A 72,089-nucleotide genomic window follows, 5' to 3' on the forward strand; every position below is an offset into this window, starting at 1 on the left:
ATGAAACTTGCTGATTATAAATAAACACTAGAGGGAGCTACTTGCTCTCACTGTGACTTTTGATTGAAATTTATAAATAGTTCTGATGCTCAAGCAAAAGTGGTAGGTGTTCAGAGATAACGCTTTGAAAATATATGAATCCACAACTGGTGGGGTGCATAAAAAAATTAATTAATTAAATGAAGACAGATTTAAGATTAATAGTTTAGGATGGGCAAACTAAGGTTGGGCACGAGTACTGAAGTATTTTGAACTAATAGCAATGATTGATCATGAAATGCTTGAAGTGACTTATACGTAATTTACAGCATCTAGTAAGAGTGTTATTTGTAATTTTGTGTGATATATAATTTTCAGTGGTACCTTAGTGGTAAGGTCAAGCTAAACGGGTCAAGAATAGTGAGTTTTGTCCTGAGTTTGCAAATGTCCCTCTTTCTTCTATTGTTGCCCTGTGGTTAAACAGTTAAAGAAAGTTAATTTAATAACTCTCCAAATTTTCAATAACAGCGTTGATTCTTTCAGTTGTGCTGCAGGGGTGCGTGAGTCATCACAGCCTGTTTTGCTAACAAGTCTGAGTGATGTTGCGTCTCTGGGCTTAAACTCATGGTAATGCTTCTCAGGCCTCAACCAGCCACAGCCATAGTGTGTCTGCATCAAATTCTTCATGGTACAGTCAGTGGAAACCACACAATTACTTATTCAAAATGTCATCAGCCACCCTTTAACAATTTTGTGGCGCTATTAGAACAGAATAAAGCCTATTCAATAGGGGTGCTCCGATCACGATCGGCCGTTAGCCGTTCTATAGCGGTTAATTCCATCAGGTTCATGATTTCACATAGAGCAGCTGTTACTACACAGAGCCGTTGTTAATAGAGAAGATGCGCAAATCCACTTCATTTTCAGCGTTTTTTGCCGCATCTTCTCAGTTAACAACGGCTCTGTGTAGTAACTGCTGCTCTATGTGAAATCATGAACCTGATGGAATTAACCGCTGATTAGAGAACCGGCTTTACTGACGAGATACGCATTAACGATCGGCCGATGATGATCGGAGCACCCCTACTATTCAATTACATATAATTAATTATAATTCATATCTCTATGTGCTTTTTGGTAAAAAAAAAATCTGTTATGGTTAACAAGGCAATATTATTTATATAGCTTGCTTTTTTAAGTCTGATTGTCAAATAAATTGTGACTTTTAGTAAGAACAACTGTGCAAAAACTGTAATTCTGAAAAGATAAGGGGTGGGCAAAAATTTATTGATTTATCGATTTTGTAAATGACGTCAAGGGGAAGTCGTGGCCTAATGGTTAGAGAGTTTGACTCCTAACCCTAGGGTTGTAGGTTCAAATCTTGGGCTGGCAATACCACGACTGAGGTGCCCTTGAGCAAGGTACCGAACCCCCAACTGCACCCCGGGGGCCGCAGCATAAATGGCTCCCCACTGCTCCGGGTTTGTGTTAATGGTTTGTGTGTGTTCACTGCTGTGTGTGTTCACTTTGGATGGGTTAAAAGCAGACCACAAATTCTGAGTATGGGTCAACATACTTGGCTGAATATCACGTCACTTTTTTTTTTCACTTTTTTTTTTTTCAATACCGATTCTCAAAAGCCGAGAATCTATCTTTTCTGGTATTTATTTCAGCAAACATTTAAAACAAAACCCGATTAATGTGTATCTTAACATTAGTCTTCTCCGCTAGATGTCACCCTCTTATTTAACTTGCACAATGTTTCAACAATCCACCTGTCATTCATTCGGGGCTTATCATAGTGGAGATATTGTTGACAAGACCCAAGAACAAACCAATGTGTGCGATTCGCAAAGCTCAGGTAAAATTCTATAGGAATACTACAAATTTGCAAAATAATTTGTCATCATGCCTAAGGCATCACGATTTCTGCAATGAATGAATGGCGGACGGCACACTGTTTTGTTTACTGATTACCAGAAAAGCAGGCTATCACTTAAGTAGCCTAATAAGCTAAACCACCAAACGCGATGAGTTAACTTTGCTCAATCAAACAGAAGTTTGACTGAGCATGTAATATACATGAAATATACAAAAATCACATGAAATCTACTCTGAGTCAAACTGTAGATGACCTGTTTACTGCATGAAACCTGGGTTCTCACCTGCTGAGCCAAATCAGGATTTCCAAAGTATTTTTACCCAGCTTCAACAGAGCTGATCTTTTCACACAATTGCAAGAAAGGTATGAACTAAAGGTATGATTACATGAATACTAAATATATGTACTGTATTTTAATGTCTTAAATGTATCCTCTTGCATCCTAATGTGCATTCTTACCAGATACTACGGTTTGAGAAGGAAGGACAAACACTGTACAAGCCATTATAAACCAAGACATGAAGAATTGCGTGATGTGCTCAGCAATCTGTTACAGTGTTGTATGAAGTGATATGTCTTCAACTATAACATACTTGAATGTTACAATGAATCACATTAGTCACTACAGTAAAAGATGCTTTTTGTGCCTTACAGATATCATGGAATCCAGTGAAGAACAGTAGGAATGATCAAGTGCCTAGGTCAAAAGAGCAGATTTTATATTATCTCACCTGCAACAAAGATATTTAATGCACCATCTCAAGCCATATTATTAACTGACAAATGCTCTAATTATTCTATGAAGGCAGAGCAATGGAGATTTAGCGGGAGGGTAGGGGAAGGACTAAGCCGGGCAATTAGGAAAAGCAATCTTTGCTCCCTGAGGTGGATAGAGAGAGAGAGAGCGCGCTAAGTATTAACACAGTGCATGTCTCTTTAAATGAAGGGAGAGCAAGGGAGAGAGAGAGCATGTGAAAGGGGGAGGGGGAGTTGGCTGCGTTGGAACAGTCCGCCTCTAATGAGCAGATTTGAGAGACACCAGTGTAAGAGAGAGAGAGAGACATCCAAGCATATGGGGGAATAAGATGACGATGGAGAAAAAGACAATCAGCGTTACACGAAAATCATTCCAACTATGTGATTGAGTCAAAGAAGAACAGAAGAAGGTAAATCAGGAACAATGAATTTGGTTTTCCCACCTGCAAGCGAACCGAGGCACAGGATTTTTATACTGACCTGAAAAGAGAGCTGAGAGGAAAGCAGAGACAGTGACAAAACAGTGCCCAGATAAGGAATTAATCACATCAGTTTGTTTGTGATCAAGCTGCACGCTCATCCTGTGCTGGCAAGAGCGTGCGTATATATGCATGTGATTGTGTGTGGATAGAGACTGCATTGCTGCTAGCTGACGGAGACTGAAGCTTGCAGAATCCATCACTCTTTTTTCTGGTTTCCTTTGCACTCTGTCTCTCTGTGTGGCATCAGTATGTCGGGTGGATTGGTACAACAGTAAGTGAACTCCTGGCAGAAAGGATGCAACTGTAAATGCTACCTGCCTGCTTCATCCATCGGCCGTCACTCTGAAGACTCACAGGTTTCTAGGTGGAGCCTGGTGGTCTCAGCAACTGGGAGGGGAAGTGAAACAGCTCAAAGCCCCAGATTGGGTGAGCGGGAGTGAGGGTAGGTGTGTGCTGGCACAGGGGCCCTCTGTGGAGGCAGGAACGAGGAAGGGGCCAGAGCACCAGAACCAAGAGAATTGTTACCGCGTTGGTAATGACAGAACAAGGCGCATGGCTGGCGTGGTCCCACTTTCATCACTGAGAAGCAACTGCAGGAAAGCAAGCAATTTGTGAATAAAAAGCTTCACTCCTGGAGGAGGATGGTCTGAGAGGGCTCAAGCTGCTCCTGCCTAGTTTGACAGGAGGGGACTACTGCCCGGGAGGGCTCCTCTTTTTTCTTTTAACTTTTTGCATTATTTTTTTAGGCAACAAAAAAGGGAGCGTATACAGTTATTTTCCTTTCCCAGTATTCTACCAAACACCCCAGCCCCATTTCCAAACCTGATTTTGTTTGGGTCTTACTTACTTTTTCTTTTTCTTTTTTGAGATTTGGGGTATTTGCCAAAACCTATTTCATGCATGTCCACTGGGGGCAGGTTCAACTTTGATGATGGGGGATCATACTGTGGAGGGTGGGAAGAGGGAAAGGCCCATGGCCATGGCATCTGCACAGGACCCAAGGGCCAAGGCGAGTACGCAGGCTCTTGGAGCCATGGCTTTGAGGTGGTGGGCATCTATACCTGGCCCAGTGGGAACACCTATCAGGGGACATGGGCGCAAGGTAAGCGCCATGGAATTGGAGTTGAAAACAAGGGCAAGTGGGTTTATAAAGGCGAGTGGACACATGGATTTAAGGGACGCTATGGTGTGCGGGAAAGCACAGGAACCAGTGGCAAATACGAGGGTACATGGAACAATGGCCTACAAGATGGATATGGAACAGAGACATACTCTGATGGAGGTAAGAGTCTTAAGTTAATTTTGTAAAGAATTACAGTTTGTAAAAAGATACAACAAATTGCTGACACCTCTGCAATAAGACACTTATTGCACTCCAAACTGAAAATGTTGTCATAAATTTACTCACTCTCTTGTTGTTACAAACATGTATTACTGTCTTTCTTCTGTGGAACACCCTAACATTGGACCCCAGTGTTCTTCATACTATTTACTTGTGTGTTCCACAGAAGAAAGAAAGTCATACCGGTTTGGAATGACATGGAGGTAAGTAAATGTAAAACCTCCCTTTAATGGCAAACACAAACACACTCTTACAGCAAAAAGATATTTCTAGAATACCTTGTGATTTCCATTTTTGGACCTTTCACCATTTAGTTTAATTTTAATTTTTCCTCTACTCCTCATCATTCCAACAAGCTATTTCATCTGTCCTCCACAAGCTGCTGAGGAGATCAATTTGGAGGCTCAAATTAAGGCCAACTGGACATCTAGAAAGGCAGTGAAAGACAGAGAGAGAGAAAGAATGACAGATACCAGTTAACCTACAGGTCTTGCAAAATCCCTTGACAAAATCCTGGAACAGCCTATTTGAGCTGTAACAAAGTCTCCGGTCCAGTGTTCTGGAGATATTACAAACTAAGATTACCAAAACAAAAGTCAAGAACTCTTGGCAGATAACTTGACTCTGGCAAGATGATACAAAGGCTAGATAACTGACAAAGACCAATGGCCATGAAAGTAACATTTAAACAAGTAACTTACTTACTTGTAACAACTAAAACCACCACAGTAGCATAACTTGACTTAACATCTGTTAATATTAACATCTCTAACTGGCCAAGAAAAAAGATTTTTCTGTCAGTGAATATTCATTTAAAAATTGCAGTCCTGAAAAGTAAATGCATACTTGTCCAAAGTGGCCTGAACTGAACCCTCACATCTGTACCTTTTTGTAAGTAAAATCTCATTTCATCACCCTTACTGGTAAAGATTCCATTTTAATGCATGATACAACATTGAACCACAACTATTAAAGGGATAGGGATAGTTTTTTCACCTTCATTTAATCTGAAACCTGCAGAAGAAAGTCACTGGGGTCCAAAACTATACTGGAACACACTGACATTCATTGTATGGCCAAAATACACTGAAATATATTTCATAACATTCTTTTGTATAAGTCAACCAGGTTTGAAATGACATAAGAATGAGTAAAAGAAGTGTTTAGTTTTGGAGGAACTGTCCCTTTAATTAAACAGGTAGAGTAGGAGTGCGTATAGGGATTCATGTAGCTATGATATACTCATATATAGATTTTTTTGTCTCATAGTTCTAAAGGTATGCAACTTCAAACACCCTAAAGATATTTTGTCAATAAAGTAAAATCAGCACCCTTTTTTTTCAGCACTGTTTTTAAGTTGAAGATAGTGTGGATTCTGGTGTACCTATTTTTGGAGCAGCATAACCTGTGTCTCTCTTTGTTTTATTCTCCAAATCTCCCTGCATTATGGAAGTGTTGCCTGTGTGTCTTTTACAGCAAGTTGCTGTGGAAACGCACACAGACTCTGGCAGCGGGTCAGCGTGTCACTGGAGACTCAGTGCTCGCCACTCTGATTGGCTGGTTGACTCGCTAATGGTGTTTACCTAATCTGGGCCACTTAATCAGGACCACAGTAAGCAGGAAGAGAAGACAGAGATTGAGAAGAAAAAAAAAATAAAGAAAATGAGCCAGATAAGGGAGAGACAATACAGGAAGAGGTTAATAGGGCCACAAAGAGGTTACAGTGGCATTATCAGCTCTCAGTGCTGTCTGAGTACTCTACAGCTGCAACACACTAAAGCATCTGTTCACGTTACGACCTGAATTCCCCCATCACACTAAAGAGGACAGGTTTGAAGAGGGCAAGTTAGTTTCCACTGGCTTCTAGGAGAGACTCTCAAAGTATGCAATATCATAAACACACCTTTGTTCTAAATATAAACTGACATTTCTAAGCTTGCTGCGAGTACATCCTTTTATGTGATATTTCAAAATCTATAACCATTACATCACATGCATTAATCTTTGATTCAATAACATGTCTTGTCATGTTTTACCCCTCAGTCAGCACCTTAGGGATTACTTACAGTAAATGGCATTGTACAGGATACGGACAACTTTTGCTTTTACGGCTGATCTGGTTTCAGTTTCTGACGTAACCCTAATGATTAGTCAGACAGGCCAACAGTAGTGTCATCATGTCCACTCTGTAGCTCATATACAGCAATTCCCAGCACTGTTGCATCATGACCAAAACTCAAATGCTGATCAGTTTGGCTTGCAAAAAGTGGCGTTCTGCCTTTCTCGAAAGCAAATAGAAATACCAATCTAGCTTGACAACAAAAATAAACAAGCTCATCAGTTATGTGGTTCAGATGGTCATATTGTTTATAATTCTAAAATGGGACTATTTACTTCTCACAGACATCACCTACATAGCGTTGAAAAAAAGAAGTCAAACCGAAATCCCCTTAAACGGATAACAGCCTGCTAGTCTATCTAGGCTTACAGGGAGATTTGGTTTTAAGTGTGGCTTTATTTTGTATTATGGGGCGTTGTCGCAAATACCATTGCCCCATATACATAACACACTGCCTTAATAAACAACACTTTTATGGCATTGTTTATATAAGACTGACAATGCAATAAAAGTATGCAGTTTGCATCAGGGAAGAGTCGCCTCTGGCATGCCACGTGAAGTGCTTGTTATTTCCAAAGCTATGATGAATGCCCAAATGATGGTTTATCTTACAGTAGGTTACGGATAAGAAATCTCTTTAGTCCATCTATGGATACAAACACCTGTTTCATTCTAAGAAGTGCACTGTCCTGGATTTAAGCATGGCCAGCAGATGTGTACTCTGCGAGAGTCTGACCTGCAGTCACACGCACGCAACAATTACTCTGAGGTGCAATTGCTGACTTTGTGAAAAAGACAAGAGATTAATAATTCATGGAAGAGCCGATCCAAACAGACTTTCTGCCTGCTTTGCGGGAGTCTGACTTTTCCTTGCATGAATTCTAATTAGCATTGTATGTGAGATATTTAGGCCAAGTGAGCCACAACGCCATAATTTCTTTAGACAGACGCGTCCCTGATCTCGACACGTGAAAAGGCAAAAACAAGAAGTATTCAACCACGAAACAGAACTGTGTGCATTGTTAAAGAAACGAATATAAATTCAACCCGGGGGAAAGCACGTGATTAAATCTGTCCTGTGATGTTTCCACGTCTTTGATCTTTCCGCATTAACCGTTTCCGTTCTGTGTGCCTCACGCCGTTGCACAATACATCTCATAGGCCTCCGGCAGAAACGCAAGCGAATTAGTTTTGACATGTGGGATGCAGGACTCATAGAAAGCCAATACAGGACCACTAATCATATAACCATGTAAGCCCATGTGAGATGTCCCATGCTCATACAAGGCTACTGCTGTCTGCATATACGCCATATACACTTAAGTCAGCAAGATAATGACAGATCCAAGACAACATTTTCCTTTTTGCTATTGCATTCTCACTTGTATTGCTGTTTTCACAGCTGTGCAGTGATTCAATTAGATGTCCCTCTGATTAATACTAACATCTGTGTCCTCAGAGATAGACTGTATTGCATATTCACATCTTGGTTGGTTCAAAGAGTTGTTAGATTCATAAAGCAAGTGAACTGGCATCTACTTTGTGGCAAAAAAAATACACGTTATATTGGATATTTAAACCTCTTAACCTCCTGAGACCCAGCAATCAAATAAAAACAAGGTTTGCCATATGTGCAAAAATACCAGATGTACGGATGAAATACCATACAGTTGCATCAGTTATGTTGCCTTTAACATCAACACTAAATTATATGGGAGTAATTTTCACCTCTCTTTTAACATTTGATAACCCAGTTTCTTTTCTTGTTAGTTGCACTGTATAAATTGCATTTCAGATTGTATTTTGCCTGCTGTTTGCTATATCATATCATTATAATATTACATTTGAAAGAAAAAAAAACAAGATTTAATATAAAACACTTTAAACTGTGATACATACGGTTTTAGCGATATTAACAAACAACTTATGTCCACTACAGTGAACGAAAATGAATTGCTGAGTCTCAGGAGGATATAAAACCCAACCGAAACAGGCAAGCTATACACCCACTCTTATCTTCAGAACCACGGAGAGCGCCAGCAGCGCGCCGGTGTCGTGACTGTTCTCCCTCTATCTCTTTCTCCCTGAGAGGAGCTTTCCCACGATATCATAGTAATACAAGAGAACACTTTCCAACGATTATCTAACAAATTTTCTTCATTAGGCATGCCTATCATGCTGTTTACTTATAACACCTCTTTAACTGCCTCTTTTAATGAGAAGTTCCTATGGCTACCTGCAGAATTATCAAAGGACTAGCTGATTGCGTGTGTTTTTACCACGAGAGATCTCACTTTCTTTCACTGGGAAATCATACATGGGGGACATTTTAGCAATTCGTTTTGACCTTTAATAACCTATTTTTCTAATGTCAAAGGGGGCTGTTTGTTTAGTCTGAAATTAACAAATTTACACTTTTTTTGCAATCCAGATTGTTGATTTTTATCCTGACTGTCCGTTTCATAAAATATTATGTCAGTTATGGATCAGTTAATGACCAAAATGTTAGAAAACAGCATTTTGTTGACCTCTTCTGATGAAGTACAATAAAAATGTTAATTTGACAAGACAAAACAAGAACTGTATTTACACAAATTATCCTATCCAAAAGTTAACATACCACTGGTTCTCTATACTGTATGTTCCATCTTTGTATTACTGAAGCGGCACCACTTTTCTTAACCAAAATCCTCCAGGTACTACAGGTTTCCCAGCATGCTCTGAATGTTTGCAATGGCCAAAAAAAATAATAATAATAATAAAAGTTATTGATGAATGAGGAATTAACACATGCTATTAAAAACAAATTATATGTAAATTCTTTAGCATGACAATTACAATAAATGTGTACATTTGTATTCTGTCTATATAAATATCTCTAATGCAGCTACTTAATAAAATAAAAATGCTATCTGAAATGCTAACATCTTTCAACATAAACAAATAAAAGGAATATGTAAATTATGAGCTTAAATGTAAGAACTGAATACTAACAAACAAGCCTACTTAATGTTTCATTTGTAAACACAGTGAAATATAATTTTGTAATTAATAAAATGTGCATCACAGAATCCATCAATATAATATAATGTTAAGTGTCACCAATACTGGGCTTTTCCTGCACATCTTGTTACAAAACAGCTTCTTAATTTCAGTCGCTGTGACTTGGGGACTCTGGCTTACGTCTTCAGGGAACACAGAACAGTTCAAAGGCTAATCAAGGACAAGTTCCCCCACCAGATACTTCAAACGGGAGCTTGTTATGTACAAAACCATTTCAGCCGGTGGGCGGATCTTGTCCTCAGACCGCCAGACTCCGAGTTGGATGCTTAGTTTTGTGTCTGTGCTGCTAACGTTGTGCTCATCAATCAGAGCACAACTGACGTCAGCAGTTTTACATCACTGTCAGACAGTCTTTATTCTGGAAGGCCTGCCAATGCATCATAATCAAAAATTATATCGTCTAAAATCCATTGAACTATCTATTAGATTTGCTTTTGTTTAAAGGACATTAATGTTACTGATTATCCAAACAAAAAATGCTTGCTATACAGTAATTCTGTGGAGATTTATAATTGTGAAAAATGAGAGCAGGAAAAAGATTCTTTTATTTGTGGCCTGTCAAATTTACAATCATGTTGTAATATTTAGCTACCGTTATCTCATAATCTTGAGTTATTTTATTCTTCTGAAATGTTCCCGTTAAATCTGAAGTGAGCAAAAGTGTGCATTAGATAATGAATGGAAAATAGTGAGTGTGAAAGAAATACACGGTGAATGTTTGGGAGGTGTGAACTGATGCCTCCTCTCTTTCTATGTGTCAGTGTGTGCGGGAATTTTCCAAGCTAATCCCATCAGTTTAGGCCTGCGTTTGATCTACATATCACACAGCACGCAGCTGCTGCACGACAATATGAAGCAAGCATCAGCCAGATGTTGGCCAACTGTCGGCCACTCCGCCGGAACGCGGCATCAGAATCGCAGCAGTACAGGCCTGTGACAGTGTGTCAGTTTCCTGTTCTCACTTCAACTGCAGTACTTGCATTCTCTCTTTCATACACGCACTCAGCCTGCAAGTAGCCCCCTTCTGATAAAATTATTAAATCCTTGAAGGATAGAAAGAAAGAAAGAAACGGACAGACAAACGTAAATAGACAGAACAATCGACAGATGAATGAATGAAACGATAGATAGATAGATAGATAGATAGATAGACGCTGTTAAAGAGGAAGATCTGTGTTAGGGCTGTTTCTAAGCCAGGAAAGTACGTATATTAAAGTGGGGGGCTGGGAAAATCCACCAAGCACAGCTCCAGCCCCATCGAGCCATCCAGCAGCCCTCGCTGACATGCCAACCCACAGAGATCAATACAGGCAGAGGGAATGGGGGCGTTCATATGGCTGTATGTGTATGCATGTAGCTAACAGGGTGAGAAAGCTGATAATGTATAGACAAAAAGGATGGGAGAAAAGAAAAGAGGGTGAGAACAAATATGAGATGGTGAGATAACGGAAGTAGCACAGTAAGCTGTGTGTATGGCTGCCACAGTAATAGTGCCAGCATGTTCTAGAATGTTGGCCAGGATGAATCATCAGCATGTAGGGATAGTGGTTACATCAGAGGTGATCTCACAGAGCACTAAAAACTACAGGACAGATCAGGTGGATGGTGAATATACACCTTCCGGCAGATCCATGCTAGGTGAGCACAAACTCTTAAAGGGATAGTTCACTCAGTTTACTCACCCTCATGTTATACTAAATTTCTTGATTCTGTGGAACAAAAAAAAAAAAAAAAAATTTTTTTTTTATTTAAATAACCTGAACACTCCTCTTACATTACATGGTCATTATATCATCAAAAAACCTTTTGTGTTTATTGAAGAAACAATATCATACAGTTTTAAGAGTGAGTAAATAATTTTTGGGTGAACTGTTCTTTTAAACATGTCTGTATGAGATAATATTATCCTAGATTTCAGCACCATGGAGAGAGACATTCTGTAACTGGATTTGGTTCTAAGTGCTTCACCCACTTATAACTTTACATGGCATCTTAAAGACAAAGTGTTTAACTGATATGAAACAAAAACTAAAAATACAATGACAGCTAACACATTTTTGTCTTAAATGATAATATCTTAAATTATCTCAGTTTGAGGGCTTTCTTAGCAGATATTGATATATGCCAATAGTTGCGATTAATTAAGCACCAGTCCTATAATGAAACAACAACTGTAAGCATTAAAATGCTCTTTTTCTTCTTCAGTGACAACATTTTCGGATTAAGGCCCATCAGTCCTGTTTTTCTCACCTGCAAGTGTCATTGGTTACCCATGTCACTTAATGAAAGTTCTAAGATGGGGATTCATCATGACTCCCGACATAAAGATCAGGCTGCCAGCACCATAAAGGAAATTTTACAGAACGCAACATTCCATTATTTTGTTGGCACACTCACCAATAAATAACACTACTGGCGGCTAAATTGATGGGCACTGTGATACCTCATGGACATTAAGATCGATAAGATGAAAACTTGGTCCCTTGAGGCTCCATCACAATAAGCGAAATAATGGAGCCAGGTCTGGAGATCATGGCTGCCAAAAACACTCTTCCACTGTTGCCATTATGGCACTTCCTGTGCTTGCTGTTGATGAGGTTGGTCATGCTGATGACGCTACTAGTGATCACAGCTGTAGCAATGGTGCGTCTCAGGGGCATTATGCACATAATTTGATAGTTCGGCAAAATGAGACAAAATGTTTTTATTTTACATAAGTATTTAACAATTATTTTAAGCTGATATACAACATTTGCACTGTATGTTTCAACATAGATTTCTATAGCAAAGTACAAGGCACATTATCTACATTATTTTTATGCACTGCCCTACAACATTTCATTCTTTTTTTCATTAAGTTGTTACTCACTCTCGTCGCGTGGCACAGAAGTAATGAGAGAAGCATTTTATTGAGCTCACAAGGATTATTACTGTTTGTGCCTGGAGTAACACACACTACAAACCTCTCCCAACTGTATTGAGTTACTGAAAAGGCACAAACATATTACAGAGATGTGAATTGCAGTATGATCTCCCTGGTGGTTAAGTTTATAGTATCAAGACAGGTAAAAGGGCAATTAACCTTTCAAAATACTAAGTGCCTGCAGCTAAATTGTTGTTTTGAATGTCCTTTGGTTTTCGATCATAATCACAAGGTAAAATGACCAAAACTCAAAGCACCTGTTTGTTAGCACACAAGTTCACAGAAAGGTTTCACTGATATTTTCTGCAAATGAACCTGGCTCCACAAAATCTTCTATTGCCATCAGTTATTTAAGCTACATTTTAACTGTCCATGAATAGGAAGAAATAACTTGGGACTTGTCAGTAGATGTGAAACCCAGGGTCCAACAGGGTTGACACTATTGTTGCACCTGGCTGTTTTTCTAGTCCCCAAAACCATTAGAAAAGACTGATTTCTTTGACCATAATTCATGCTTCTTACCACTGCAGGTAAAAGGCAGCCTTTTCAGACAGTTTTCTTTATATAATGCTTTCTCCAGCATAGTCACAGGCCAACAGACTATCAGAGCTTAAAACATGAGGCAACTCTCCAAACTGAAGAAACCTGAGGGCAGCAAACTCAGCAGGGTTACCCTGGGATTCACATCTGCTGTAGTTCTGCAAAATCTTGCAACAGACAATTTGATTGCTGATTCGTAGTGTACATGTCTAAAGTAGTCTCTTATTTCCTGTCTTTTCACTCAGGGACATACCAGGGCCAATGGGTGGGTGGCATGCGGCATGGATACGGCGTACGGCAAAGCGTTCCGTATGGCATGGCGGCCGTCATCCGTTCACCCCTGCGTACCTCCATAAACTCTCTGCGCTCCGAGCACAGCAATGGCACAGCTCTGCTGACTGGCGATCGGGCGCCTGTGGCTGGCATGGGGGGTGGCGGTGTTCTAGCAGCGGGCAGCCCGGCTGTATCCCGCGGAGGCTTCGTTCTGATGGCCCACAGTGAAGCAGAGCTATTGAAGAACAAAAAGAAGGGCCTGTTCCGCCGCTCACTCCTGAGTGGTCTCAAGCTGCGAAAATCCGAGTCCAAGAGCTCATTAGCCAGCCAGCGGAGCAAGCAGAGTTCCTTCCGCAGCGAGGCCGGAATGAGTACGGTGAGCTCCGCCGCATCTGACATCAACTCAACCATCAGCCTAGGCGAAGGGGAGGGTGAGCTGCCAGTAGGCGAGGATGATGTAGACGCCACTACCACCGAGAGTTATGCTGGCGAATGGAAGAACGACAAGAGGACAGGATGCGGGCTGAGCAGGCGTTCGGATGGACTGCAGTACCAGGGCGAGTGGTTGGGCAACAAGAGGCATGGCTACGGATGCACCACCTTTCCTGATGGCACCAAAGAGGAGGGCAAATACAAACAGAACATGCTTGTCAGCGGCAAACGCAAGAACCTCATCCCACTACGTGCCAGCAAGATCCGCGAGAAAGTGGACAGGGCGGTCGAAGCAGCGGACAAGGCCGCAGACATTGCAAAGCAGAAGGCAGAGATTGCGCTCTCAAGGTAAGATACAGGGTCTTACTTCGAAAATATATCTTTGCTAGCTACTTGTTGACCTCAAAAAGCACTCCACCCCAATCCTAACATACTTTCTCAAAGCAAACCAAGGTGGTTTCCTAATCTAAGGGTGAATATAATGCTTTAAATGATTTTACTAGAGTGACTCCTGATTTTTATATGGTTCAAAGACCAACTTGACAAGCTCAATGTTTGTGCCATCAAATGCTAATGTACTCTTAAAAGTTGAGTACACAAATATGTAAGTACACATACATGTTTCAAATAGACCAAAAATGTTGATGATTAAGTAGACATCATTTTGTCCAATAAGATCCTCTAGAATAAGTACAGTATGTCTCTCCCATCTGCAACAGACTATCAAGTACTTGGGCTCATGGCCATAATGTAACTAACAGATACACTGACACATTTCTTTTTAAATAAAGTTTGGGCGCTTTTCCAAATAAGCTTTAGTAACATGAACCTATGTACAAGCTAGTTGGTTGCAGGTGGTATAAAGCCCAAGTATACTTCAGTTTTGAGGCTAACACTTAGTGTATTGTTTTTCAAAATATACTACATTTGATACTATGGTTGAGCACAAGGCACTCAGTAGAAAGATTAATTTTTTTCCACCTGTCTGTGCTATTTTTCTCCACGAGTTATGACTGATACAAATATGCTACAAAACATTTGATTGGACAACATCTGTATAGTGCATGATGAGTCATCAATGTTTTCAGCCCATTTTCCTGGTAGAGCAACATTATAAATTTGCAATGTAAAAATGCACATATGTGCTAAAAGCTCATTTTATTAACTCTTAGGAGTATGCAAGCGTATAGATGGCTTCAAAACTAACTAACATGGCCTTTAACTGAAACTATTCTTAAATTAATGGAGTCTTAAAATACACACCGTGTTACCTTGGCATTAGCACGCACACTCAAACATCTGCTTGGACTACACAAGTGCTCGTTGACATAGTGTATCGTTCTACAACATTCATCCTCTCAATTCTTTACACTGCATCCAAACACAGGGCCATATTTCTAGCGGTTTCTTGGGACTTGTTAAATAGGCCTTGCTGGTGCCGTTCAGTGGTGTGGTTGCTAAGGAAACGTGAATGATTTGTGTCGGTGTCAGCGTGGAGAGAGAATACATAAGTCGGGATCCACTTAATGAGAGTCATGTAGATTCTGGGTGTAGCAGCAAGCTGACTGATGTCTGTATTGATGCAGAGCAACAGTGGTACAATCAATAACATGGACATGTGGAATGCCATAGTCATAAATTGTCTAACGCTGTTAGTGTGTGTCCATGTATGTGTGTGTGTGTGTGTTTATTAACCCAATACAGATTGGTTGAATATTAAATGCTAATTCAAAAATGGAAGCATTTTTAACGTTGTTGTCTCCATGTCTGGTTTTGTTGATGTTGTAGACCAGAGAATTGTTTCCCAACCTTTGTGGTCTTTAGCAATACGGTGGCATAAATAAAGTTCAAATGCTCCTTCATTGACACCAAAACAGAAATGTGTTCTATGACCTGAAATTGTACTGTAAAAGGGGAGAAGAAAAAAATAAAATAAAAATAATTTAATGTAGTTAAATTTTCATTATTTTAATCTTTTGGTAGCCTTAATATTTAATATTAAAAATAGTTCATCCAAAATAGTGTTGTTATTGTTAACTAAAACTAAAATTGATTAAAATATATTTTTGTTAATGCAAATAAAATAAAATAAAAGTAACATTCAATGTTTAAAACTTGTTTCTTATTGAACTAGAATTACTAAAAGTTAAAATGTAACAAAATAAATGAAAATCTACAAATAAAACTACAAAATTTTAAACTAAAATATATACAATACAGTTTATGAATATATAAAGTATATAAAAACCCTTAAAATATAAAATATATAATAGGAAGAAAAAAAAAAATATATATATATATATATATATATATGTGTGTGTGTGTGTGTGTGTGTGTGTGTATATATATATATATATATATAAAATAAAAAAATACTATATAAACAATACTTTTTAAAAAATGTACATGTAGTCATCATTTACTCAACCTAATTTTGTTCCAAACATTTATAACCTTTTTTTTTTTAACTAACGATTCTAGTTAGTGAAAGAAATATTTTTTGAGTCAGATCTCTTAAGTGGATCAGTTGATCTGTTCACAGATCAGACTAATTCAACTCACTGAATAGAAGCCAATTCAAATGCAAAACAACAGTTTGCATTCGAATTTTTATTTAATAATGAATTAAATTTCTGTTTGTTTCTCATTTGAAGCTATAGAATGACTCCAGGAGAGCTGAAATATTGCAAACCGGTCTTATGAACCACATTTTCAATATGTTTATGGTGCTTTTGTATTTCCACCATTCATTGTAACTGCATGGAAAACAGCAACTAGGGCACTCTTCAAAATATCTCCTTTTGTGTTCCACAGAAGAAACATCAAGGTTTAAAACAACATAAGAACGAGTCAGTAATGACAGAACGGTTCATTCTTAGCTAAACTATTCCTTTAAGACTCAGTTTTATATATATATAAAGAACTAAAGCTAAATCTAAATCTTTCGAAGAACCCCATGGAGTTTGGTATATTCTCCAGACTGGGAATCATGGGTCTAGTATGGGTTGTTTGGGTGACTCATGGGTCAGCAGAAGAAAAAGGCGATCGGGATAGGGTTCAGGAAGAGAAATCAGAAGCGAGAGAGACACAGAGAATCAGAGATTTCCGCATTATGCCAAGAGTGCTAGAGACTTGCTGGAGATAAACCAGCAAGGCTCAATTGGATCTAAGCCAGTTCGCCTATTTTTTTCACTCTCTCCATTTCAAACCCAATCCCAACCGCTCACGCACTCACAGTAGCTTATAGCCTCACACATGTTGCGGACACACGCTGTGTGCATCCATGTGATCTGTCCATACAGTACGTTAGGGAAATGTGTGTGTAAGCACATATGTTGAGTTCATGTGCTCGTGCCTGCCCATTGATGGCGGCTGCATATGTTTGCGTACGTGTGCGCTCATTCAAACGTGCATAGGTATGCATGTGCTATATTAAGAGCTTCACTCACCCCACAAATCCCACTGACCTCATTATATTCTCAGCAATGCTATCACTACAGCTTAGCACTGGCCCTGCCGACACACGGAGCAGACACATACACACAGTGCTTGAGAGCAACTAATGAGATAAAGCTGAAACAGAAAAAAAGTCAAATAAAGCATTATACTGTGGTTTTATGGATTTTTCAGGTTCGTATTATCAAAGACTTCAGAAGGGACTTTGTTGTTATTACCTCATTTGTGAACTCTTAAGGAAATAAAATAAATGGAATGTTAAAAAATGTTTCATTTTCTTTGTTGAACTTGTTTTTCTTTTCAAAATTGTAAGTTTTATTTCAGTTAACAATGATTATTTTTAACTGTTTTAGACTACAACTGACATGAACTCAGAATTTACCCAAATGTTCTTGTAAATTAATTATTGGTTCATAATATTCAGAAAAAAAAAAAAAGAATTTTACAAATTTATGTGCACTCACACATCCAGAATTTGCACAACATTTAATATTTACAAACAACTAAATTAAAAAATGCTCATTCAATAATTATTTGTCTCAAAACCTCTCACAAACCATAATTTGTACAGTGTAAAGAGTCATTTCATGTAATTTTTCATTTTTCCTCACAAGGTCCATTTAAATCAAGGTTTTATGAACCAAAAACAGTCATAATTTAGCTTTCTTGGCCCTACAAATAGGCTTTTTTTCCTGCTGTGCCTTTAAGACTTCTATGTAAATTCCCTCTTTGCATGTGAAATGAGAAACAGTGCTTTGCTGAGCTTACTGTGGGTTTCTTGGCCAGGACTCAAGATTCTCAACACTCAATTGGCATCAGTGACGTGCATGGCTGGTTATTTGCTTTTAGTTTAGAACAGTTTTTACAATATCTTTTAGTTTTGATAACTATGTTTTGGATATATACATGGAGCTCTTTTAGTTAAAAGATCAAGGAAAACTTGGTTTCTAATTATTTAAGATTTCATACAATTCCAAAACACACAAATGCTGAAGCCGAACACTTCCGGTATTAGACAAACATGCGCGCACGCAACACAAACAGGATGCAGGATAGACAAAATGACTGAGAAGATCACATAACAGTTAATCTGATTAGCTTCTTAGCGTCAGCGTGGTCAAAGTAGCTACTACAGTAGACCTGCGCTGAGGCACTAGCACTGGAAGCAACCGTGAGTCATCTGCAAATGAAAGCTTTGTTCTGGTGGGCACGGGGCGGCTTATTTGGGTCATCCATAGAGATTAGGGCTTTGTTGTCATAAGACGGCCATCTCTGGACTCCATTATGAATTTATAATAGTATTATTTAGCGCAAAGGTGACCACCCACTTTTTTTTTTCAGAGGCCCTGCTTTTGTATTCATCCCATTAAATTGAATAACATTAAAATACAAAAATACATATAAACCTTGAATTCTTCCGATCAGCTGTTAATACCAACATTTAATTTTGAACAAAAATGAATCAAATAACAACATGTGATTCTAAAATTCTTAACTACTCATCCTACAGTATGAATCTTTTCAAATGATGTAAGAGAATCAATAAAATATACAGTTTGTGTGTGTGTGTGTGTGTGTGTGTGTGTGTATGTGTGTATAGAGAGAGAGAGAGAGATTTGAAGGGGGGAAAGAAAAATTTGTACAAATAAATAAATAAACAAACAAACAAAAAACGATATACTTCCCTGGTTCATTAATTACATTTGAAACTTTTAAAAAGTTTTATATATATATATATATATATATATATATATATATATATATATATATATATATATATATATATATATATATATATATATATATATATAAATGTAATCATGTTGGAAATGTAATCAAAGTATTATATGAAGTATATTAAAGTATATATATATATAATACTATGATTACATTTCCAAAAGAGTATTGTCTAATTAAATATGCAATAATTTGCACATTTCAAAAACAGAAATCTGAATATTAGAGATATAGAGATTTTTCATTTCCCAATGCATCACTCGATAAATCAGAAAACACTGTCAACAGCCAGAAGAAAAAAAATGTTTATAATCAGCAAATTATACACTGTAAAATCCTTCAGCATATAGATGGAAAAAAAACAACTACAAACTAGTTTGTTCTATGTAAGTCCTAACGAAGTAGAGATTTTAGGTGCATGAGAAAAATAATTTATAGTTTTTAAAAGGTACATTAAATCTACACATGCAAATACATGAAGTGTATTAAAAATGAAACATTTTAAAGTGTATATTGGATGTTTTCTCTCCACTAGTCTGAAACAACACATTATGGAAAGCCAAATAGCCCAAAATCTATATTTGTATAGATCTATATGTACATTTACCCGTGGTGTATTGCCTTAATTTCAGAGTTAATAATCTGCATTGAAACTTTTGTAAGTTGTATTGCTAAAAATGTAATTCTCGAAAGAGAAATTTTTAGCAGATTGTTGTGCTGTATTGACATTGATGTTTAAACGTGAATGGTCATACGTCGTGTTAATGCTCACGTTATTTTAACGTCATAATCATTGACTGTTTCTAAATGTCCCTGGACTGGGGCAAGAGATTTGAATTGCGAATATTGGCATACATTAGCTCTTTTTATGTCAAAAGTGCAAGAAAAATCTTGTTTTCCATTATAAATGCTGTTTCAGGAGACTGGAAGATCCATCTTTTTAAATTGATAGATCAGTTGTACTGTAGGTTGTGGATGTGTGAATTTGAGCTTAAAAAAGAACAGAGGGTGTTCAGATCATTTAGCAAAGACACGAGAGTAGGAGAATGTGAATGAGAGGCAGGGCTCTGCGTGCATGAAAGAGAGTGAAAGAACCGATGGGAGGTGCCTGCACGTGTCTGAGTGTCGAGAGGCAGGACGGAAGAAAAAAAGAGTGAGAATCTGTGTTAGATGAGAGCGTTTACACGTGGATGTGTGTCAAATGAATGTGTTAAAGGGGAAGTTCACACACATGACAATTCATTTGATCCAAAATGCTGAAACAAAACCCTTACGATTTACTTTCTTCAGCGGAATACAAAGTACATTTTTGAAAATATCCTGGCTACTATTGTTTATATATATATATATATATATATATATATATATATATATATATATATTCACACACACACACACAGTGTAATGAAAGTGAATGGAGATTGCCGAAGACACCTTAAAAACGCAATACAATGTAGAGGAAAATGAGTGATATTATTACAATTACTGTTTCCTACTTCAGTATATTTTAATGTAATTTATTCCTGTGATCAAAGCTGAATTTTCTGCATTCATGCTCCAGTCTTCATTGTCAAATGATCCTTCAGAAATCATTCTAATATGGTTATTTACTGCGAAAGAAACATTTCTAATTAATAACAAAAACAGTTGTGCTGCTTAATATTTTTGTGCAAACCATAATCTTTTTTTTTTTTTTTCAAGATTCTCTAAAAGTAAAAAGCAAAAAAAATTCATTTATTTGAAATAGAAATCTTTTGGAATAATGTAAATGTTTTACTATTATTTTCGTACAATTTAATGCATCCTTGCCAAATAAAAGGTTTTGTTTGTTTAAAAAAAACTTAAATAAAAAATAATGATTAATAAAAATAAAAAATTCTTCCCAAAACTTTCAACAGTAATTATCTGAAAACAAAACTTCTTGACAACGTTGCTTCTCAAATAAATGCAATATCTTAACTGAAAAACAATATACAGTATTGTTCAAAATAATAGCAGTACAATGTGACTAACCAGAATAATCAAGGTTTTTCGTATATTTTTTTATTGCTAAGTGGCAAACAAGTTACCAGTAGGTTCAGTAGATTCTCAGAAAACAAATGAGACCCAGCATTCATGATATGCACGCTCTTAAGGCTGTGCAATTGGGCAATTAGTTGAATTAGTTGAAAGGGGTGTGTTAAAAAAAATAGCAGTGTGGCATTCAATCACTGAGGTCATCAATTTTGTGAAGAAACAGGTGTGAATCAGGTGGCCCCTATTTAAGGATGAAGCCAACACTTGTTGAACATGCATTTGAAAGCTGAGGAAAATGGGTCGTTCAAGACGTTGTTCAGAAGAACAGCGTACTTTGATTAAAAAGTTGATTAGAGAGGGGAAAACCTATAAAGAGGTGCAAAAAATGATAGGCTGTTCAGCTAAAATGATCTCCAATGCCTTAAAATGGAGAGCAAAACCAGAGAGACGTGGAAGAAAATGGAAGACAACCATCAAAATGGATAGAAGAATAACCAGAATGGCAAAGGCTCAGCCAATGATCACCTCCAGGATGATCAAAGACAGTCTGGAGTTACCTGTAAGTACTGTGACAGTTAGAAGACGTCTGTGTGAAGCTAATCTATTTTCAAGAATCCCCCGCAAAGTCCCTCTGTTAAAAAAAAGGCATGTGCAGAAGAGGTTACAATTTGCCAAAGAACACATCAACTGGCCTAAAGAGAAATGGAGGAACATTTTGTGGACTGATGAGAGTAAAATTGTTCTTTTTGGGTCCAAGGGCCACAGGCAGTTTGTGAGACGACCCCCAAACTCTGAATTCAAGCCACAGTACACAGTGAAGACAGTGAAGCATGGAGGTGCAAGCATCATGATATGGGCATGTTTCTCCTACTATGGTGTTGGGCCTATTTATCGCATACCAGGGATCATGGATCAGTTTGCATATGTTAAAATACTTGAAGAGGTCATGTTGCCCTATGCTGAAGAGGACATGCCCTTGAAATGGTTGTTTCAACAAGACAATGACCCAAAACACACTAGTAAACGGGCAAAGTCTTGGTTCCAAACCAACAAAATTAATGTTATGGAGTGGCCAGCCCAATCTCCAGACCTTAATCCAATTGAGAACTTGTGGGGTGATATCAAAAATGCTGTTTCTGAAGCAAAACCAAGAAATGTGAATGAATTGTGGAATGTTGTTAAAGAATCATGGAGTGGAATAACAGCTGAGAGGTGCCACAAGTTGGTTGACTCCATGCCACACAGATGTCAAGCAGTTTTAAAAAACTGTGGTCATACAACTAAATATTAGTTTAGTGATTCACATGATTGCTAAATCCCAGAAAAAAAAAAAATGTTTGTACAAAATAGTTTTGAGTTTGTACAGTCAAAGGTAGACACTGCTATTTTTTTGAACACACCCCTTTCAACTAATTGCCCAATTGCACAGCCCTAAGAGCGTGCATATCATGAATGCTGGGTCTTGTTTGTTTTCTGACAATCTACTGAACCTACTGGTAACTTGTTTGCCACGTAGCAATAAAAAATATACTAAAAACCTTGATTATTCTGGTTAGTCACATTGTACTGCTATTATTTTGAACAATACTGTATATATATATATATTATATATAAAAAATATTTTCATTATGTGGAAAAGAGCAGCCTGGATATTCTTCAGAAAGTTCACCATTTGTGTTCTGCATGAAAAATTAAATTCGGGTCAGGAAAAACACAACTGTGAAAAAATGACATGAATAAATGAATATTTAATTTGTGGCTGAACTTTCCCTTTAACTATATTGAGTTAGACAGACTTGCTGTAAAACAATGTTTAGTCTCTGTTTCAATCACAAAGTGTATAGAAACATTGCTATCGTTCAGCAGTATATAAATAGAGCAGCAACCAGCACAGCTCGACCCGATCTCACAGCACCTGGATCAGTGTGTGTGTGTGTGTGTGTGTGTGTGTGTTTGAGACGATACACACACCGTTTAGAGGCCCTATATTAGTGAATGGATGGTTTCTCACATCCAGCCCTCACTCTGACTGTACTCTTAACACCTCCAGAAACATCCCACAATCCTCCTCCTCTCATTCTCCTCTGTTATCTAATTGTTTGTCCTTTTTATACCCCACGCCATCTTATTCTCTCTCTCACTTTCTCTCCTCTGCCGTTGCCAGGACAACCGGCAAGGCACGAGGGGGGGGGGGGTGAATGCAATCCTAAGATCTCTTCATCCGACCTACCTCGCCGTATCTCAGCATCTCTGTCTCTCACACACACTCGAATGCTCTCGCACCCACACGTTCTGACCACACTACACGCTACAACCCCATTTAAACCTTCTCATGCTAAAACACTCACACACACATGCACTTGGATTGGCTGGCTGGGTGAAGACAGCCTGGAGCAGAAAAGAAGAGAGTGCAATCGATGAGCATCGACATGCAATACTGCACCAAGACAGCCACTGCACAAACAAGGAGAGAGAATGAGACCTGGGGAAAAAGTTCAGTGAGAAAGGCAGAGCATCATCTTACCTGGGGTTCATACGGTTCATTTGCATGAATATTCAGCCTAGAAGTCTGTTGAAACATAACATAACATGTTCATAAAAATGCTGAAAATAAGTCATTTTGTTACATTTTCCGGCAAAAATAATATTGTAATATTTTAAATTACAATTAAATAACATTTAATAATATATGAACAATTTTATGAATTGTTTAATAATAAAAAATTATTCAAATCATACAATTTGAAATAAATGCCTAAATTAACTATGTATTAATTTACTTCTAATAACTACTTATAAACTTTAACTACCAACAAAAACTATTACAAATTAAATTAATATTACTACATACTTTAATTTATAAAAATTTAAAAATGTTATTGATCGTTAAATAATAGTCATATTAATAAAATTAATCCATTTCAAAATTATTGACTTAAACAACTACTAATAAACTTAATTTAAAACTAAATAAAATCAAACTTATAATACATTTAGAATATTATTTGGCAAATAATTTGGATCAATAAATATTTTCCTATCATTTTATCTTGTTTTCTACTTACTGGTAATTTCTTACAGCACACAATCCAGCTACTATGCCAGCATGATGCTGTGCATCATCATCATCATCATGCAAAGTCGAAGTCTCGATCGCACAAAGGTAAAACAGATGGGTGTGATGAATGGGAATCACACATTAAAAGGCGAGGTTGTGAACACTAGCTCTCTTTTATTGTCTCAGACACAGACCACATTGATTTCCTCAGTGAATTATTTAGCAGCCGAAGCAAGCCCTGTTCCTGTTCTTACAGGTCCAGATGGGAAACACTGAACAATACTTGTGTATTGTAGAGGATAATTGTAACAATTTGGGGGCTTTTGGTTATTTATTCAGAAAATGTTAAGCCTTTAAAAAATAATTCCCTCAAACACAACAGGCATTAGAGTAGGTTTCAATAAACCATTTTGCAACTACTTGACAGCATGTGATATTTACATTCGAACGTGGTTCTTTAAACTGCAGTAAAGTTGGTTTTCGGATTACAAAGTAGAGTCTTGGCAAGTTTACAGAGTTAAAACAAGTGAGAATTACAGTGTCAGAAAGGCATGACTCTGTGGAGTCCCGAGAGCATCTCTCAGAGCGAGGGTGTGTGACTGCTGTGTAATTGTTTGCCTTCAGCCTGTATTTATTGTCAACCCTTGGATAATCGGAGTGTCAAGATCTTGGTAGGCGCTGAAGCATGTGCCTTATCAATTTAATGACCGGATTGTTCATTGGCTAAACCATATGCTCGTGTGCGTTTTGCTATGGTCTGCTTCATAGAGCAAGGTTTTCCCAGTTAAAACTGAACAACCAATCACCATCCATTTAATGTGCTAGTACTATAATGGTGTAGACCTACATTGTAGTATACTTTTTGCTATAGGATTCCATACATTTCAATCTAAAAGTTCATGTAATGTGATATATTTTTGAGTAAAAATAGATTGGCCTATTCCAATAACAATAACAATAATTTGTGGAACTTGATCAAATATTGATTAAATTATGTCAGTTTGTGTTATGAACCAGAATGGAGCCAGAACTTGAATGAGAAAGAAACCATGCTTAAGTATCTGGAAAATAAAAATAAAAACCTTTCAGAGAGAAAAAAAAAGAAAGTTATTACATTTTGATTTAAAAGCTCAGCTCAACCGAAAATTAAAAATTCTGTCGTAAATTCATTACCCACATGTCGTTCCAAACCTGTAAGTCCTTTTTTCATCTTTGGAACACAAATTAAGATATTTTGGATGAAATCCGAGAGTTTTAGTTATTTTTGTTTTCTTTGCACACAAAAGGTATTCTTGAAGCTTAATAAAACTAAGGTTGAAACACTGATGTCACATGGACTATTTTAACAATGTCCTTACTACCTTTCTGGGCTTTGAACGTGTTAGTTGTATTGCTGTCTATACAGGGTCAGGAAGCTCTCGGATTTCATCAAAAATATCTTCATTTGTGGTCCAAAGATGAACAAGGGTCTTAAAGGTTTGGAACAACATCAGGGTAATTAATGACAAAATTGTATTTTTTGGATGAACTATCCCTTTAAGATTAAACATGTGCATCGATTATTCATTTACAATAAGACCAGTAACTTTAAATATCCTTGGTCTTATTGTGATAAATAAACATCAGAACAGATTCAACTAAAATATTTACAATTTTGTCTATAAGTACATATACTGTGTATATAAATTGCACACTTCATCTTAAATGCAAGACCACAAGCCATGTGCTTTTCTAACTGCCCTGTCTTTCTCTCCACATTTCAACATCTTTGTCCTGGACCGCTACGTCCACAGGACAGCTCACGCCAGAGGGAAAGCCGATGCCGCGATGACAGCAGCGCAGAAAGCCCAGGAAGAGTGCAGGCTGGCCCGGATCACCGCCAAAGAGTTCTCCCCCTCTTTCCAGCACAGAGGAAACAGTGAGTGCAACCAGCCGAGTCTGGAGACTAAAAATAACAGGGGCTTCAAACTGTTCGACAGTGTGACTAAGCTTTCCAGTTAGCTGTTAATGCTCAATATTCCAATAAGTTAACTTTGAAAACACAGTCCTGCATCATTTGAAAAGGTGCTAATATTTTCCATCGATTCTCAAAAGACAAGGACGATTTAGCGCTGATCATTTTATGCCAGCACTAGCAATCAGTCAGAGGTAGATTTATATAAGTGTGTGTGTGTAATAGCTCAGGAGAAGAATGGCAGAGTGTCGGTGAAAGCGTCTGTGTGTGTGAGTGGAGGTGCCAGATGGGTTCAGGACTGTAGGGGTTGATGCCCCTACTGGGACATGCGGGGGGAATGAGTGATAGAAGAGGCAATAAGAAGATGAGGGGAGGTCAGCGCTGACCTTTCCGACAAACCCACGCGGAGCTAGCCAACATACACAATGAAATGTATGCATGCACACACAAAACCCACACACACATATTCACACCACCCACATACATAAACTCACATACTGTATAGGCAGTCACACTATCGGTCACTGTCACACCCCCACACATCTGCAAGAATTTATACACTCTCAGATCGCATCCCATCACAAAACACCCCTTTACAAGAGAGCTATAAGCACTCACGCTGTGCTGGATCAGTGTAAGCGACCTCCTGGAAGGGTTGATATTTCTAAATGATAAAGTTATGGCATGTGATGACCTTAGAAATGTTAGAACAAACTTGGTTGTGATGTGACGACTTGCAACAGATTTCTAAATGATGTTTACAGTTGGAGTACAAGCCTTTACGAGGTTAAGTTGAAAGTTATGTACTTACGGGTGCATAGGGATGTGCGCCTGTAGCGCAAACAGACTTGAAAATCTTCGGGTCTCATTAGCGGAGCTGATTAGAGCAGCCATGGTGCTGACTCTGGAAAGCTTTGATAAGTTACACTGTATCAAGCTTACCAGGAACGGCCCATGTGCTTCAAGCATTCAAGGGTTGTACGGGGGAAAACTCACCCAAAAATTTTAATTCTGTTATGATTAACTCACTCATATGTGGTTTTAAACCTGCTAGCCAAATATTTTTTCTGTGGAACACAGGAAGTGAATTCCTAAAGAATCTTCTTGCAGCTCTTTCCTATATTTCTACAATTTAAATAGTGACCAAAACTCAAATAAAGACCGTACCAGTATTAAAATTCCTAAATATGTTAAGCTACCAAACATACCTGTAATTTGCATGTTTGAACTGGCGCATCACTTTTGGTTTAGTGTCAATGACGTCAAACCTAGCATGGCACACCAACATAAGCCCAAAGTAATACAGAATGAAAATGTTCTATTCATAATGGCAATTATGATTATCCCAGAACATAGCACACGATTCATATGGGGAAAAAAGTTGCACTAAAAAGAGCAGTTCTGTAACTATGCATGTACTATACAAATAATAGGGCTGCTCTGATCACGATCGGCCGATCGTTAATGCGCATCTCGTCAGTAAAGCCGGTTCTCTAATCAGCGGTAAATTCCATCAGGTGTGTGATTTCACATAGAGCAGCTGTTACTACACAGAGCCGATGTTAACTGAGAAGATGCGCAAATAAACGCTGAAAATGAACGTGGATTTGCACATCTTCTCAGTTAACAATGGCTCCGTGTAGTAATGGCCATTTTATGTGAAATCACGCACCTGATGGAATTTACCGCTTATTAGATAACCGGCTTTACTGACGAGATGGGCATAACTATCGGCCAATCGTGATCGGAGAAGCCCTAACAAATAAGAATTTTATTTAGGTCTGCTTAAAATAATACTCTAAATTATGTAAATTTTTGTATTTATTTATTTTGTCCTGAAGACAGATGGAGGCTTATGCAAGGACATGTTCCCATCCCATACACCCCCTTTGCAGAAGGAAGTACAACAATTAAAGTGTGTGGCATGCCTACATGTTTTAAAATTAAAACTTGTCTCTCTGTCTCCGAGTAGGAGTGGAGTGCCAGCGACCCAAACAGCAGAACTCGAGCGAGAACGATGTGGAAGTTATCTCTAGTGGGACCGCGGATAGCACTGAGCTCTACATGAAGGGCTCCACACCCCCAGACCTTACCCCAGATCTGAGCCCCACTCCCAGTCGGCCCTCCACGCCTCCCCGAAGCCCGACCACCAAATCTACCCACCGCACCAAAAGCGCCCGTTTTCTGCGACAAACTGCAGTGGACGAAGAGCGTGGAGGAACTCAAGAGATCCAGGTGCTGATCGAGGGGAGAGGTGGTGGTGGTTCAGGTGGAGGTGGAGAGTACCTGAGGGCTAACAGTTGGAGCGAGGACAAGCATCCCTCCCGTGGGGGCAGTAGTAGAGGTGGTAGTCGGGGGAGCAGCCGTTCCACAACTCCTTCAGTGCAAGACGAGGTACGGGTTGGAGCGACACGGGCCAATGGCCACAAGCACTCCTCCAATCATAAGCCTCGAGACCACAGCTCCTCGAATCACAAAACCCAACGGGAAAGGAGGTCAGACAGACCCTCATCTTCCTGGACATCTCAACGGGTACATGGAGACAGTTTGGCTCATTCCCGTCTCTTAGAGCAGGATGAGGAAAAACTGAGCAATTATGAAATGGAGATGAGGCCGTTGCAGCCAATGGACTCCCATAACTCCCAAAAGCCCTGTGGGCATGGGGAAGAGTGGCACAGTCACTCAGAGTCCCGTGGACATACACAGCGACGGGGTAAAAATCGTGACCGGGAACAGGATGTCCGGGAAGCCTCAGGGCCCAGGGACGCCCAGGGGGGGCCGGCTCTGGACTCAGTGCAAAAGTTGGACAGTCTACGAGTGGGGGAAAAGCTAGAGGCTCGGCCCCTCCGTAGGGACCTCACACTCTCACCCCCACAGAAATCCCCACCTATTGCACTACAGCACGACGATGAGAATCACTCTCAGCTCAAAGTGAACTCGGTAAGTCAACATGCACTACACAGAAGACAGGAATAGTTTCCCCAAAATTGAAAGTTTTGTTATCATTTACTTAACCTCATGTCAGTCCAAACTCGCACGACTTATTTCTCTTTTTGTGCTGCAGTTAAGAAAGTAAGAAAGACTTAAATACATTTACAATAAAATACATTTACAGTAAAACTTAAAACATCTTTAAAAAGGATGCCAAACACCAAAAAACTCTGCAAGAGAGTGACCCTCCAGGTTCAAGATTGGACATCCCTACAGGTTTTGGAAAAACGTGAGATGACTAAATGGCGACCAAATCTTAATTTCCAGCTGAACTTTTGTTTAACTTAAGAAATAAATTCAAACAGGGGAATCATAACAGGTGGAAATTTGGGACTATTCTAAGGGCCCGAGGAGGGAGAGGGGGCCCAAACGTTATTACTACCAAGGGGGATGAGAAAATATGCTGTTCAAGGGGCCCAGAAACCAAAGCGGTGCCCTTAATTTTAAACATATTTCACGACTTTAACATTTCAGTAAACATTTTGTCCAATAAAACATTTGAATGTTGAATCATAAAATCCAATTACAGAATTTCAGATAGATCAAATACATTTCTAATCGACTGCAAATGCACCAGGTGTTTTAGTATGCATCGGTGCCTGAGAGCCCATGAGTAGAAAGAATAACCTCCACAAACACAGTGTAGGTGTTTGGAGTCCCGAGGGAATACAGGACCTGACAACAGCCCGTGACACACAACCCGGACACATATCCACTCTTTAAACTGGCCCCTTCCACTGCCTAGCGGCCCTACGATCTCTTGCTGCACTGAGAACACCTTGGTAACAGCAAATTGGCAATGTGGCTCCTTCCACAAAGCAGCTTTGCATTGGCTGTCCCACATTCTGTTGCTAGGGAACAGCTTATGCCTTCCTCGGGTTGTGGCCAATCAAGTGACAAGAGTGAGTTCTAGGAAGGAGGGGGTTTATGTTTGTAGCCGCAGAGAGGCAAGCAATGCAGCAGACTTGTGTAAGACAGGACAGGTTAACATGAAACATAAACACATCCACACAATAGCCAGCCCCGATTACGCTTTCAATGTTTTTAACAACATTTATACACCCTGGAGATATCTAAACAACTGATTAGCTTAGCACATGAGGAGGAAGAACAGGCCCTACACAACTGTCTGACTCTACAATAAAACAACTGTGGAGAGCAAAATGTGTTTGCTCAACAGGAAAATGCACTAAATATGACTCTATGAGATACGCTTGTCCTAATTCATTGTGCAAAATCAGCGCTCACGGCGTCTTCTTATCACTACAGTGTCCGGTTCGCTTGTCACAGCCTAATTTCATGCCTCACATGTGTCTTGCATGTGCAGCCCGCGTGTCCCTCTGCTCAATGGTTGTAAACATTGTCCAAGACACACTTACATGAGCCCATCAATTAAAAAGTGCGCTAGATAAACCCGGCTCTTTGGAAATACGTTGGTCCTTACGAGGGCTGGCACAATGCAGTGCAGACTCTCATTTCCATTGAGATAATACCGTATCTCTGGTGAGCCGAGGGGAATGGAATAATCATGCAGCTTTCTTTAAACATGCACTGTAGAGTGCAAATGTGTTTTGCAGTGAATCAAGGACTTTAGTATACTGACTGCTTAATACACTGTGGAGCAAATTCAGATAACAGTTGCGCAATTTTAGCATGTCATACTTCAGCGCAAAGTCACTCAGCAGGTGCAAAACATGCTAGAATATTGGCATGGCTATTTTATCCATTGTCATCCTGTATAAGCGCAAGCATGCCTCCTTTCAGTGCAAATTAGGTTAATAGAGAGCATTGTATTCACATAAAGTGAGTACTATTTGCTTGCCGCACTCAATGTTAACTATTTGCAGCGTACCCACAACCAACTAAAATAGAGAAGAGCTCTTTAACAAACTTATATCCAGATGCACAGGGTAGTAGAGTACACTTTTGGCATTTTAAAGTTTGTGTGCCTAGACTGAAGCAATGCTGTACTATCCCAGGAAAGCCGCGTAACTCTAAAACATAGCATCATTGTCACAAGAAACAATTTAGTCCATACTGACTGCCCAAGGCTGGATGATTGTGATAGCTCATACATGTAAAGCCTGTAACTTTTGCTGTAATTATGTGTGCCTTAAATCCTCCATGGCTGTTATAAATTCACTGTAAACCATGGCTTCACAGGGGATGTTGCTTTGTAACCCACTATACACTATTTACTTATTTACCATGTACTCAACTACCTGTATGTAGTGTATGAATGATATAAGGTTATTTTGTCATTCACAAACAGAGTGTGATAGCCCCTCCCCCTTCATTTTGTTAAGTAAAACTGCGACAGTTGAGTGCATGAAGTGTTCAACATCCCATACTTCATTTTTGGAGGTATTTAAAGTGCATTAAAGTGTAATTTTGGGGGGTAAAATGTAAAGTTTTTCATTTTGGAATCAGTGTGAACACACTACTCACACTATTTATACTATAAAAAGTTATAGAATAGTTCATAAATATGAGATTTTGGGACACACCTTAAGTGATTAGCTTGCCAAATTATGCCAAGTGATTAGTTTGAAAAAAAAAATACAAAAATATAAAAAATATATAAATTAATAATAATGTAATAATCTAGTTTAGTCGACATACATCATACAGCATTTTTTGTTAATATTTCTAATCAGGCAATAAAATGAATACCCGTTAAAGCAACACTATGTAAATTTGTACACCAGGCAGATTGTGTTTAAAACAGATTTTTTGGCTTGTTTGCACTCTTACCTGATTTGCATAATTTATTTTAGTGAATCAAGTTCTAAAACAATAAAACATGCAAATAAGCGCTATTTATTGTTTTGTGAAATGCACACTGTATAAACAAATACTGACCTTGCTCTTTTTTTCTTTCTCGCTCAACAGGGCTCCAACTCTATTCTGGTAGTCATGGTGATTTTGCTCAACATTGGAGTCGCCATTTTGTTTGTCCATTTTTTTATTTAAACTCTGCATTGCCTATCAACTCCTCTTGTCCAGCTACACTTTTATCAAATCAATACTAGTGTCCTCACAACTGATCTGGTTCCGGCCCGTTTTTTTTTTTTTTTTACAAACTACCAGTGTACTTCTATTGAAGTTACAGGACGTCAATACGAGGACTGAGGAAGGCAACGACACAAAACTGGGCTCAGCAGTTCTGTCTGCTTTTCTGTCTCCAAAGAGCTCGTTTTGATTTATTTTCTTTTGTTAAATCTGAAATAGTTACACGCACCCTTTTGAACTTCTAGTTTTTATCCTATGTATTCATTCACTCATTAATCCTGTTATAAATTGATATACTTGTTTCTCTTTTTCATATTCCTTACTTGCCTTTTTCTTGACAATGCTGGTGGCTTTTTTCGGTTTTCGTTTGGTTTGTATTTGGGTGTTGGACTCATTTGAGCGGTGGCTTTGGTGAGGGAGGGTGTGCAAGGTGGCGTAAGGGTGAAGGGCGACCACCATCAACATATTTTCGGGTGACGGCAGCGTTACACAGCTATGATGTCAACAGGTTCAAAGTGATGGGAAACGGCCCCTGTCTAACCCCACTCGCCTCCCTCGCGCACCTCTCCTAAGCATTGCTTATGTTTCTCCATGTCATCGTTTTTGTTACTCATTGGAATAACACGCCTCTCATTTCCAATACACCTCCATTTTCCTTCTTTGTGGTACGTCAACTACCAGACTCCAGAATGTCATGGTGGGCCTGAAATGAGAATTAAAGACACTTCTTAATTACAATGGACCTAAAACAAATCTTTTTGATTTCGAATTTGCCTAAAAATGTTGCATATTTTTAAAAGAAGTCGGCTAAACAAGCACAACCAAAGTGGGTTAGTAAAAGTTCAAGTCTGGTAATCACAAAGACACAGCGCCACCAGCGTTATAGCATCTGCAACATTTGCACTCGGGCGAATCTGACCCACATGCATTTGGAAAAATTCCCAGATCCAAAAGTTCTACGATCTGAAAGGGCTTCATCATTAATCTTGGTCCAAATGAAACTTGGGGGGGGGGGGGAAAAATCAGCAGAATAAATCATAACACAGTTCGACTCATTTATCTTTTCATAAACAGGTCCTGGCTGCATGTAAGATTATACACTTTACATTCAACACGACATAGCATGGGTTTGATCTTTGGATGCACTTTCCTAATTTGAGCTTTTTTGACGCATTATATGTTATTTAAACTTTGTTTGAATGTTGTATGAGGGCTAGCACATGACATTCTGTGAGGTCATCATCATTACAGCGCCCCCTTACTCTCTTTGATGAAATCACAAGAACGTGCGAGCACCTGCCGACCTCACCATGCACACCTGAAAGCCACATGCTGCGCGAGATGCTGGCGTTCCCGACCAGACATTCAAGAGACTGTTAATGTTTTTTTTCCCGATTGCTGCTTTCGAAAACAAATATTTATTGATAAAAGAAAAAAAAAACTTTTTTAGCTATTTGCAAGACGTCTGAAAAATGCCGACTGCCTTGTTTTTGTAAAAGTAAAAGAAAAAAAAAACAAAGTTGCATGCTAACGTATGTTTTAGTTTTGTATAGATGACCTTATTGGGGAAAAAAACGTACAGAAAAGTGTGCTAGTAAGTTTTGGATCCAGCATAAAAACTGCTAAATTTAATTTGGACTTGTTCAACACATTCTGGTGCGAATTTATAAGATATTGTACGAATTGGTGATTTTGTATGGATCTTACTTGTATGGAAAACATACCATTTGTAAGTAAAATTTAACCATGAGAACGCACCTCAAAGGAGTGTAACAGTCCTACAAATGAGATTCTACAAATTCGCCACCAATTTGGCCAAATACTTACAAACTGTTGTGTGTTGCGAACTATTGTTTTATTGGCCAACGCCATGATACATAGTGAAACAGATCTGATCAGGTTTGCCAACGATGAACCCGTGGTCCGAGTGCTGGTCTTGGCATCCAGCGGCCTTTCCGCTCCAAAATCAAAGACGAAACTAAAACGAGTAAAACAAACAATCAAAGAGAGGGGTTTTGTTTATTTTTTTATAGCCAGCTAACAGAACGCAGAGACTGAGATGTTTTTATAGCATGTGTGTATGGGCTTGTACTTTCCCCCTTGAGTCTGTCCTCCTGGCAATGATTCATTCACAGTTTGTATACTCTCTCTATCCCTCTTTCTCGCCCACTTCCCTTCCTTCCACATATTTCTCCCGTTTCTCTATCCAGCCAATAAAAGGACAACAACAAAACAACAAAATGAAATGTACAAATAACATCTATGCTGATGTAAAGGAACACAAGCTGGGGGCCCAAATGTATGGAGTCATACATTTGCTCAACTCTAGTCCCTTGGTTGGGGCCGAGAAATTTGCAAACTTGCTGTGATAACACAACGGCTGTGTGTGACGGGGATGGTGGGATTCCAAAGGGTCTTTGAAGCAGGAAGTTGCTGCAGTTGACCCACTCCGCCGGCTCTTGTACCGTTTGACCTGGATGTATCAGTCACCCTATGCGCCTATAGCATGCCCAAGCATGCCCAGTTCTTTTATCTCTCTCTTCCTCTATCATTCAGTTCTTTACTTTTCCTGGGGGTCTGTTTCTTTTTGAGTTATATGGAGAAAATAATGAAAGTGTTTGAAAGTAAGCTCTTGTGTTGTGGTTATTGAGTCTGTTTTTGTTTTTTTTGACCTTTCTTTCTCCGTATGTTCCAAAAGTAACATGTTGTCACATTTCGATGCATTTCCAGAAGATAAAAATCATATTGCGGACCCCAACCCCCACTTACCAAATATAACAAATTAAATTAAATCATAAAATAAGGGGAAGTCATGTTTTACCCCCAAATAATGAATTGATAAATAAACTTCAAATTAAAAAAAACAAACATTTCTGTATATTTGTAAAAAGACTAAAAATATATATATTTATTAGAAAAAATATATATATTTGTTGGTGGTGGTGATGAGGGAGGGGATGTGCTTAGAAACAATGCAAATAATAATGATAATAGTTCTAAAATAGTCACAAAAAATATTTGTATTTTATTTTGATTGTAACCTATTTCTAAAATTGTATTCGGTTTGTACCTTTATTTTGATTTTAATAGAAAAAAAATTATTACAGTATTTTTTTACAGTAATAAAGTAAAATAAATATTGTAATACAGTACAGTTTTTATAATATATATTAATAATATAATAGAAGCATAGTAATGACAATTTTACATAAAAGTAATAGTTCTTTATTTTCTTTCAAAGTATAGGCTAATTCTTATTTTTTCCTTTTGATTTCGGGGTAAAATACAGCCGTTTTTTCACTCTTTGTATTAAATTAAGTTTGAGTGAAAGTGATAGAAGATTCTCTGTGCATAAGATTGCAAATGAAAACGGACAAACAGGTGATGCATGAGATTTCCCCAGTGAGAGTGTGCCCTCACTATAGCAACCTTCATACAGAATTGTTCTCAATCAGGTGTGACCAAAAAATATGGTTGTGGCCTCTCTCTCTCTGCACACATTACACATATGAGAATGATCTTATTCTGAAGAGGGATAAAAACAGCACTGTCAAGACATCCTCCACAAACATGTCAAAAATGTAAATGAATCTTCTTGATGGATTCAGAGTAAAAGAAAAAAAACAAAAACAATTTGCAATAGTCTGCAAGGGCACAAGGCCAATTAATTTCATCTTCAATTCTCTCTCTTGTCCTTGTTTGGTCTCTTTCCCTTACTTTCATCCTTGTCCTCTCCTGTAGAAACTAACCCCATGTCATCCCTTCTGTTCTCACATCACTGAAGCATGAGACTGCTTACAAATAACCGTAAAGATCCCCATAACTGACACGAAAAGATTCGCACCGGATTCAGAGACATCTGTGCAAAACCTCTTAATCTAAAAAGAATAGTTTGCCTGATTCTGTTATTATTTACTCACCTTCATGGCACACACTCACAAAAACAAACTATATTACTTTAAGTAAATTGAACATTTAAAAAAAAAAAACGTCTCGAGGCCTTGTGTTTTTTCCCACTGCCCACAAGTCTTGCATTTTTCAGAGCGTGCTCTTGTATTGTTGTCATGTCCACTTATTAAAAGCAATTATTAAGCGTCTTAGTACAGTAGTTTGGGTTACGCTCATCATAAGCGATCCATAAGCGACAATAATGTGCATACATGCGCAGCTGCAGGTTGAGATCTTTTGATATGCTTCTTATTTACAATATACGTACAGGATAGTTCTTATTTAAGGTTGATTTTTTTCTATTTTTCTAGCGAGATCTGGCAACACGGAGTCGAGACGTGCCTTTGAATTTTAATGACATTACACCAGTGTACTTCCTTTGACCCTACTGGACATCGGTGGCGTTTTTACATGACCGCATCTGTCTCCCCTCCACCAAAACTGCGGCTGACCGACTGCCTGTCTGTTTGGTGGACGTCTGCTAGGAAGTTAAGCCAATTTTGTCTGAGATTACTGTAACTGAATCACTGAGTTGAGTTCAGCCTTGTCCCAGCACTAGAAGAGGATTATGGGTGATTTCTTTAAATCTATTGGTAAGACGGGAAGTCAAGACGGAAAAAAAGAGCTCTCAAAACGACCCGTAACATAGGGCCTAGGCAAAGCTCACAAAAACATTTCCAGGACACCTCAAATCAAAACAGGATTTTGCATAAAGAAAATTAGACTCAATTATTAAAGGGATAATTCATCCCCAAATAAAAATGAAGTCATTATTTACTCATAATTGTGTTGTTTTAATGCTGTATGCGACACGTGCCTTATATTCAAAGCGTTCTAAATGTATATTTGGTTTGATGTGCAATAAACTAAAATATAACATTATTTATGATTTTGAAATGTTCAAGCAAATTTGAATTAAATGGAAATATTTTGCATTTACAGTAATGAGTAAAAAATGTGCCAGTAAAATCATTGCTGTATTAAACTCATTTTATATCTCAAATATGACAATGTAAGGATTGTAAAACTGTAAAAATGAGATTTGCATTTGGTAATCAATGTTTTATTTATCATAAAGTACATGCAATATAGAAAAAAGATTATATGCACACTATTGGTTAGCAAGATTTTTATGTTATTTTTTAATTAGTCTCTTAGGCTCACCAAATGAAGCCGAAAACAATTGTGCCAATTTTTTTTTTAAACGTCTTTAACACTTTTGATTAATTTACTGTGCCCTTGCTAGATTTTAGCGAGTCTATTATATCAATTCTTTCTGGAACTTCACTGTAACACCTTTAGACAGTAAAAGATCATTAAATGGCTCCATTTACAAGCCTTTTTAAACCGTGTCCAAACAAATTAGACAATGTGAGGAAGCATGTCCCCGAGCTATAGAATTAGTCAAGCTTCAATTATGAATCATTATCTTCTATCAAACTCGCTTTCTTATTGGTTCACAACACTAATGAGGTCATAAAGACAGCCACTAGGTAAATAAATGGAATCAATCAAGTAACGTGACCTACAAACATCTTCGAGAACTAGCAAATCTGTCCCTGTTTCTCCCTCTCTCTCTCTACCTCACACACTCTTCTGATGTGTCTCTGACGACAGCAGATCCATGTGCTTCAGGACGTCAGAGCAGGGCTGCAAAAACGGCGACTTCAGTTATTTATAAACTGTCTTTTTAAAAAGAAAGTCAGATTTGAGAAAAAGATGGCGAGATGGAGAGAATAAAAGAGGGGAGATGAGAGACAGTTGGCTGCATAATCGTAACCTCATCCATTTCTCTATCCGCGATTCATTATTCATTAGCCTCTCTTTCTACATCGCTTATTCTTCACAGCCAACAAAAAATAGGTCAATGTGAGAAGCGCCTTGCATTTGGAAACTGTGATTGCCACTTGGCCATCTGATTTAGCTTTCTTCAGCTCGAAGACACAACTTCTTATAGATGTCTTTCACAGAACACATCTGTTCTGATATTTGGTGCTTTTTCGCTTTTTCGCAAATACAGCATTTTAAAAAGGGGTGAATGACAAAATGAGTGCAGTCTGAGACACTGTAACTATCACTATAGTAGAGCACATCAACAGATATGTAGCAGGGTTGGACATTAACGTTTTTAAATATGCTAAATAATTTGATCAAATATTATGAAAAATAAATATTACTTCGCATAGTATGATTTAGAGCAGTAGTTACAACCTAAAAATGGCTTCTGAATCCGAGTAGACAGGGTCACGGAAAGCAAATAATTGAATTCAAATAATCAAACCACTTTGAGATTCAGCTTCTGTTATTAATAATAAAAACACATGGACAAAATAGTGAGAAAAGAGTAAGGCCGTGTTTTTAAACATTAAAGTCAGAAGAAAATGCTTCCGCTTTTTTAAAACTCAAACACACATCCATTCGCTCTCTTTTGTTCACTTTCAGAAACACACACAGCTTGCTAATATATAATGACACCATATCCATTAGCTTTCTCACAAACAAACCCTTTAATTGTCTTCTCTCTCTCTCACACACACGCAGACACACACACACACACGTAAAATCTCATTCCTGATCCTCAAAGAACACCTTGGCCATGGCTTGGCCGACCTTTTGTACTTTCTTCTCTTTGGCTTCAGGACCCATGTTGGCTCGGGCCAGACCCAGCCAGTATTTCTCAGTCCGTGTTTGATAATCTGCAAGGGCTTCTCCGGGCTTCACTGGAGGATGCTCTGCATCTGATGGGAGAGATACAGAGAAAATGTCAACACCTGTCCAGGTTACCGCTTCTGTTCTCTTTCAAAATCTAGAAACTTTTCGGTTCTCCTAAAAAACTTCACTTTATTCCGAGAGCTGAAGTGCTGAAATGGAGATACTCTGAACATGAAACGCCCCCTGAGTGGATGATGAGGTAAAGTCTCTTTGTTTAGCATACTACCTAACCATAAAGCAGCCACAAGCTAACAACGAGTGATGTTATTACAACTGACAAGCGAAACAGGCATCTAACAATAATGAATTTAAGCGAGAAGGACCCCAAAGCAAAACACACAGCTCTGGTTGTCAAAGAGAATCAGTGGATGTTGACCGGGGTCTTGGCAGCTAAACCCTTTGTCATCTGCTCATGTCTACCTCATGGACCTGACCCAAATCATGGCCTTGATCATTAAAGGAAAATGTACGTGTCCGCCCTCAGGGATGGCCTTTCAATCTCTTAAACAGGCATCATTTTGAACTGTCTGAAAGTAAACGTTAAACTTACTATCTCAATACTTTTCTCCTTCACACGTGTCCGAAATGCTAAATTGGCAATTCCGAGATACACACCTTCTTCACTCTCCTCTTCGGACGACTCCTCTTCTTCGTCATCTTCTTCAGCATCACCGCCCTTTGCTTCTGCTTCTTCATCATCATCCTCTTCTGATTCGGATTCTTCCAGCCACTCCTGCGTCTCTGTAATAAGAATTCAGTGCTTGAGTGTGGCTTGTACATTTTGGTACTGAACTATTTGCAATACAACATATAGATAGAACAATAGAATGATAGATAGAGAAGCAGACAGACAAACAAACGATGGATAGAACAAACAACAGATAATGAAACCAACAGAATGTTATCAACTCCAAAGATTTATAGTGGAATTGGGCTACTTTTACAATGCGGGTTGTTTTTAAGTCTGCGGTTTAAAGTGGTCTCTCCCCACCCCCCCATAACATGTTTTTGACAGAACCCCCCCACCCCCCCCCACCCCCAAAAGAGAGAAAACTGCATACAAAATTTGATTGTAGTCCTAATAGAAATAGGGCTTTGTTTCGCAGACCTGGCAACACTGCCAACAGACAGACAAATTATACATAGAACAAATGACAAAAAAAAGAGACAGACAGACAGATAGATAGATAAAGATACAGACAGAGACAGACGGACAGAGACAGACAGACAGACACAGATAGAGACAGACAGACAGACAGACACAGATAGAGACAGACAGACAGACAGACACAGATAGAGACAGACAGACAGACACAGATAGAGACAGACAGACAGACACAGATAGAGACAGACAGACAGACAGACACAGATAGAGACAGACAGACAGACAGACACAGATAGAGACAGACAGACAGACACAGATAGAGACAGACAGACACAGATAGAGACAGACAGACAGACAGACACAGATAGAGACAGACAGACAGACAGACAGACACAGATAGAGACAGACAGACAGACAGACAGACACAGATAGAGACAGACAGACACAGATAGAGACAGACAGACACAGACAGAGACAGACAGAGACAGATAGAGACAGACAGACAGACACAGACAGAGACAGACAGAGACAGATAGAGACAGACAGACAGACACAGATAGAGACAGACAGACAGACACAGATAGAGACAGACAGACAGACAGACAGACACAGACAGAGACAGACACAGATAGAGACAGACAGACAGAGACAGACAGACAGACAGACAGATAGAGACAGATAGAGACAGACAGACACAGATAGAGACAGACAGACAGAGACAGACAGATAAATAGATAGACAGACAGAGACAGATAGATAGAGACAAACAGACAGACAGACACAGATAAATAGATACAGACAGACAGACAGACAGACAGATAAATAGAGACAGACAGAGACAGATAGAGACAGACAGACAGACAGATATTCTGAAAGCAGCTGTGAATTCTGGACTCTCTTTACACTTACTGGGGTCCATTTCCACTAGAACGTCCCACTGGTCCATCTTATGGAGGTCCAGGCTGTAGAGATCGCTGAGGGTGAACTGTCGATCTCCCACCTCAAACATTCCTCCATACAAGTACAACTTGCTGTGCTTCACCGTTGCCATGGCGCTGGAGCGAGGACAGGGCTCCACCAGGGGAGCCTTTGCAGCCGCCTCGTCCTCTTCTCCATCCTCCTCCTCCTCCTCCTCCTCCTCACTGTCCTCCTCTGCCTGTGCAGCTGGAATCACTTCCTTGATGGTCATAACCGTTCCATCCTCGGCCACAATCTCTTTAATAATCTCAGTGGGACCTTGTGCCTCCTCTTTCTCCCCTTCAGTTTCATTCGTCTGTTCTCCCTTCTTCCCACGGCGCCTCTTCTTCTTTTCTGACTTGTTGCCCTGCCAAGAACAAGACAATGTATATATAAAATGTTTTTTGGGCTTTTTTTAGAGGCTTTACTAAATCAAAACATTACACTAACCTTTAGCTGAGCAGGAAACCAGCGGTTTTTGTTGATATCATAAAAGTAGAGGTCATTAAAAAAGTCTCCTTCCAGAGACTCGTCATCTTCCTCATCACAGACGCCACCGAAGAGCAGCGCCCGGCCCCCGGGGCCCACCGCCAGAGAGAAGCCTGACCGAGGAGGGGGCTTGACTCCTGAAGGGTTCACTCGTGTCCATGTCCACTTTTCTGCAGGACAAGAGCATAAAATTAAACAATCTTTTTCAGACATGGACAAGAAAGTGGATTTTCCAAACAATAAGGGGAAATGGAGAGAGACGCAGCCCACGTTAAACTAGCGATGACCGTGGAGGTCCTAATGATGGTACCTTGCTCCTCTTTGCCTTCTCTCCTCAGCAGGAACATGTCAGAATGGATGGTTCCTTTATCCACATCCTTCTTCGCTCTCTGGAAGAGAAAGGCAGCCATGACCACCTACATCTGTTTACTCTCATGGGTTTACTCAAGGACAAGCTCCTGGAAATGACACAATACCTGGTTCTCTGTATAGAGCAGTTGCAGTTGCCATCAACATGCCCTTGCCAAAATGAAGCCAAGTGTAACACAGCTTAACTAATGATGGACATATAAGGTGTGAACAGTTTTAAATCCCTTACACTTTAACCTGAAATGCCACGTCTATATATAGAGGGAGGATGTTGATGTTTTATGTATTTTGTTACACGAATAGTTATATAGCCATATGAATTAAGCTACTGTAAACTATTCATGTGACCGAACAACAGTAGAATTCTATATAAACGTGGCAAGTTGCTTAGCAACTGTACTCTAAAAAATACAAGTACCTTGACACTATCATGATTTATTGGACATAGTACTACCATGGAGTTTTTCCATGCACCATGACAATGTTTTTTATACGTGATTTAGTAGCACCACTGTATTCTTAGTATCTCTAGAACAAAAGTACTATCATGAACTACATTAACTAAAAAAATACAGTACAGACAGTCATATTGTGAAATATTATTACATAATAAAATAACTGTCAACATATTTGAAAAGGTAGTGTAATCCTGTGATGCAAAGCTGAATTTTCAGCAGCATTATTCTAGTCTTCAGTGTCACACCATCCTTCAGAAAACATTCTAATATGCAAATGTGCTGCTCAAGAAACATTTCTTATCATTAATAATGTTGAAAACTACTTAATATTTCTTGTGAAAATGATAGATTTCCACAAATTAAACATTTATACTCAATATAATATTCAAATAAATTCACATTCACTCATAGATTAATGTAAATGTAAAACCTGATTAATCAATTTCAGTGTATATCAATAAATAAAAAGAAAAAGAAAAAAGAAAGTCACAGAAATAACCAAACCGTACAGTTTTGGAGTACCCGCCGTAGATGATGACGCTGTTGCCGTCAGGAGTGGGGGTCATTTGACAGGCTGAACGGGGACAGGGGCCAGTTCCTGTGGGCTGGAGACGGCTCCATGTGAATGTGTCCAGGTTAAAAGCGTGAATATCATTATAATAAATATAATCCCTGTAAAGCAGAGAACATATCACAAAAACTAAATATTTTAAGAGTATTTAATGTTTTAAATTGTATATATACATACAGATTATATGTTCACACACACACACATACACATATACATATATATATATATATATATATGTATATGTGTATGTGTGTGTGTGTGTTGCAGTATTTATAATATTTGCATAAAAATTATTCAAATTAACATTTAAAAAACAAATATTTAATACGTTTACAAAATTCTACTGGTCATGGTTGTCTTTGAGAGGCACAAATCTCACTCCAAAAAGTAGTAGAGCAAAAACAATAATTTTTCTTCTAATACAAGACTGAATGTTGACAGGCTGAAGTCGGGGAGCCCTGTCTGTACCTGGCGCTCTCATGAAATCCCCCAAACACAAGCAGCTGTCTTTTGCTCAGGACCATTCGATGTCCACTCCTGCCAGACGGAGCACCGGGAGCTCTGAGAGGACAAAGTGGACATATTTCAACAAGCGGCTAGGACACCAGTCAAGAGTCAATCCTGTTAGTTTAGACATCTGTAACCTCTAATCACAGCATGACGACAAAACACAGGTGGACACGGGTCTTAAAGTCCCAGCTAAGCTCTCATAAAGACCAAACACAATTATACTTCGGGTTCAACTTAAAGAATTCAATCTTAATGAATGGTTTTGTCTTTTTCAGTGTTCATTTAGTTTAACTGAGATCCTATTATAATAATTAATATTTAGAATTATTTCTGTAATTGCCGTTTTTCTTTAAATTTTAAAGTTTTAGTAATTTTGTTGTTTATTTCTGACATTTTTTATTGTAATGTGTACACACTCACACACACATATATATATATATATATATATATATATATATATGTATGTATATATATATGTATATGTATATATATATATATATTATATATATATATATATATGTATATATATATATATATATATATATATATATATATATATATATGTATATATATATATATGTATATATATATATGTGTATATGTGATGTCAAATGATTAATCCAAAATAAAAGTTTGTGTACATAATGAGTGTGTATGGTGTTTATTTATTATGAATATAAATACGAACACATGCATGTATATATTTAAGATATAGTATAAATAACAAAACAATATTAAATATATACATCTATATACATGTAAACATTTACAAAATATACTGAATGTGTGTGTGTGTGTGTGTATTTATATATACACACAATACATAAACAGTACACACACATTATGTAAACAAACTTTGATTTTGTATGCGATTCATATTTTGTTAGCACTAATATATAAAATGTATCAGTTTTAGCAATTTTTTTATATTTTTATTGTTTTAGTTATCTATGGTCCTTTTCAGGAAAATATTAGCAATTTTCACAATACATTTGACTTTTGTGATGAATTTCTCTTGACTTAAAAAAAGAAGAAGAAAAAGTTATATATTAGCTATAATTATAGGTACATGTATGCTATTATATATTGTATTATGATAAAATATTATAAATATAAACACTTTTCCTTTAGAATACCATGCACTGAAAATTTCCGAAATTATCCATGATATTTTGATATAACTTATGCAATCTTTGATACTATAGTAGATAAACATGGTAATCATTCACACTTTTTTCAAACTATTTTGATTATATTTAGCCATCATGTTGTCTTCAAGTGCATTTTAAAAGCTTTTGGCTTAAAAATAAATGTGTTGGTGTCAAGACTTTAAATAAGAATGCTGTTCTATGACTTGCAATATATCACTTGAGTATTGCACAGTCCTCAGTGAATTGTCAAAAACAACACAATACTCACTTGATTTGCTCCCATGTGCGTGTCCCCAGGTGAAGCACCCACAGATCTTTGTAATGATAGAACTGCTCGCCGTCAGGGGACGCAAACTCCCCTCCAAATATCCACACCTGCCCTCCACCCTGGGGAACCACCACAGCCTGCAGAGAGATGGAGAGAGAGCCACAGAAACATGCTTGAGAAATGACTTCTGTTAAGACAGTCTGACCCCTGGTGGTGAAGTCTGAAATAACAGATCCAGCTTTAATACAAAATCTGTTCCATCTTATAACATATAAGTTATAATGTTGTTATATTTTGTATATTTCAAATATGAGGTTTAACCAACAAATTAAATAAGTTAAAAGAGTACCTGTTGAGCGCAGCGTCTTGGGGGAGGGTTCGGGATCTCTGCCTTCACCCAGATGTTTTTCTTAATGTTGTAGAAGTATAATTCATTGTATAGAAACGTCTGAAAGAAAGGAAACATTTAACTGACTTGAGGCTTTTTGGGAAGCACACAGTTTTTGTTTCGGTTGAAACAGTGACAATCTGATTAATATGTATTTACATACAGTATTTCATAGAAATATATCATAGTATATTGATATAATACATAAATATCTATGTCAACAATACATGATATCAATAGATCATGTCCTGGTGGAAAATCCAGTTTAATTAAACTGGTAGCTGGTTTCTAGCTGGTCCAAGCTAGCCATTACCAAGTAGACCATCTCTTACTAGCAAAAAACCTTTTATCCAAAACAACTTACAAATGAGAAATACAATAATAAAACAAGCTTAAGGTGTTCAGGATGGTACTTGGAACATAATAAAGGATTGGCCAGCTCCAAAACATAGCAACAGATTTACCAACACGACTACTTACTTTCTTCCCATTGAAAAACTCCCCTCCGAATAAAATCAGCTCGTCTTTTTCGGGATGCGCACACAGAGAGGCGTTCAACCTGCGGAGAGCGCGAGCTGTCAGTCAGGTGTGACAGAAACAAACATGTGACTCACCTGGACATGTGGACACGCACCTGGGGGACGGAGGGGAACACGGCGTCTCCAAAACCTGCGTCTTTTTCGCGTCTAGTGACTGAAATTCTGCTATTAAAGCCTCCAAATCCCTCCTAATTGCATAAAATATAAAATCAAATTATTACATTCGTGTTGATTTATTGTTTATTTGAGTGCTAATGGTGGCGTCTTAAGCAATAAATTCACTAACCTCCTCTCTTTTCGATCTTTTCGACACCTTCTTCTCCATTTTAGCGGCTGTTTTCTCCGCTCCTTTCAGTTTCTTTTCTTTTTTACCCTTTTTACCCATTTTGATTGTTTTAAAAGGCACAGAATGACTTAAGCGCGACAATTACAACCACATGGAGCTTTAAATGAACTACAAGACCGACGCACAGAAATACTTCCGCAGGCAACACGTTCCTCGATGGTTTGTTTTTTAACAGTTCTGCGCTGTAGCGCCACTCGCTGGAGCGGGTGAATATTGTCTTACTGATGAAACTTCACAAACTCAACGATTTAAACATTCCTAGATTAAATTAAATTAGCATTTTTTTTTAATCATTGCATCAGACAGCAGGGGGCTTATGTCATACTTCTCTTGAATAATAATAATAAAGCATAACATATATCATTATTATAAATTATTGCATAAATATACCCTGGACCACAAAACCAGCCATAAGTTCAGGTATATTTGGTATAATATGTGTTGCTAAGAACTTCATTCGGACAACTGTAAAGGTGAATTTCTCCATTTTTATTTCTTTTTGCACCCTTAGATTATAGATTTTCAAATAGTTGTATCTCAGCCAAATATGATCCTATCCTAAAAAACTATACATAAATGGAAACCTTAGTTATCTTATTTATCAACTTTCAGATGATGTATACAGTACATCTCAATTGTAAAAAAAAAAAAAAAATGAACCTTATGACTGGTTTTGTGGTCCAGAGTTACACACACACACAAACACATTGCTGTTTAGTTTGCTGACCCAGAAAAGGTTGTATAAACCTCAAGTCATATATAGATATGAAGCCTCTACATTCCTCTGAACAGTGTGGTATGTGTTAACACAGTGAACTGGTATGGGTTATATTCGTTTACCATCCTGACATGAAGCTCTGACACCCATCCTCCTCAGAAATGACACTAATTAACATGCATGTCTCGAGCAAACTGATGCAAAAACCTGTGGTTTGCATACCTCTTCCCATTATGGCTCAGTTACAACACTTATAATATACAATATTAATACAATACAATATAAATACATATTGAGAAACAAGCCATTTATCCAGTTTCATTAATATCACTACCCTATATTAATAACAGAAAACAGGTAAATAACCGTGTAAAGACGTGTGCTTTGTAATTGCAGGAAATAAATTTAAAACAAATTACACCTTCCTATGTTGTCCACTGTGTAGTAAAATACATCTTGGTGCATCTCCCTTATGCAACCGATGTAAGACACATAGGGGCACGATTATGCCCATTTTTTAGACCTGCGAAAAACTAAACGAGTTTTGGAATACTGTACATGAGTTCTCTGTGATGGTTCTAGGGAAGAAATATCACAAAAATCTTTTAATATGTCATTTTTTGGAGTGGACTTTAATGAAATCAGACCCTTTATTTATCAAAAGGGTAGGTTTGATTTCTTACGTATCTAAGAAATGTATTCTAATAAACTGGAAAAGGGAACACTATTCAACATTTGAATTATTAAAACATTTCATAAAGGACACACTGCACATGAAACATTCAACATAAAGTTCAAAATACAAAACACATCTTCTTAATATCCATTGCTATCACACTGACCATTCATGTGCTGTCATTTGATTTTTTAATGTCCCTACCAGAACAAAACAAACATTTGGCCTTGGTTGGTAAATATGCCATGTTGTCCCTTTCAACATTTTCTAACATAAAGGTAAAAAAGGGGGAAAAAACAGCATAAAGGACAGAAAAGTCTGTGTTGCCAAGCACATGACCACCCAAATCTTGCTTCCAGTCACCTGACTGCCACTGTGAAGGTGGAATCGTGACCTTGAGTGAGAGATTTGTCTAATTCTGTGTGTGCTATTGTGTGTGTATGCACATGAGTGTGTGAGCCTGTCTGCCTCCAGACTTCAGTCACACGTCTCACTCCGACACCTTTTGACCTCTGTCTCTCTGCCCCTTACAATCCCGGCCTCCTGTTGTTTTCTATTCAGATTGTGCGCTTTCCATAAAACATAACAGAAGCACACCAGGCCTGCCAGGAGTGATATCTCTGGTTTGTTTTTTGCATTTGAAAAGGAAAAGATAAGATTATTACATCCCTAGATGTAAACAGTGGTACTTTTAAGACTTATTCATGTAAAAGCATTGATATGATTGGCTAACGTCCCAATGCCAGCATATATCACACTGTTGTTTATCAGGAACTTGCAAAAACATAAATATGCTAACTTAATTATCAATTATATTTCACTTTCAACCTTCATATCTACTATAATGTTAAAAACTAATATTACTAGCTAATATTGCCCCTTCATTGGCCCCATCTGCACTGCACAAAACATCTGGTCTTGGTGTCAGGGAACACTTGTGATTTGACACATGAGTGTTCACTGTGACGTAAATCTTGGAGAACATGGGGTTCTGTGTGCGAATTAACCTGCATTACCGGAGAAAACAGATCGGCCTCTCCATCCTGATATCAGCTGCACAAAAGGCTTCTGTATTAGAGTCGTGATCACAGCGATGCCTGGGATATAAAGAAATGAGATGAGATTGGAAACTCACCGTAATGAAAAATTGAACACGATGGCAACAAATGATTTTTATCTTTGAACCGGTGATTTGCCTGTTGCAAGAGACTAAAGCAACAGAGCTGATTCCCTTAGATAAACACACCACGTCAATAACAGAGACAGCAGCAACAATATCTTTTTTATCAGAAGACTATTCATTTAGTATGAAGGGAAGAATTTGACATATGATGCTTTGGTCTTCTACTCAGCTTTGCCATCACAGGAATAAACTACTTTAAAAAATAAAAAATAACTGGTATCTATTTTAATATATATTTAATATATAATTTATATATATATATATATATATATATATATATATATATATATATATATATATATATATATATATATATTAAAATAGATACCAGTTATTTTAAACTGTAATAATATTTCAAAACATTACTGGTTTAACTGTATTTTAGATCAAATAAATGAAGGCTTGGTGAGTGAGATGATTAATTTGATTGTGATTGGCTCGTAACCTTCTGGTAAGCAGACAGTCCTTGATTTTATTTTAGGAGATCAACCCTCTTTGCCTCAGGCAGACTGACGTAGATCTGATCATGTGCAAAACACTAAACCCCTGTGACCAATAGATAAAGAGCACAGAAAAGCTCTACCTTTGTCTTTCTCCTGGAATTTGAGGTAGAAATTTCCATCAGCTTGCCAGGTTAGAAAACATCCTCTGTTGCATTTAATTAACGGCTGTTAATTTTACTTCTAATTAGGACAACTTCATTGTTTCTCTAATCTATTTTTTTCTCTCCACCATTACATAGAAATGATGAAAACTGAATAGGGCTGCAGTACAGACTCATCTGTTAAGCATCACAGTTGTCAGTCGACTCTTCTGTTTTGCCAACACACTGAGGCCTGCAGTCAGCAGGAGGTCAGTCAGTGTCTACATGTTACATTTAACAGTAAAGTATGAGGATCCTCTGCTGAGGTTTGTGTGTCAGGTCAACCGGTCAGGTACTCGAAGAGTTATTACTCATACACAGTGACGCAAGCTGAGTTTAAAGACAAGTCTCATGCCTTGAAACTTAACAAGTCTGCTGATCTTCACTAGCACTGACACTTTTAGGGTGCTTGTTAAAACAATTCGCATTTAAGTTCGGAATTAACTTCATTAGCAAATTTTCTGCATATGAAGTCTAGATTATGCATTGTTTATTCATTGCTTAGATTGACTACAGTCATACTCATTTGTATACAATTTTATTATTATTAGGATATTACACCACTGGACTTTTTTTGTACGTGTGATTTTAGTTTATCATTTTTCAATGTTCTTTCAATGCCACCTGGTGAGGGTAACGATGGAGAATTTTTTTCTTACTTTACTTTTAAATAGCTGAATTAGTGCTTTTCACGCTTTATCACTGAAGCGTTTCATCTGCTTTTTAACCAAATAACACTAATGTTGGTAATATAACAAATAAAAGCGTAGTCAAATGACACTGGCTAATCTTTTCCTCACAGCTCACATGACACGAGAGCTTTCCTTAGGCCCCAGCAGCTGATGCGAGACCGAGCTTTTAAGGATATCCTTAGGAGAGAAATGGCTTTTAGGTCAGTTTTTCCAAAGTCTAACTAGCATGAGCCCATTTAAGTCACGAGCCACAGGAATTCATGACTGAGGAACTTTGCTTCAGGGAATACTGCGGCCCATCTGTGGGAATATCCTTGCATTTAATAATATAAAATAATGTAAAAAAAAATAAAAATAATTATGTATCTTAATAATTATAACTATTTATAATTTGACTATATAATGCATTATAAATGATAATTTAAATATAGTTTTTATTCACCCCTTTATATAAGTTGTTTTGATGAGTGTATTTACTATTAACTTATTAACTAATTTAAGTATCTTCATATTTCTGCTATATGAGTGCAAACAAAATAAGCTGATCTTCTTATAAAAACACACAAGTACTCGTGTTTTGAATGAATTGATGTTTTATTTCTCTGAATACTCAACAATGTCCTTCCACAAAGTAAAAATCACAGAACAATGAATTATTTAATTTCTAACCATTAACCATTACTAGAAACTGCTAAATTTGTAGTTGTATTTGATTGGACATCACAGAGAAGACAGGACAGATGTTCAGAGTACTATAAACAGTGCAGATGACTGATTCGAGATCAGCTGAATACGGCATCACACAAGAAAACAGTTTTCTCTAAAATGATCTTCAAAATGAACTGATGAAAGACTGAGAAATTTTCATGCCTGTAAAGATGTTGTTGGGTCTAAAATTTAATCATACGTGCTAGTTTATAAATGCAAAATATGGTGTTTATAGAAACAAAAGTTTAAAGTTTAAAGAAACTGTTTAGTGGACAATTTTATTAGAAGAATATAAGCATACACATAAGAGTTACGTTTTTTTTTTCTTTAAAGTATTTAATTAAGACATTTAAACCAAAAGATCTGCGATGAGCAAAAATAATTCATCATATGTCAAAAAATTGTGAACCGTAGTGTCACTGCGATGTCTTCTGTTTTCATGGGGCAGATGTCAGTGCAGGCAGACTCAGCTCATCTGCAGTTATTTTTATATTAAAGGAACAGTTCACCCAAAAATGAACAGTTGATGTTTATCTGCTTACCCCCAGGGCATTCAAGATGGAGGTGACTTTCTTCAGTAGAACACAAACTGAGATTTTTAACTCAAACCATTGCAGTCTGTCAGTTTTATAATGCAGGTGAATGGGAATCACGGTCGGCTGAAACCATTATAAGACTGACAGACTACAACGGTTTGGGTTAAAAATCTCAGTTTGTGTTCTACTGAAGAAACAAAGTAACCATGCCCTGGGGGTAAGCAGATAAACATCAAATTTTCATTTGTGGGAGTACTATCCCTTTAATGGGCACAAATGGAAACTACGCCAAGCCATCAGTTACAAAATACTTTTACAGACTCACAAAAAAAACTCTAAAAATAATAAATAAATACATACAAGTACATTTCTACATAACTATTTAAATTAGATGAAATGATCTTGTTGGCTGGAGTGTTAGTCATACTGCTGTAATTCTCAAAATAATACAAAGTTCATTAACTAAACTATAAACATAAAAAAAAAACTATAAACATAACATAAGCAATGAAGAAAATTTCTTTTTCATTTCAGATCTACTGAGTCCTTCTATCCAGAAGCCTCGGAAATGTTTCTGTTATAATAATAACCAAAGGACAACTTGCATTTTGCCCTAAAATAACACCCCACTCCATCACCAAAAACACCCCTAGTGTTTGTCTCACCACTTTTTAACGGAAAATGTGCGTTTTCTCCCACACATACAGCTGATTTTGGTCCAGTATAGGAACAAATGTCTATTTAATCAGAACTAAGATAACGCAAAAAACAACCTACAGCCATCTAAAACTTAAACACAACGATGATATCGCATTTTCCCAGCAAATTCATTCTGAATTTTTCAATTCGCAGTCTGATGACGTACTAAAATCTCTTTTGTAGGCGTATTTTTTAGGATACCTTGATGGTACAATAAAAAAAGACGCAGTAACTGACAAACCATGCATATACAACAGCAACAAACTGTTTTAAATGATGATTTTCTTTTAAAAGTTTGCAACTACCAAACAACCTTTGCTTTGTTTAAATAATTGCAAACTTCATTGGAAACAAAATAAAAAAGGTGGTCCAGTGTTAAGTACTTTACATATATTTGCATAACAGATGGAGAAAAGAGATACTAAACATTAAAAATAAAGAAAGGAAAACAGCGCTTCATCTTTTGTACGTCACAAAATCATATTTAGTCATAAAAATATACAGCTAGGTCTATGAATGTAATGTCCTGTACGTTCACTGAGGTAAGCAGCAAGGCTATATGTATTCTGATGAATTTTTGAACACTGTACGTCTATGCCTTCTGTAATATTCAATAAGAGGACCATGACCAAACAAAAAGGAGATTCCTTGAAATTCGTAGTGACAATAAAAAAAAAAAAAAACTGCATTAGGCTATCAAAAATAAATCTGTTGACGTATAAAGTCATATCAAGTCAATCTCGAAAAATAATACAGTTCTACACTGACAGACAAAGGCACAGCAAACTGGTCACATCTGCTGTAGAAAAAGAGATGCATAACAGGACATTCTGTTATCCAAGATGCAAATTTATCAGTAAGCTGGGAATCAAAGTTCTGGTTGCTGAGAGAGACAATGGCACCTCTCCACTAGTACAGCACGGTACGCACTTTTCCTCACATACTGTACATTCTGAAATAAAAGCTGAAAACACAATGCAGGAAGCAAAAAAAACCCAAAACAAATGAAGACCTAAGTAAAGGGATGACCAAGTTATATGACACATATCTCCAGTACTTTAAAAAATTATATATATATATATATATATATATATATATATATATATATATATATATATATATATATATATATATATATATATATATATATATATATGTATGTATATATGTATATATATATATATAAAATAAAATAAATTGAAAGTCAGACATAAAGACTGAAATGTATACAGTATAATACATTTGATTGAGGAAGGACTGGCAAAATCTACATCTCAACCGAAATGCTCCTGTGACCTGATGTTGTCTGGTTTCTTATGTGGTAATTCATATAGATTTTGCCTGTGTCAGCAGGATAACACAAGAGGAGGTGAGGCAGTCGAGGAATACAGTAAAGGGGGACTGAGGTTGGTACGAGGAGACTTGTACGTGGACAAGGCAGCTTTCACTCAGTTTGGTCTTCAGGACTCCTGAGGAACCACTTCCATCAGCTTCTGGCATGTCGCCGTGGCAGAGACTGGAAATAAAATTGAACAATAAAAGTATATATATTAGGGCCGGGACTTTAACACGTTAATTGAGATTAATTAATTACACAAAAAATAACGCGTTAACTAAGATTAATTAATTACAGAAAAAAAAATTCCCGCATTTTTAATAACTTATTTTTGCACCGCAGAACGTTTCTCACTGGATGAGTTTCGGCGGACCGATTATACTGAAGCACCAACTAGCGTTCGCATATCGCCGCAGCAGCACATCGAGCCTCAAGGATCACCTCAATACAAAACATATAGCAGCTAGCGTGGACTTTACACTTTATGTTGAACTAGGTATTATTTTGTTGGTGCAACAGTTTATGTTGAACTCTTTATTGTTTTGGCCAAGGTTATTGAGAGTTGGACTTAGTATGTTATGGCCTCTGAAGCAACAGAGAGATGTTTTCTAATAGTCAGTGTTTCCAATGTTCTGAATGTAATTGACAGTATTGTGTTTTACTTAAAAATAAAACACTTTACAGAAGGTTCCAGCACCTATAAGCTTCCTGAATTTCTGAAATGTACTATTTCTAAATTGTTTCTAAATATGCTATTGCTACACTTAATGGCAAAAATTGCACTGCTAGACTTGGTTGAACAACAATAAACAATATTTTCTTGCTTAAGCTTATGTATTCAGTCATTATTCAATGATATACTATAAATCCATGTGAAAAAAAATTACTTCTCACTGTTCTCAGGACAAATATTTATCTGCGATTAAAATGCGATTAATTTTGATTAATTAATTACAAAGCCTCTATTTAATTAGATTAATTTTTTTAATCAAGTCCCGGCCCTAATATATATATATATATATATATATATATATATATATATATATATATATATATATATATATATATATATATATATATATATAATATTCTTATAATACATTATATATATATATATATATATATATATATATATATATATATATATAATATTCTTATAATACATTTTATATATATATATATATATATAATATTCTTATAATACATTTTATATATATATATATATATAAATAATACATATATAAATGTAACGGTGAAGTGTAACGGTTCACAAAATTCACGGTTCAGTTAGATATGACAGTGGTGTCATGTTTCGGTACGTTTTCTATGGGGGGGTGGGACTGTTTACTTTGTTAATTAATATAGATAATTGCCTATTTTGAAAAAAAAAAAATTGGAACCATGAAGGCGAGCCAATGGATATCACATAAGCAACGTGCAACTTTGCACAAGAGTAATGAAGGTGAACATCTTAAACTCAAGTCAATTCACTATACATACAGTTAAAGTAGAAATGAAATGACAGAACTTTCAAAATCTGATGCCGAATATTTGATGTTTTTGACAATATCTCTGGCTATCATCGATACAATATCATCGTCCTACGACGCAACCCAGCAAGGGGAAGTTATTTTTCACACATTTACATTTTTCATACATTAATAGGATTAGTCCAACGAATCGTTACGTTTGTAATGCTGAACTGAACCGAAAACCTGGTAACGAATTGATTCAATATGAATACATGTATCTTCACACCCCTATTATATAATAGGGGTGGGTAAAATAAGTATTGACCATTTTTATCAGTAAATATATTTCTAAAGGTGCTGTTTAACTAGACATCGGTAACAACCCAAGTAATCAATACAAACAAAACCAAACAAATTAGTTCAGAAATTAAGTTCTGTGTAATAAAGTGGAATGGCACGGAAAATTATTGAGCACATTGTTACAACCCTTTGTTTAGCTTTTTCTCATTTCTGTTATTTTGACCCTATTGCTTGTTAAGATGCAGATTTGGATTGTCCTTTTAACTCTGTTTGCCTGATCTTGTAAATCGTTCTATATTACTGTAAATATAGAGGGTTGGGATGAAGTAAGGAGTTTGACGCCATTTTATTGTATGTTTCTCACCTCTAGTGAGAAAAAGGTGGTGGGGGAATCACCTTTTTTTCTCTTTTTCATCAAACTGCAGTTTTTGCAAGTTCACGCAATTTCATCGCATAAAATTGCAAAAATATCCCGCATATTCCATCGCATTTTTTTAAGAAAACGTGCCGCAAAATCAAGGATTTTTGCCCGCAACAATCACCAAAAAAATCCGCATTTTTCTGGAGGGACTGAAAAGAGACATCCGGCTTAAAGAGCTGGAAAATTAGCAAAAGTCTGGTCAAACAGGGCATCCTTCTTCTCCTGGATTGCAGGGAAATGCTACTCCTGTGCAGGCTGTTACTTCATCACCTCTTCCCGCAGAATCTTATACTTCACCAGAGAGTCAAACTAAATTTGATATTTACAGACAAATTTAGTTTGATATTTTCATCAATATCAGGGATGGATTAAATTGATCAAAAGTGCCATTAAATATGTTTTGAAAAAAATGCTGATCTTTTTTTGCTGATCTATGGAAGAAAAATGTATCATGGTTTCCAAAAAGATTACGCAGCACAACTTTTTTCAATATTGATAATAATAAGTAATGTTTCTTGAGCAGCAAATCAGCATATTAGAATGACTTCTGAAGAATCATGTGACAGTGACACTGAAGACTGGAGTAAATGATGCTGAAAATTGTTGAAAAATGTTTGAAATTATCTTCTAATAGAAAACCATTATTTTAAATTTGGAATAATATTTCACAATAATTAATGTTTTATTTTTTTCTGATCATTTGTGATCAAATAAATGCAAAATCTCATGAGCATAAGATTTTTTTTCAATGTTTTTTTATCAAAAAATCTAAATGAAATCTCATTGGATAAAAGGCCACCCTAACTATACTTTTTTTTACCAAATATAACTCTAAATCTGTCAAATTATGGAGGTTAAATGCATAGCAAATGTCCAATTTTGTCATGAAAGCAGTGCTGTTGAATAAACTCTTCTAAGGTTTGATTTTAAAAACCATCAAAACCTGAGGAACATTTCAGATTTAAGTTTATGAAGTTTTAACTGGCTAAAACCATCTTTTTTTCCATGCTGTGAAGCAAACAAGAGGAGAGACACTCACAGATGATCTGCAAGAGCCAGTTTGGCTTGGTCTGCCACCAAACGCCAAAGAGATACACAGGAACTCCTGTGGCGATGATTCCAAATCCTATAGCACACTCAACAGGGGTCTTCCAGATGGACACCACGATGAGGAACAGGCAGGCCAATACGAAGACAATGGGCAGCAGAATATTGACCTAGTGGACAGATAGGTGGGACAGCTTTGAAGATGTGATCAAAAGCCTATTTAAAGTACAGTCAGAAAGTATGTTTATTAAAGAACATTTACTTCACTTATGAAAGACACACAGTGCAGAAGTGTTGAGCTCAGTGCTACTCGCTCTGACAATCACCATTCTTCTCTGGCTGCTCATTTTGGTAGGACATCCTGATCTTTGATGTTTCAGTTGTGTTATGTTGTGTCTTCTCCATTTGTATACAATGGACTTCACAGAGCTCTGAGAATGGTTCAAAGTTCTTCTATTTATAGCCTTTTCCCCCTTACAACTTCATCACAGAGTTCCCTGGGTAGCTTCTTGCTCATTGTGATAGCCGGATTGATCTGGTTTTGCAGGATGGTTTCACTTGCATAGCTCGTTGACAAATGGCCTGATACTCTCCTCAAGCTTGCTCTGATCAAGACTAGCTCATTGCTAATGTCATCAAATTTCAATTCCACATTATGATTAGTAGTTATGATGTCTCTGTCATTTGTGTGTAGCTTAAAGCATCCTTGCTGAATAAAAGTATTAATCTAAGAACAAAGACAAATTACATACCTCTCCCCATTCTTTTGAACTGTAGTAAATAATTAAAGGGATAGTTCCCCCAAAAATGAAAATTCTGTCATTAATTACTCAACCTCATATCATTCCAAACCCTTAAGACCTCCATTCATCTTCAGAACACAAATAGGTATTTTGATGAAATTCAAGAGCTTTCTGACCCTGTATAGACAGCAACAAAACTGACACGTCCAAGGCTCAGAAAGGTAGCAAGGACATTGTTAAAATAGTCCATGTGACATCAGTGGTTCAACTGTAATGTTATGAAGCTTTTTGTTCACGATGAATCAAAAAATCAGGACTTTATTCTATGATTTCTCCTCTTTCAGGTCATTATACTCCACCATTCATGGTACTCACAGGTCTTACGAGTTTGGAACGGCATTATTGGGTTTTCATTATTAAAAATAGTCCTATCATCTACAGTTTAATTGATGAAACCACCTAAGTGTATAAAAGCAGAGAAATCCAACATCACAGACAGTGAATGAAACAAACAATGGACTGGCGCTAATGAGATCTAGAATGAGAGAAAGATTATGAGCAATACACAAATGGCCTCTTTCACTCCAGTGCCTCCAAACCTCATTTGATGAACATCCCTCTGTGTCCAGCCGATGAGCGGAGGCCACTGAGTGCAACGAGAGACTGAATGTTATGAGAGAAGTGCACAAAAGGGCCTGTGTGTTACCGTTCTGTTCCTAGCTATGTCTGGTTTCAAACGGAGAACACGTATATTGTGGCAGGTCACTTCTCTTGCATTTGAAAGTATGACCTTGTTCAACCTCACACAGTCTATCAGCGTTTGCTAACTAGCTCCGCCCCCCGGCTCACCTTAATTGGTCGTTCTAATTCAGGTTTCTTGTAGCGTAACCACATCATGCCAAGGATGGCCATGGCGATGCAGAGCCAATTAAAGAAGCTGAAGAAGTTAATGACTGAGAAGATATCATTGGAGAAAGCGTAGAGAAGTGTCATGATACACTGTGGAAAAAAAGAAAAGAAACAGTTTAAACTGAATCTTTAGCAAATTCGTTGAAAAGAAACCGTTCAAAAGTGTGATTTACTTTCAAATTTGACATTATTATTAATTCACACCTTTTTAAGGCATATGTTATTATTGAATAAGGATTTTGGAAACATTTTAAAACTAATTTGCTAATAAAAATGACTGATTCATTGAAAAGAACTGATTCAAAACAATGACCTAGAACTTGTTAAAATGATTCATTGAACAAAACTGACTTAAAAGAGTAATTCTCTCCAAAATTAGAACTATTTATAAAGATTAATTTTCAAAATAATTATTAATTCACAGATTAAAACCTGCTTATCAACTTCATCATCAATAACGGACTCAAAATAATTAGAACTGGTTAAACTGATTCATCGAAAAAAATTACCAAAAACAAAAAACAAAAACATTTCACTCAAAAATTGGAAGCAATTAAACCAATTCTTTGAAAAGAACTGACTTAAAAATTATTTTTTTTAAAATTAGAACTGTCTGAACAGATTCATTACAAGGAAGCATCAAAAAAATAAAAATAAAGATTCACTTACAAATTAGAACTGATTTAACTGATTCACTGACTGATTCATTAAACCGATTCACTGAAAAAAATCATTCAAAAGAATGATTCAGTCACAAATTAGAACTGGCTAAAACAATTCATTGAAAAGAACCAATTTACAAGAATGATTTCAATCCAAAATTGTAACTATTTAAACAGAAAAAAAAGACTTTTAAACATTAAAAAAGTAATGTTATAGCGAGTGATGTGGTTGGTTTCGGACACCTACAGTAAATATAAGTGAAGGCAGTGGGGTCATAAGGTCAGGGTGGATCATCGACAACAAACTTGGAAGATGACCTTCTCGGGAGCCCACGAAGAACAGCCTGAAGGGAAAGAGGATCGTTTTATCCATTACGTCTGATACCAAACAGCGACATAAACAGATCTATTCCGAGATAACCTGACCAGTGTTTACAGTGGAAAAGCCTGCAGGGTGACTTAAGAAGAACACTAACCAGACAGATTAATCAAATAAGCAACTTAAAGTAAAGTGATCTGATTAATGTGACCTCTTCCAACACAGGATATTTATAACAAGAGTGTGTTAGTGTTTGTGCATTACCTAGATGAAGTAAACAGAGAGCCATTCACAGACCCAAAGCAGGAAAGGCCCACAAACACAGGGATTATCCAAGCCATTGGTCCCAGGTGGTAGTTTCCAAAGTCCTAAAAAACAACTTAATTATTAATTAACTTTAATAAACATTAATAAAAAGAAAACATTAAAGTAACTGAGCTTAATATGGAATGTAATGTGTCTATGCGGCGACACTCACCACAGCAACAGCCTCAGATCCGAGCATTTGCTCCGGACTGAGTGTGGTGAAGTAGGCCAGGTTGGTCAGCACATAGACAATGGTGACAATGGGGAGCGAGATGATGATGGCCCGAGGCAGGTTTCTGTAACACGTTGGCACATACACTATTACATAAACCATACCTCACAAAAAGGTTTTTGTGGGTCTTTTTTTTGTTGTTTGTTATTATTTTAGAAATGCCCTATTAGAAGTCTGACGTGATTAATTTATTCAGTGAGAGGAATTGTCTGAAATATATTTAATAAATGAAAAATATTTTAAATATACTTAATACATATCTCGAATATTTTTAATTTAATTTTATTATTTTTCCCTTACAGAAATTAGTGTCACTCCAATGAAACTAAAAGGTTATTCTGAGCAGCATAATAGAAGCTGATATACATCTAAACATGGAAGCCCCATAAGGCAACTTGCACCATGTAAAATGCAAATAAATCATCTTTTATTATGTATAATAACAAGATAATGACTTGTAATGAACAGATTTTTATTTTATTTTATAGGAGTTAATTTGTAATTTGTTTAAATATTCAAAATTATAAAAAGAATTATATTCATGTAGGGGTTTAAAAAATTATTTAGGAAATATTTATTTTGATGTATTTATTAAAGGGGGGGTTAAATGCTATTTCATGCATACTGAGTTATTTACACTGTTGAAGAGTTCGATTCACATGCTAAACATGGATTTCCAAATGTTCCAAAAATACTCCTTCTGGTTTGTCACAAGTTTCGGAAAGTTTTTATCGAGTATGGCTCTGTGTGACGTTAGATGGAGCGGAATTTCCTTATATGGGTCCTAAGGGCACGTCTGCCTGAAGAGCGCGCGCTCCCGTATAGCAGAGCAGAGAGAGGCTATGCACAGACAATCACTGATCAGAGCGAGAGCGTCGCGAAATGTCACAAAAGAAGTGTGTTCTTGGTTGCCAGGGCAAGACAACCCTGCACAGATTACCAAAAAAAAACAGCATTAAGGGACCAGTTTTACAGAGCATCAACGGAGTTGTGCAAGTGTTTGCGTTTGTTCCCTGCATTTCGAAGATGCTTGTTTTAGAAACAAGGCCCAGTTTGAAGCCGGATTTGCACATCGTTTATTTCTTAAGGATAATGCAGTCCCAACGAAAAAGGGTCACGATCGTGTGTTGGAACCGCAGGCGGTGAGTAAAACTGCTTCAAATATCTCTGTGTTGTTAACTTAGCTATCGGCGCATAAGCACATCAAGTAAACAACATGCGATGTTGTCATCAAACTGCACTTTCCACATGTACAGCTTAAAAAAAAAAAAGACGACAAAGTGGAACTTAGTCATTTTCCAAACCCGCTAAGCAAATATATACAGTTTCAGTACATACCACATAGAGACGTCGTTGCTGATGCTGCTCTTGTTAAATTTCAGCCTCTGGATCTGATTCTGGATCATAAATATATGGCTGAATCTGACTGTTAGCCATGGTTTGTTTTGGTTGGTTTTGTCCTCACGGTAATGTCACAGTTTCCAGACGCTCTCAACACAAAAACCTACTGGCGCTCGTGATTCTTAAGCTCCGCCCACACGTCACGCCTCCAGCCGGTCGTGTTTATCCGGGAAAACTCGGTACAGACTATCTTTCTCTTATGAATATAATAAAACTAAAGACTTTTTGGAGTTATGAAGGATGCAGTACTACTCTATAGGTACTCAAGATTAACAGGATATTGAGTGAAAACGAGCATTTCACCCCCTCTGGGGTTCTTCATTTATGAGTCACACTCAGGACCTTCGGGTCAAAAATGACCCAGAGGCCGGGATTCAGGTATACTTTTTTTCAGTAAAATCAATCAAATGTATTTTTGTTCAATAATATTTTTTCTTTCTTTTTTTGTGTTTTGAGAGAATTTTATGATAATAATAATGAATAATGAATTTTTATGCAATAATTATGATCCATTTTTTCCCATTGAATATAATAGAAAATTTATATATATATGTATTTTTATTTTTATTTTTATTAATGCTGTATTTTATTTTAAAGTACAGCCAAGGCCTATAGAAAACAATTTTTGAAATTAGATTGGTGCCATCTGGTGGACAAATTAAGCATTTTTATCATGCAATAGCACATTTTTACCACTAGAGAGAATGTACAGCTCTCTGTAGAAAGGCTTGTGAATTCTAGTGATTTTTGCACATATTTGCCTATTTATTTCAGGTTGTGGATTTTAATATATAATCACAGATTCTCAAAGACTATTTTTGTCAAGTTTTTTTTTTTTTTTTTTGTTTGGTTGATTTAAATGGTAATTTCAAGTGCCAGTTTTACTTTATAATACAGTCAAACCTGAACATTGCACTAGAAAGAGAACAAATGGAAAGCATTTTGTTACCCATTGTTTTAATTCTAACTTAATAAAAAAATTACATTATTTAAATCATAACATATTTTTATTTACCTTTTATTATAAACATTTCCATTAAAATTATTTTTTGCAATTCAATGAACAGTAACTCTTCAAAATTGCCAACAGCAATTATGAACAAAAAACAAAAATAACAGCAAACGTATAATCATTTTCAAACAGTACATGTAAATGGAAAATAGAAAAATAAAAAAAGTGTCACGCTGGGCCTGGGTCGCTCGAATAGGCCTGGAGGTTACTAGGGAAGAATTCCATCCTTTGACCTTAGTCTGTTTGTGCGTGTGTGCGTGCGTGCGTGCACACGTGCTTGTGTGTGTGTGTTTGTGTGTGTGTGTGTGTGTTCAAGAGAGAGACATGGTGTGTGACTTTTGCATTTTGGATCCAATGTCTCCCCTTTATTTGATTCATTGATTTTATTTCACATATTCTCACATATCTCTGTTACAGTTTCACCAGTCTCATATTTCCCTATGTGTGTGTGTGTGTGTGTGTGTGTGTGTGTGAGTGAGTGAGTGTGTCTATTTTGCAACCTTGATGGCTTACAGCCTCATGCTTTTATTGCTGTGCACTTTATTTCTTACATTGATGAATAATTTCTTTTATTTCACACATTTCCCAAAATTAGCTTTTGCAATGATACTTTCATTTGTGTGTGTTTTTGTGTGTATAAGTGTGTGTGTGTGTGTGTGTGTGTGAATTTTTTTGTCTGTTTTGCACCCTTGATGTTTTAGAGATTCACCCCTTCACTGTTGTATGCTTTTTTTCTGCATCGTGGCTGATTTGTAGATTGTACACACAAAAAAACTCAGTATTTTCATATTTTTGCAAATTTCCCATTCATTTCCTATGTCGGGTCATTTTTGACCCGAAGACCCTGAGTGTGACTATTTTTTTACGACCACTTAGACTTTTAAAATCCTGTCCCCAATTTTTTGGGGTGTTCATATACCAAGTACCAAAAAAGTCACCAAGTTTCGGACCATTCCGATGAAGCTACGATTTGTAACATTTTTTTAAAAAAAAATTTCGGGTCATAAATGACCGAAGAACCCCAGAGGGTTAAAAATATTTTTAATAAGGAAAATTGCTTTATTTGTTTATTGAACTTTTACAATAATAACAAGATAAAATTGTGAAAAATATTGTTTCCACTCCACCCCAAACAAACTTAAGAAAGGTTAAAAAATTAAACAAACTCAATTTAAAATACATACATAAAAAAAACTCATAATACATAAATATACTGTAGTATACTGTTTAACTTACTTGTATGGCTCGATCATCTCCTCTGTGACAAAATTCAAATAATTCCTGGTAAAAATGAAAGAGTAAATAAGAAAATCAAATAGAACATTTAATAATATGTAGGAAAATTCTGAAAAATTAAACAAGCCATTTACAGAATGACCGACAAATAGTTTAAATTCTAAGGGAATATGTGTGAAATTTTTTGGATATAATAATACTTGCTTCTGCACCAGCTGAATATGCAAAGTCAACCATGAGTCAATCATTCGGCTGATTTCTATGAAAAGTGCATACACTTTGGCATTATCACAACAACTACATTGTTATGCGAATTGGATTTCGGACCAATTCAATTTGATGGTGGGCCAAAAAAATTACCAAAATATCTTGTATGTTGTTGTAGTCATGGCTGTTTACGACAAAAAAGTTGATTTACATGTAAATGACATCTTGGTTCACATGGTGTATCATTACATTTCACCAAATTTAGTTCCGTGGTCTTACCATCCTCCATAAGCAAACAGTCCACTGTAAAGAGCCATTCCAATGTTACCAAAGTCTGTATTTGTTCCTTTAAACGAATTTGCAGGCAGAAGCTCAGTAGTATCACCTGCAGTAGAAACAATCAACATGAAACATACGATTACAATGCTGTTGCAAACTATCAGCAACATTACATAATAAAACAACCCATTCAAGTCATAATATCAAGGGAGTACTCTGTAATTCCCACAATATTATCCAATGAGAGGACCAACAAGCTTGCATTGAATAGTTTCAAGGTGGCCGACTGTTTCCCGCTTATTACAATACAATGAGTTTTCGAAGTCATCATGCTGACATTCTCAAGGCCTGTTGTGGGCAGTAGGTCGGTGCATGAGGCACAAGGTCACAGATGTCCCATCTGAAACGCAAGAGTGATGGGAACACAAGAACTAAAGAGAAATTGTAGGGTGTGCAAATTCTTGAACACCCAAAGCTCGTGAATTTCCCACTGGATCAACAGATGAACATAGTGTTGTTTCAGGCTGGGGCCCGTTCTCAATCTCTCCCGTGAGAAAGCCGGGGGAGATCAAACCTCTTCGTACATCCATTTATTCAATGCCTGCAGGCTCCAGAGCGACAAGGGCTTCCCTGACAGAAAACACTGGAAGAATTCAATTTATGGTAAGGAAACTTAGAGGGATTGGCCCTCCAACAAGTGATGTAGTATAGCAACAAACATGCGCAGGTGTAAAGGAAAAACAATAGTTTAACAGATTTGAAGAAATTCATATGACTAAATCATCAAAAAATGACTTCGGACTTGACTTCTCTCAAAAGAATCGCTGTGAAAATCATTACAAGGCTTTGATACAAAGTAGTCTCCCATGTTCTTTCTTTGGTACTCTTTCTTCCTTTTGAGAATGTGCGGGTGTTTGTTCTTTCATTCCTCAGCCACTCTTTAACACAATAGCATCAAATGATTTAATGTCCTTTCATTTTTTTTTTTAATTACCATTTTTTAAAGGTTTGGACATTCAATAGAACAAATCTCTGTTTTCCCCATAGTAAATTTTTGGGTAACAAATGCTGTTCTTTTCAGCCCTTAATTCAGCGTTACCACTGTTTCCACATCATGTGACACTGAAGACTGTTAATTTTTAAATTGTAATATTATTTTAATAATATTTCATATACACATATTAGATTTGAATATATATATATATTAGAGGTGGGCATAGATAAATTTTTTTTAATCTAGATTAATCTCACTGTGATCTTGAAATTAATCTAGATTAAAATGGCTCATTTTAATTCTCCCAACGGCATTCAGAATATGTGTGTTACCGTGTAGTGGACTGCAAACGCGTCCTGTGTTAAAGCACATCGAGTCCGTGCTGCACCACATACGTAACGCACACTTTTGTTTGTTCAAACTGCAATTTGTATTTGTTCGTTCAGGTGCAGGAGGGACTTTGAGGAGAACTTCGCAGAAGAGAGCTCGGTTCAGTGTCGCTGTCCGTTATACGCGGCTCTCTCTCACGTGCGCACCGAACACAGTGCGAGTAACCAGCTACTCTGTTTTGTTTTTGGATGCTTTAATGTTTAAATAGACAAGCGGTTAGGCTTAACAACACGTGAAAAAGATAAGCTTTTGTCGGTTATATAAAATATCAAGGTGAAAGTCATCATCTTGCTTAGTATAGACCCAGCTCCCAACCCAACTTTGAGAATAGATTAACGGCGATATTTTTTTTAATCGCCCGATAAGAGTCTTGCATTAACGCAGCACGTTAAAGCCGATAACGGTATTCAAATATTCAAATCTAATATATATATATATATATATATATATATATATATATATATATATATATATATATATATATATGTATATATATATATATATATATATATATATATATATATATATATAGAGGTATGTATGTAGGTATGTGTAGGATACCCAGATTAATAAATAATGTAAAAGTACTGTTTTGTAATTTTTATTTTTTTTCATGTTAGCTATTGCATTAGCTTAAGTTAACATGTAAGTATTAAAAAAAATGTGGTAACGAATTAGGACTAAAGTAACTTAGGCTTTAGCTGAGTTTGACTCCACCTCCACGAATCCTACCTAGAGGACGTGAACATGTCCACTGAATGATTGAAGCCCCAGGCAAGCTCATGTGAATCTGTGTTGACTGATGGAGGCCAACGCCGTCTGGTCACATGACACGGCAGACGAGATAGGTGTGTGTGTGTGTGTGTGTAAGACTGTATGCCTGAGGCAGTCATGCGCAGAACGAGACTGAAAGACTGTATAAACTCTTGTATAAACTTGAGTATTATAGGCTCAGACCTGAGCTACGCCAGCCCAGAGGAGCTCGATCTCTCTCTAAAAGAAACGCTTCATCAGCAGATCATAGCTTACATAGCCTAGATTCAGTCTGAAGAGTTCCTAAAAACAACATGCAATCTCAAAAACACACTTTTCTAATACACAAAAGTGCAGTGTGTGAAGGCAAGTTCAGTGAGCATCCAGTATGGCATCAGTTGTGTAACCACTGTAGAATCAGTCTAGACACCTTAATGGACAAAGAGAATCATCTGAGAGGAAATCATGGCCATCCGGTCAAAATGGACATACTAGAAAAGTGCATTGTCATGTTAGTATCAAACAATAGAATGTTAAGATGATCCATTGGAATACTTGATTCTGATAGTTCTGTCACAACATTTTGTGGTAAAAGAAATGTTAATATAGTAATAAATGTTTTTCTATGACCTTGGTCCATTAATTTATCTGTTTATTTTTAATTTATTAGTTATCTATTGTGCAAGCTTTATTTTGATCACAAAAAAAAGACAGAAAAGACATTTATAAAGTTTCAAAAAAATGTATATTTCAAATAAATGCTGTTCTTTTGAAATGTCTGTTCATCAAAATGCAGTTTCAGCACACAATATATATATATATATATATATATATATATATATATATATATATATATATATATATATATATAGATATGTGCCTGTTTTTTGTATCATTGGGCTTGTATCATTCCTGTTTCTGTTCCCTCCTTTTACCCCTTTCATTTCTTGTCAGCTCTAAAATATAATTATAAATACAGTGGCAAAAAAGACTAAAACATAAAAACTTCTCAACAATGATCATGCTAATAAGTGGGCGGAGTTTAAAAAGCATGGAGCGTCTCACTGTCTCTGTGTGGGTGGAGCTCCAGTCCCAGAAGATGTTCAAGAGGGTTGATAAACCACGAGGTGTCCTGTTGCATGCTACGTTTCAGCAATGGCTGAAAGTAACATAATTCAGCAGTAGTGGCTTTCTCAAAGCAAAAAAGTGCTAATATACACATTAAGACCTTTTCTGGACTTCTAAGTAAGATAAGTCTAGAACACCATTAAACAGAAGCTACTTTGTGCATAGAGACTGACGTAGAGGGAGGAAATGTCACAAAGGAAGACACTGTGAATTAAACAACTCTTTCAAAAGCGAAACTTCATAAAGAAAATAAATAAGATACTTGTCAGTTCTGAGTATATTTTCATAGACATCTCTCAAGACAGGGAGGGTGTGTCCTGTCGGTGGTTCAAATTTACAGTCATCATTATCTGACCTCGTTTTTCTCACCATAATTTTGCATGTGCCTATCTAGCTCGCACACAAAAACACCCGATAGCTAGCCAGCTGCCTTGCTGTTTTCAATCAACACAGACAGCAATGAGGCATTCTAACTAAAATGGAAAGTCATAAATGAGTCAACCTCACAGGAGAGAATTAACTCGACTCGCAACTGCTTTAAATAGAATCAAAAAGATCATATTTGAGTTGAATGCAAATGAATGCATTCAAAATGAGTTTCTGAGTTGTGAGCGTCTCAGTAAGAAAATATGGGTTATGCAATAGATGCAGAATCTTGATATTGATGGTAAGAGGGATGGAAATTAGCACCTGCCACCAGCCGAATGCGGGTGATTTTGTGTTGTGGTGGATAAACTCGCTTCCCCTACCGGCCAACGTGGTGGGTAAATGAAATAGCATACTGTTTCACTGAACGACACGCAATAAAGTGTAATATCATCCGAAGCATCTTCGTGGGGAAAGGCAGTGTAAACCTCGCCGGCAGCGTTGTTCCCAGTACAGTGTTTGTAGCTGAAGTTAGTGCCGCTTGCGGAGTGATATATTTGTTGTTTATTTACAGTATGTTTTATAGCACGTGCTCATGATATACAAGATCGCGTGAAGAGTTGAATTTGTTATAGCGCACAAATTTCCGCATACCATCACGTCACTGTCAAACCCCGGTTAGTTCATTCTCCTCCAGCATTCTGCAACATTTTAGATTATATGGACAGTTTGTGTTTATCTTATTGTTTTTAACGGCATAATAAGCAAAATAACAAAAAGTATCATCAGTTGCGTGTCTAATAACTGCTGTCCGGGGGATGCATTTTATTTCCAGTGTTCAAGTTCTTTTTCAGAAGTTAGCTCTGTGGCTAGTAAGTTGTTACGCTGTTCATTTTTGCTTGTAGAAACAACATTGTATCGCTACACATGTTTGACAGCTCTGGCCTAATGAGATGCGTAAAAACGATGTATTAAAAACACTGTGCGTTCATTTGTCGAAGGCGTAAAAGTTTGCGAGCCGAGATTTATTTCAGAGATAATGTTGAACAGGGGCCTTTTCCCCACATGTTCCCTAAACCATGAAAAAAGTTCAGTGCAGTGTATCATCCAGTTGGGCTACGGAGTTGAGAGAATGAGCTACTTCAGTAAGAGTCGGCCGTTTCAAAACTTAGTAAGCTGCCTAGATAGGCAGCATTTTTGAGGATCACTGAAAGATAAAATGTCAGTATTTCATTGAGACTTGAGATTAAATAAACTGTTTGAGTATTGTAGATCTTGTAGTATTAATTTACACATGCAGTTGGATGGTAAATTTGTTGAAATAATGGAATGGTTTTTTTTTTTCATTTACACGTATGTACAAAATATTTGCTTGCCTGTTTAAAATATGGTATTACAACTATGATACAATACATAGTGATAGGGGTGTGATGGTTAGTATTTAACCGTGAGATCGGCGGTTATAGTTGAACACCGTCATTAGAACTCTATAACCTCCAAAACCGTGTCATTAAAATATTTTTTACAAACTTTTTTATCAAAAATTATTTTCATTTTTTAGATAGGATCATAAGATGCGCAATATATCGGGAGACATGGTTTTTACCACTTAATGAAGTTTTGTAAATCGTCAGACATGATATTTACCACTTCATTAAATTTTGCTTTGTAGAAAACCTTTCTTAAAAACGAATTTCGTTTTGTACAAATTTTATCTTAATTTTAATAAATGTTTCATCAACCAATTGCATGTATTTTAATAAATAAAAAGCAAATATAGCAGACAATGATAACCGTGACGCGTTCACTTGCACTGCACTGTGAACTAGAGCGCATCTCATCGTAAATGAAACTCAGCGTAGGCCTATGCCTCATACATTAGCATTAAATATCTTTGCTGCATCCTTTCTAGAACAGACAATGGCTTTTTTTTTGCGCCTCGAATCAGCAAAGCATTGCATCGTCCATAGACTGCAAAACAATCAGCGGATGGCTGGCGGGTGCGGCTTTGAAATTTGCTCAAAAAACGTTGGCGCGGATGATGAGTTTTGTGACAGACCTCCTTAATAAACGGAGGTCTGAAATCTCTGCCCCTTTACTGATCAGAGCGCGCGCTGACACGGAGTTAACCCGCTATCTCCAAGAACAACCAATTGACTCTAACGGCAGATCCACTAGCATGGTGGCGAGACAATGAACGGGTTTGGAACGACATGATACTAATTTGACTTTACCATGTGGCTATGTTAAAAATGTAATACTCATAAAGCACAACAGCAAATCAAAATCTTAGATTAAAAATACATAAATATATCAGCTAGAATACTATCTAAAAAAAATGAACCAATTGCAATGTGTATTTTTTTTTAACTATTGCCTCTTCCGCCATCTTGGTTTTTCTTTTTCACAAATTTAGCAATGCATTCTGAGACATTTTTCTATTCATCAAAGAATCTGGAAAATTATGGATTGCACACAAATATTAAGCAGCACAATCATTTTCAATCTTGGTAATAATAAGAGATTTTTCATGAATGCCATATCATCATTTAAGATGTCTGAAGGATCTTGGAGTAATGATGCTGAAAATTCTGCTTTGCCATCACAGGAATAAATAACATTTTAATATATATATACATAAAATATATATAAAATAAAATAAAAATAATTTTAAATTGTAACAATATTTCCCAGTATTACTGTTTTAATCTATTTCAGATCAAATAAATGCAGCCTTGGTGAGCAGAAGGGACTTTCAAGAACATTATTAAAATCATACCAACCACAAACTTTTAAACGGTAGTTCAAATTAACTTTTGGAGCTTTTGAACAATGCTGCTTTAGAAGCATGAGAGAGATGTACATGTGGAAACCTCTGCAACTAAAGGATAAGCTCTGGGAATTTAACCACACAAAGAAACCAACACCCAAAGGCTAGGCCAAAATTTGGTAGTCTAGGCAAAATATGGGTGAGGCAGGCCAATTAGAAGAGACGTGCCCTACAGTTGTGGCTCCAATATTCAAAAATCAATACCAGCATGGCGTCTCCTTCTCATTTTCCTTTCTTTCAGAAACTACCTTGCTGTCTGTCACTACACGTCCACTGCTATGGGCAGTGAGAGTGGGTGGATTGGAGATAAAAGATGAAAAGAAGAGCTAATAATCCATTCGAATTAACCTGTCCTGTTTCGCTGACTCACAACTGAGTCAGTGATACCAGCTTCAGGCCTTTGTTTGTGCAGCAGACACGGACATGCACCAAGTAAATGGACCTTTGTTAATCTTCATCTCAGACTGTGAAATCCTCTTTTTCCTTTCTGAATTTGTGAGGTTAAACCAGTAAGCTAATGAGAAACAGAAACCGAACAAAAAAAAAATTATTAACGGAACAATGCACCCAAAATCGCATCTGCTACATGCATAAATGTAAATGTTACTTTCAATGAAACCACTGATGTTACTTCCAGTTGTGACTATTTAGACATACTAGTTTTTTTCATGTCAAGTCTAGCTCCAAAGTCTGCAGCTCATACTACGAATCTTTGAACTGCTTTTTCTTTTTGTTTGCTCAATGTTTTTCTAGACTATTGCTGTCAGTGCTTTAGTGTCTCAGTAAATAACAATCAGAGCTGCTGTTTTGGCTGCACCTTCAGCAGGTCTACAATTCCCTGCTAAACGGATTGGTACACAAATATACAACTGTAATTAGAGTCCAAAAATAGTTCTAAAAGAGTTGAAATACCAACATGTCAATATGACATGAATCAATACTGCTGATCCAAGACAGCTAATCATTTTTTATTTATTTTTTTTACATTTGATTTATATATTACAGTATGATTTCATTATTTTCTAGAAATAAACAGCATATTGAATAAAAAAAATCTAATTATATATAAATTAAAATTAAATACAATTCAATGAAAAGATCCAAAAGAATATAACTATCTAGTTTGGATATATATATATATATATATATATATATATATATATATATATATATATGCAGTGCCCTCCATAAGTATTGGAACAGTAAAGACAAAATTGTTATATTTGCTGTGGGAGTCAAGAAATCTGTAAATATGATTAAAAGATATATATATATATATATATATATATATATATATATATATATATATATATATATATATATATAAGACAAAACTACAGAATGCCACATTTTATTATTGGGTGATTCAACACAAAGTTACCTAGAATCAGCACTTTTAGAGTTTCATCTCCCTGTCTGATGTGAGCAGAAGTATTGGAACAGTTGTTCAGCTGTGTCCTGTTGCATCATTCTTCAGATATTAAAAGCAGGGAATGTCTCTCATCAGTTATATTCATTGCGTCTGCATTCTAAGTTTTGCATTCGATGATGACACACACAAACCAGGATGACAATGAGGAAGCCGACTCTGAAAGAAAAGCAACCAATTTGGATGGTAAAAGAAAAGAGGAAGTCAATTAGAACTATAGGAAAAACAAAGGCACATGGAGAAATCAAGAGTTTGGAAACTACCGGCGACATCAGCAACCAACGACAACCTGATCGACTGAGAAAAACAACAGTAGTTGATGACAGACAAATCATAAAATCTGTGAAATTAACACTAAAATACATGTCTTTAAAATCACCAACAACCTCCAGAAAGCTGAGGTGATGCTCTGTCAATCTACAGTCCGAGAATTACAGAAGCTACACAGCAAGATGCAAACCTCTGATCAGCACCAAAAATAGAAAGGCAAGATTCTTCACAAATGTGAGCCAGTAGAGTTTTGGAACTGAGTTGATGGACCCATCGGTTTGTCTCATCGACAAAGATTAACCTTTATCTAAGTGATTAAAAAGCAAAAGTGTAGAGAAAAAATGGAACTGCAAATGATCCTAAGCA

At 37.0% G+C, this 72,089-nt stretch overlaps 3 protein-coding genes across 4 annotated transcripts in view; 1 reads left to right on the forward strand and 2 right to left on the reverse strand.

The window, feature by feature from the left end:
- The first annotated feature begins 2,449 nt into the window (after positions 1–2,449).
- On the forward strand, positions 2,450–33,025 carry LOC113043141 (junctophilin-3-like). Of its 2 annotated transcripts, XM_026202340.1 has the most exons (5): positions 2,457–4,381; positions 13,332–14,139; positions 25,852–25,976; positions 27,985–28,952; positions 31,896–33,025. In XM_026202340.1, exons 1-5 carry the CDS (start codon positions 4,000–4,002, stop codon positions 31,974–31,976), a joined length of 2,364 nt encoding a protein of 787 aa, XP_026058125.1. In that variant the 5' UTR covers positions 2,457–3,999; the 3' UTR covers positions 31,977–33,025. The 2 variants fall into 2 exon arrangements, with proteins under 2 accessions (XP_026058126.1, XP_026058125.1); XM_026202341.1 differs by lacking the exons at positions 25,852–25,976; positions 27,985–28,952; positions 31,896–33,025 and adding an exon at positions 4,608–4,644 and having other exon boundaries at positions 2,450–4,381; positions 13,332–13,698.
- A 5,222-nt stretch (positions 33,026–38,247) lies between these two features.
- On the reverse strand, positions 38,248–45,977 carry LOC113043142 (kelch domain-containing protein 4-like). The gene is made up of 12 exons (XM_026202342.1): positions 45,768–45,977; positions 45,576–45,668; positions 45,422–45,500; positions 44,903–45,001; positions 44,554–44,690; positions 43,093–43,185; positions 42,563–42,725; positions 41,537–41,615; positions 41,188–41,396; positions 40,690–41,104; positions 39,291–39,416; positions 38,248–38,701 (listed from the first exon to the last, which is right to left on the reverse strand). Exons 1-12 carry the CDS (start codon positions 45,863–45,865, stop codon positions 38,529–38,531), a joined length of 1,764 nt encoding a protein of 587 aa, XP_026058127.1. The 5' UTR covers positions 45,866–45,977; the 3' UTR covers positions 38,248–38,528.
- A 6,913-nt stretch (positions 45,978–52,890) lies between these two features.
- Positions 52,891–72,089, reverse strand: part of LOC113043143 (large neutral amino acids transporter small subunit 1-like) — a 24,425-nt gene continuing 5,226 nt past the window's right edge. The window contains exons 3-10 of the mRNA XM_026202344.1: positions 63,564–63,669; positions 63,078–63,122; positions 59,369–59,492; positions 59,155–59,258; positions 58,819–58,915; positions 57,850–57,999; positions 56,250–56,427; positions 52,891–53,197 (exon numbers count right to left, since the gene is read on the reverse strand). Of these exons, the coding sequence (XP_026058129.1) occupies positions 53,142–53,197; positions 56,250–56,427; positions 57,850–57,999; positions 58,819–58,915; positions 59,155–59,258; positions 59,369–59,492; positions 63,078–63,122; positions 63,564–63,669 (860 nt within the window). The 3' untranslated portion in view covers positions 52,891–53,141. The remainder of the gene's footprint in view (positions 53,198–56,249; positions 56,428–57,849; positions 58,000–58,818; positions 58,916–59,154; positions 59,259–59,368; positions 59,493–63,077; positions 63,123–63,563; positions 63,670–72,089) is intronic.

The sequence above is a fragment of the Carassius auratus genome, chromosome 25 (genome assembly GCF_003368295.1).
Source record: "Carassius auratus strain Wakin chromosome 25, ASM336829v1, whole genome shotgun sequence".
Taxonomy (NCBI): Eukaryota; Metazoa; Chordata; class Actinopteri; order Cypriniformes; family Cyprinidae; genus Carassius; species Carassius auratus.

Bases quoted from the DNA above. Each gene is read 5' to 3' on its own strand.
- LOC113043142 (XM_026202342.1), bottom strand. From the start codon at position 45,865: ATGGGTAAAAAGGGTAAAAAAGAAAAGAAACTGAAAGGAGCGGAGAAA. The intron at 45,501-45,575 runs GTGCGTGTCCAC...CGCTCTCCGCAG, and splicing joins TGTTCCCCTCCGTCCCCCAG to GTTGAACGCCTCTCTGTGTG. The intron at 45,002-45,421 runs GTAAGTAGTCGT...CCTTTCTTTCAG, and splicing joins AGTTTTTCAATGGGAAGAAA to ACGTTTCTATACAATGAATT.
- LOC113043141 (XM_026202340.1), top strand. From the start codon at position 4,000: ATGTCCACTGGGGGCAGGTTCAACTTTGATGATGGGGGATCATACTGT. The intron at 4,382-13,331 runs GTAAGAGTCTTA...CTTTTCACTCAG, and splicing joins AGAGACATACTCTGATGGAG to GGACATACCAGGGCCAATGG. The intron at 25,977-27,984 runs GTGAGTGCAACC...GTCTCCGAGTAG, and splicing joins TTTCCAGCACAGAGGAAACA to GAGTGGAGTGCCAGCGACCC.